The 58,079-nt window shown below is 57.2% G+C and overlaps 7 protein-coding genes across 7 annotated transcripts; 6 read left to right on the forward strand and 1 right to left on the reverse strand.

The window, feature by feature from the left end:
* Positions 1–4,276: 4,276 nt before the first annotated feature.
* Positions 4,277–6,916, forward strand: VOLCADRAFT_61650 (uncharacterized protein; the record flags this gene model as incomplete). The annotated part of the gene is made up of 3 exons (XM_002951648.1): positions 4,277–4,453; positions 6,284–6,467; positions 6,708–6,916. Coding segments are annotated over 3 exons (570 nt in total), but the record flags the coding sequence as incomplete, so codon positions are not given.
* A 7,309-nt stretch (positions 6,917–14,225) lies between these two features.
* Positions 14,226–21,357, forward strand: VOLCADRAFT_117922 (uncharacterized protein; the record flags this gene model as incomplete). Its single annotated transcript, XM_002951649.1, has 13 exons — positions 14,226–14,327; positions 15,184–15,257; positions 15,785–15,931; positions 16,604–16,652; positions 17,073–17,181; positions 17,525–17,655; positions 18,039–18,227; positions 18,844–18,963; positions 19,202–19,243; positions 19,700–19,744; positions 20,262–20,362; positions 20,633–20,696; positions 21,259–21,357. 13 exons carry the CDS (start codon positions 14,226–14,228, stop codon positions 21,355–21,357), a joined length of 1,272 nt encoding a protein of 423 aa, XP_002951695.1.
* Positions 21,358–23,927: 2,570 nt separating this feature from the next.
* On the forward strand, positions 23,928–25,356 carry VOLCADRAFT_92299 (uncharacterized protein; the record flags this gene model as incomplete). The annotated part of the gene is made up of 2 exons (XM_002951650.1): positions 23,928–24,048; positions 24,308–25,356. 2 exons carry the CDS (start codon positions 23,928–23,930, stop codon positions 25,354–25,356), a joined length of 1,170 nt encoding a protein of 389 aa, XP_002951696.1.
* Positions 25,357–28,463: 3,107 nt separating this feature from the next.
* Positions 28,464–33,706, forward strand: VOLCADRAFT_92300 (uncharacterized protein; the record flags this gene model as incomplete). Its single annotated transcript, XM_002951651.1, has 9 exons — positions 28,464–28,474; positions 29,041–29,237; positions 29,769–29,826; positions 30,082–30,133; positions 30,548–30,598; positions 31,319–31,849; positions 32,118–32,264; positions 32,705–32,910; positions 33,568–33,706. The coding sequence occupies 9 exons, from the start codon at positions 28,464–28,466 to the stop codon at positions 33,704–33,706; spliced, it is 1,392 nt and encodes a 463-aa protein (XP_002951697.1).
* A 1,665-nt stretch (positions 33,707–35,371) lies between these two features.
* Positions 35,372–40,897, reverse strand: VOLCADRAFT_121000 (uncharacterized protein). The gene is made up of 8 exons (XM_002951746.1): positions 40,805–40,897; positions 39,739–40,308; positions 39,024–39,158; positions 38,005–38,265; positions 37,164–37,283; positions 36,709–36,807; positions 36,384–36,520; positions 35,372–35,831 (listed from the first exon to the last, which is right to left on the reverse strand). The coding sequence occupies exons 2-8, from the start codon at positions 39,946–39,948 to the stop codon at positions 35,681–35,683; spliced, it is 1,113 nt and encodes a 370-aa protein (XP_002951792.1). The 5' UTR covers positions 39,949–40,308; positions 40,805–40,897; the 3' UTR covers positions 35,372–35,680.
* Positions 40,898–43,041: 2,144 nt separating this feature from the next.
* On the forward strand, positions 43,042–43,993 carry VOLCADRAFT_46722 (uncharacterized protein; the record flags this gene model as incomplete). Its single annotated transcript, XM_002951652.1, has 4 exons — positions 43,042–43,188; positions 43,534–43,599; positions 43,717–43,809; positions 43,958–43,993. Coding segments are annotated over 4 exons (342 nt in total), but the record flags the coding sequence as incomplete, so codon positions are not given.
* Positions 43,994–57,048: 13,055 nt separating this feature from the next.
* Positions 57,049–57,790, forward strand: VOLCADRAFT_34029 (uncharacterized protein; the record flags this gene model as incomplete). The annotated part of the gene is made up of 2 exons (XM_002951653.1): positions 57,049–57,261; positions 57,671–57,790. Coding segments are annotated over 2 exons (333 nt in total), but the record flags the coding sequence as incomplete, so codon positions are not given.
* Between the last annotated feature and the right edge of the window lie 289 nt (positions 57,791–58,079).

The raw sequence follows: 58,079 nt of genomic DNA on the forward strand, positions 1-58,079 counted from the left end.
GGCCTCCAATCCCAGCTGACCCATATCGGCACAGATTTGGGTCGATCTGATCTGGGTTTCAACACCGAAGCGCGTCGCGGCACGCGCTCACACGCAGCCGGCTTCGAAGGCCTCCTCACGCGGCGGCTCCTGCACGCCGACAGCAGCGGCACACTTGTGCTGGAAGGCGTCGTGTTGGAGCTAGGGTCTTGCGGGCCATGGGATGGTGGCGACGATGTCCATGAGCTGCAGGAACCGTTCCGGCTGAATCAAGGACATGTCCTGAACAAGCAAGTCCAGAAAACACGTTTTTCGGAGGGACACTTTCTACAGGTTTCTGACGATGAGGCAAGGCAACGCAAGCAGCTGCAGGAGGACAAGGAGAAGGACGCTGAGACGACCTCGGCGCTCCTCCGCTCAGAAGATGAGGGCACTGTTATGACAGTACGCATGATCCGGCACTCGCGCAGCGTCGTGACGAAGGGCGGTGCCGTACTGGAGCTGCGGAACTCGGAGATTCGGTGCACCGGTGCAAGGACTCCTGCCACCGAGGCTGTCGCTGTCAAGAATCCTGCTGGTGCTGGTGCTGGTGCTGGTGCTGCGTCCTCAGCGGCAGCTACGACAGCGGGAAGAAGCGCGGCTGAGGACGGAAAAGCGCGCATTGGTGATGGTGGTGACGCAGCTGCTGCTGCTGCTGCTGCTCTGAGGGGATCAGATGCAACGGAGGGGGCTGTACAGGCCGATCCCTCCCATCGGCGGCGGCGTTTATTGGCGACGACGACGATGGCGATAGTTGGGACAAGGCTGCCGCCACTGGGCTGGGTGCTGCCCAAGCACTCTCTTGGCAGAATGCCGATTGCGACGCAGGGTGCGTAGTGCGGGGTTATCGTGCTGCGCTATATGCCCACAGGGACCTCCGATTCAATATCTCAGAGTTCCTCCTTTCTACGTTCAGACAGGTCCGGTCGTTGGGCAGTGTTGTTGTTGATACGTGTGTGGGGGGGTGCCGTGCCGGAGGGTTGGGGGAAGGGGACCTGCATGCCGCAGCCCCTCGCCTCTCTGCCTCCCTTTTTCCTTTCCTGACTGCCTTCCCGACTGCCTTCCAACCTGGCCACGCAGGACTCGTGGTCGCTGTGGTTATGATGGCCGTCGTGGGTGGCGTTTGGCTGCGTCGCCTACTCAGCTGCGCCTGCCTGGCTCCATCCGCACAGGCCGCCCAGGGCGCTGATTTCCTCCTAGCCCAGGCACGCGGGGCGTACGGGGATATAGCCATGTGGATGGCGACCGGGGGCGATGGCGATTGGGCGCCTCGGCGTTCAGTGGTCCTGTCCAGGTGTTCCCTGAGGCACACACCTCACACGCACACATGCACATACACAAGGGCGGAGATTCCAGGGAGGCCCAAGGATGTCTCAGCGCATCCAGCAGCAATTAACGGCTTGCATGTATAAAATTTTTGGCGTTAGGTTTGAACAGGTTTCTCTCTTTTGGTCGGGGACGCGGAGGGGCATTCCGAGGCCAACCTGACACCTTGTCGATGTTCTCACGTACTCTCGTCCTCAATCGTGCTCAGTCGTCCGCGTCCTCATTGCCGAAATCGTCGCGCATTTCACTCCTTGCCTTGCCTGCCCGTGCAGAATGGCAGCCGCTCCGTCCACAAGTCCTCGTCCCCCTTGGTGGGCAGCAGTCAGAACCACGCGCTGTCAGCGTTGTCCCGTTTCAGCGCGCAGCTGCGAAAAGGGTGAGCGAGTGAGCCCGCTGCGCCCCAAAACATCATCTCTCCGTCATACTACATCGTGCCGCGTACTCCCTTTCCCCTCTTCCACGCTCCCACACTCCCACACTCGTTGCCCACCCGGGGAGGCTCACCGAAAGTCGTGCTTTGCTTCTCATCTGCATGCCATCACTGTAACGAGCCACCAAGCCCCAAGGCCCCCTCTTTGGAATCTCGCAATCTCTCTTTGAGATCTCGCAATCTCTTGAGATCTCGCAAGGCTGATTTGTTATCGTAGTCGTGTTCTTAACGTAGTGCTGTTATCGCGTTGTTGACGTAGCGTTCCTATTCACCAGAACCAGAACCTACATATTCACAGTTAATTTGATGAAACTGCCTTTGCCGTCCTGGCTGTCATTGTTCTCGTTTTTGTTGTTTCGTCTGTCGGCCACCCCAGGGACGACCTCAGCGTGCGTGACGGCAGCCGGCGTGGCTCCATTGTCTACCGTGTGGGTGGGGATGCGAGCGTGCGCGCCGGTGCCGGTGCCGGGGCCGTGGCCGTGGTGGCCAACGGCAGCGTGCACGGCCCGGCCGAGTCACCGGAGATTGTCAAGGAGCTCTCCCAGCTGAAGCCCGCAGGGCAGGGCCGACTGGCCACCACGCTGCAAGGCAAGGGAGAGGGAAAGAGGGAGGAAAGATTTGCAGTTGACGGAATGACAACAGCAACAAACGATTAATCGCGGATGACCAAGGCCCTGACCCCCGGAGGGGAGGGAGGGAAGCGGGGCCGGTCACGAACACCTTCCCTCTAGGGCCGCCCGGCCCCGCGCCCTTTCCCCCACACCACACCACACCACACCACACCACACCACACCACACCACACCACACCACACCACACCCCAACACACACACACACACACACACACGGCGCCCAGGCTAAGCTCGGAAGCCCCACACCGGTTCCCCAGGGGCCCTATGTGGGGAGGTAACAGCGCACATGAGACGCAGCGCCAAACAGCACGTGCGCCACCGTGGCAAGTGTCTTCGCACGGCCTATAGAAGTCAACCAAGGGCGCGAAGGAGAAAAGGCTGTTTGCACATCTACACCTGGAAAATTTTGTCAGTGGATAGTCAGTGGCATCTGATGAAATGTGGTTTCTGCAGGTAGACCTTCATTCAAAGCGTAGCTCCAACACTGCTACTACTGAGCCGCATGCTGCTGCTTGCGAAAACTAACATTGCTCCTCAGGCATCTGGCAGCAGCAGCAGCAGCAGCAGCAGCAGCAGCGGGTGGTGGTCAAGATCCTGAGCCACACAGAGGAGTGCAGCTACATGCTGCAACAGGTCGGGGAGGTGTGGACGAGACTGACACATGCCAACGTCGTCGCCTGCTGTGCGGCCGAGACCTTCCCAGCGACTGATTTGAGAAGCATGCCGGAGGTGGTGAGTCAGTTGCAGAGATGCACTGGGATACGGGCTAATGGGGGCCACCTAGTCGCACGGCGTTCACCGCGCTCAAGGACCCCAACAACCCCTTTCTCCTCAAGGCCTTTCTTTCCCAGCGCCACCTCAATTATATGTCTCTGATGCTTCTTCTCCGAACGCTTTTATCATTATATGCGATTCATGGCCATGCGAAGCAAAGGGATATTATCCGTGTGCATCGCCGGCTGCCGTTGATGGTTATTGGTTCCGCTTGATTGTTTTGGTTGGTGGTTGGTGGTTGATTGTGTCGCAGGCGCACCTGATTCCCAAGCCAGCCAACCAGGAAGCGACTCTGCAGACCTGGATTGTCTTGGAGCACTGTGAAAACGGTTCCCTGGCGGCCTGGCTTGCACAGCGCTATCAGCAGCAGCAAGCGGCGCGTAAAGCAGCCACTGGCGGCGCGAGCGCCAGTGGCAGTGGCGGCGGCGGTGCGGCGCCCAAGGAGGGTGCGACGGCGAAGCAGGTTGCCCGTCGTCCCGGTCGCTTCAGCCGAGGATTGCGGAAAAGCTCCACAGATTTCCAGGATTGTGCGGAGGCGGCGGCGCCGCTGTCGCTACAGCTAGATCAGCCCGCCACCCCGCCCTCGCCGTCGCCTCCGTCACTGGCGTCGGTGCCAACGTCCGTAACGACGGTGCCGCCGCCTGCATTGGAGGAGGCGACGGCAATGGCAGTGGCGGCGGCGTCGCCGCCGCCGCCAGCCCTGTTGCCAACCAGGGTTGTCGGCAGCGGGCCGAGCAGCACCGGCAGCGGTGCTGTGGGAGGAGGAGGAGAGGACACCAGCGGCGGCAGCGGCAACGGCAGTGGCGGCGGTGGCGGTGGCGGGGAGTCATCTGCGCTCCTGCCAGGTCTTTTGTCAGTGGTGAGTAACCTGTGCCGCTACCTTTCCAGGCCCAAGCTGATGGAACGCCCTTTGGAATCCACCTCCCAACTTCCTGACTTCCCAACTCTATGAGCTGGACATCTGCAGTTGTTTTTTAATTTTTTGGATTATAATTTCAAATCCACCCTCCAAATCACTCAAGCAGGCCAGCCCTCTGCCGAGGTGCTGTTTGATCGGACTGCTTGGCGCGGCCATGTCGCACGTCACGTCGCTAATGATGCGCAGCCGGCATCGCTGGGCCTCCGTAACGCCTGCATTGACGCTTGACATGCTTATTTCCCGCCAGGCCGAGGTGCTTTCCATCGCGCATGACGTGGCGTCGGGCCTGGCCTACCTGCACACCCTGGATCTATGCCATGGCGACCTTCGTGCGGAGAACGTCATGATGCAGACTGTCGTACTCCCTAGCGCCTCCAGAGCCTGCGGCGCCGATGCGCCCACAGCCGACCTGGCGACGGCGGCGGCGGCCGGCGACCTCTCAGCCGTTGACGTCACGGGCCTGTCGTTCGGCGACGGCGGCAGGGCCGCCGGCGGCGGTGGCGGCGGTCTTATGGCTGCGGAGATAACATCGGCGGCTGCTGTCGCGGTGGGTAGTTGCCATACCGTTGACGAGAGTTTGGCAGTGATGTACGGCAGCACCGGCGGCCGCAGTGACGTGACGGAGGGTCCTGGCGCTGGTGTTGGCGCCGCCGGCGTAGGTGCCGGCGTTGGCATTGTAGGACACCCGCGCACAACCGCCTCCAACCTGTCATCGTGCGGCAATGCGGCAAGCGTCAGCTGTGCCGGTGGGCAGGACAGCAGTGCGCACGCTTGGAGCAACAGCCTCCGATACTCCAACGGTTTCATGACGGGCAGCACCTATGCTTCCACCGTCACGCAGTCCGTCGCTGTCGTCGTCGGCGGCGGCAATGTCGTCGGCGGCGGCGCGCGGTGTCTGGAGCCCGGCAGCGTCGACGACCGCCTTGTCAACGGCAGCCTCCAGTCCCAGGCCTTGGGCAGCACTCTAGGCCACTGCTATTTCAGCCCGAATGCGCGGCCCATGGGTCAGCCTTTTGCAATCGGAGGTAACAAGTCGTCAGCTGGCGGCAGCACCAGCGGCACGATACGGTACGGCAGTCTAGCAACAGCGGGCGCGAGCGCGACGTCCGGCGCAGCGATGGAGGGCTCGACCGGCGTCGGCGGCGCGGGCACCGACGGCGCAGGTCTGGCAGGTTCAGCCCTAACACCATCGGCGGTGGCGGCTCTGTCTCGTGCAATCGGAGTTAGCAGCAGCGATGCGGTGCAACAGCAGCAGCAGCAGCCGTCGCGGGGGGCTGTAGCATTCGGTGGCGGCAGCAGCGCCGCCGCGCCTTTTAGTCGCCGCCAGAGTAACGGCTCGCTTTCGGCGGCCAACACATGTTCCGGAAATGATGTGGCGTTAATGAGCAAGGCGTTGTCTGGGCTGACGGCATGGCCGGAGTCTCCCCATGAGGGAAGACATATTGTAATGCCCGCTGACACAGCCGAGACGGCGGCGAGCCATGCCGCCGCTGGCGGCAACAGCGGCGCCGGCGGGGGCGGCGTAGCCGCCGCTGTCACCGCGTTCAGCAGGGCGGGCAGCGGCGTCGGCGCTGCGGTTGCCGTCAGCGGCAGCGGCTCCGCTGGCGCGCCGTCTCCTGCTTCACGGAAGGCGCCCGTCATTGGTGGACTGAGGAGTGCCTTGACGGCGACGGACGCCCCTAAGACGCCGCCGTCGGCGGGGTCCTCGGGCGTGGCGGCCCCGCCGACGCCGACGCCACCTCGGGCGCCATCCTCAAGCTTTTCCATGGAACGATCCCCTTTCGCAATTCCCTTAGCCCAGGCCCCTCTGCCGGATGAAGACACGGGACCGGGGGCCCCGCTGACCTCGGTGCAGCCGCCCACTGAGCCCAGCGACCCCGCGGTCGTCGGTGGCGGCGGCAGCAACGCCGGCGGCAGCGGTACGGCGCCGATTGCCTCGCCACGCGTCATCGCCTTACAAGTCGACGGCGCCGGTGCTGGAAGCTCAGGGCCACCGTCGCCGAACGGCGGCGGCGCAGGCAGCACTGGTCCGCCGACGCCAACTGGCGGCGGCAGCGCCGCCGCCGCCGGCGGCGGCCGCAGTCGTACCGGCGTCGGCGTGACGTGCACGATCGCTGGTCATCAGGGCCGCCGCAGCTCCGCACCGTCGGCAGTGTCCCTGCCGGTAATCCGTCGCGTGGCTAAGTTGACCGACCCATGGCTCAGCCTGGCGTGCATGCCGCCCGAGTGCGCAGGGGGCCCGTGGACCCCTGAAGTGGCAGACGCTGTCGGCGCCAGCTCAGGCGCTGACGTGGCGCACCTGCCGCCAGAGCTGCTGCTGTCGGGGCGGTTGCACCCATCATCCGATGTGTACTCGCTGGGCGTGCTGCGTGAGTGAGGTTCCCGCGGGTGGAGGGTTTGCTGTCGGGTTTCGGAGCAGTCGTGCGGGGTGGAGCGATGGGAGACCATCCTATTCAGCTGTCCAACCGTAAAAATTCTTTGCCAGCTGCCACCGCTGCCTCCAGCGTTACAGGTCGTAGCCATTATGGCGTTGATTGATTTAGGGGTCGGCCACTGCCATAACCTCTTGTGTGTTTGTTTGTTTGTTTGTCTGTTTGTCGCGCTTGCAGTCTGGCGAATGCTATCACCCACCGGGGAGCAACCGTACGGCAAGTTACGGCCTGCAGAGGTGGCATACAAGGTGGTAGCATGCGGCATGCGTCCCGCCTTTTCACCCGCGGTTCCGGAGCCTCTGCGGCGGCTGGTGGAGGACTGCTGGCAGAGCGACCCGGCGGCGCGACCTACGATTACGCTGGTGCTGCAGCGGCTAACGGAGCTGCAGGGCAGCGCTGCCGTGCTCCAGAACCAGTGGCGGGAGCGCCACACACTGTTTGGCGCGGTCTCTACCGTACCAATTACTGCCGTCGCCGTTCTGCCGCTCCAGGGGGAGCAAAACGAGGTGGCGGCGCGGTGGGCAGAGGCCGCTGGCATCCGGTTGCTCCGTACGGCGACCAGCTCAGGTGGCAGCACTGGCGGCGGCGGTGGCGGCGGCGGCTTGTCAACGCAGGCCTCTTTTGGCCGTCGCAGCAGCCGTGGACCATCCGGCTCGTTTAACGCCGTGTCGACGTACAAGATCATCCATGCAAGCGGCTCCGCTGCGCACCTGTATGCGCAGCCGCCGCCGCCGCTGCCGGCCGCGATGACTACAGCCTCAATGCAGTTCGCCGTCACGGCAACAGCGGAGTCAAGCAACCAGTCCAACGCCATCTCTGACGGTCCCAATGCGCGTGGTTCGCACTCCAACCACCAACCTGCCAGTCCGTACACTGGCCACCTACCCGTACAGCCGTACAAGCGTGGCGGCGCTGCTTTAGAGCCGTTCTAGGCAGCCGCGCCTCAGTTTGTTAAGTTCCAGGACCGGGTGGGGTGTGATGGGGGAGAAAGGTCACGGTGAGATGCAGGATGGGAAAGGAGGGAAGAAAGAAAAGAGGGATGCGACGAGCTGGGCCATCTTCGTGCTTGGGTGGCTGCCGACGCACACACAGGGGTCGGTGGAGAGCTACTTTAGCTGGAAACTGCAACAGGCGTTTTTTTCCGTTAACGCGTGATATTGGTATATATTTGCATGCTGGCATATGTGGTGTGACGTTTTAGGAAACTAAGGAAATGGGATTCGGGGGTTGGGCTGCCGAGGGTCGCCGTGCAGTTGGATTTCCGCCGGTGGTGGCACTACTAGGCGGGCATGGGTGGTGCCCCGGCATCGCAGGTGCCGTTCGGGTTTTTTTATCAGCTTTTCCTTCTCCTCTGTTTTGACTGGTAGACTGAGAGATATACTGCGACTGACTCGGGAAATTCTTTCTTCACCGTTCTCGACCGCACTTTGGCCGCCATTGGGCTTCCATCTTCCAGGCAAATGGCCTCTGTAAAGCGCCCCGTGCAACAGGGCCCTGCTTGGTGCCCTTTTGCCCGGCGGAGGATGGCTTCCATTTTCTTCTTGACCACGCTCTGGGTGCGATACCCGCCCTGCCCTGATAAGGACTTCATTTCTCCGCCTCCTCCCCCCCCTCCGCGTATTAGGCTCTTCCCACCCTCGCCCTGCACCACGGGCCTCGTTTCTTCATCAGGGGCCGACACACATTTGTGTTCCCTGCAACGGAATGGGGGGGGGGGGAAAGGCGGCCTGAAAAAGGAAGCGCATGGATGGATGGGTGATTGGGCGGTTGGATGGTTGGAAGTTTGATGGACAGATGGATGGAAGGTTCGGTTCAAAATTTGGAAGTGGTGCAGTTATGTTCTAAGGAAACGTTGGGAAGCATCTCGGACTGGATTTCGGGCGGGCAGACCACCAGGCAGTACGGCGGGTTGGAAGTGTAGGCAAGATGCGCGGCATGTGTGTGTTTTCGGGGGGATGGGTGGGTTGGGGGGTGGGGCCGGCGGGCTCCTCTTGGGGGTCCCTAGAGGGTCTGGGTGTAGTAAGCACGGCCATCGCGTATCAGGCACGGCGTTCCACCGGTGTTGTTATTTAGGCTGGGTAATCCTTATCATGTGTCTATGCGCGCGTCATGTGCACCCTAGACTAGGATATGCATGCGTGGGGGGGTATGCGTGCATATGGTGTTATGGTGGGCAGCGCCAGGGGTGGGCAGCGCCAGGGGTGGGCAGCGCCAGGGGTGGGTCAGCGCCAGGGGTGGGTCAGCGCCACATAATAGAAGGCCGTATAGTTTGCCTGGGACGCATCCCAACGCTGCAGCGTTTGCCCGAGTCCTTTTCCCAGTCCATGTGTGAGGACGTGCGACAATTGTGTCGTGAAGTGTCCAGCGTCGCCCGGCGCCCTATCCCAAGCACGGCAAGCGGTGTTCCGATTGTTTTGTTTCGTGCTCGCGATGTTGTTGACGGAGCCGGACCTAGAAACGTTTGGCCAAGCTAAAAAGAGCTCTCCCTTCAGGTCCACATCATGTTTTTTTCCTGCGCCAGGATCAGTTGGTTGGAATCAGTTGGGCGTTTATCTTCTGTTCGGAAGACTTGCAGATCCACCAGAAGTGAAGCGACGTCGCTCGCTTGCGTTCGTGGCGTGTTTTCTTATCGACATCGCGTCGAGGGAACATGCCAGGTGCGTAATGAAATGTGAAATTCTCTGAGGCAGGACCGCAACCTGCGTTTTGCTTTCTGTGTTGTTGATGTTGTTGTTGTTGTAGTTGTCATTGCTGTTGTTGTTGTTGTAGTTGTAGTAGTTGTTACAGAGTGGGAGGCTCTTGGGAGATTTGGATCGTCATCTAGGATTGAACACATTACGGCACCATCCACCATTACCTATTGTACCACGCCATACGTACTACAGGTCCAAGGCGGTTGATCTTGTCTTCTAGAATCCTTCCTCATCCTATCACCCGATCATCATCCGTAGAGGCAGAGGGTTCAGCGATCGCCACCAATACAGCGTGCGTGTCGTGGCCACAATTGATGGACCGATTGGCCATTGTTCTCACGCTCCCGACAATATCGGAGGTTTTTCCAGTCATTGAACTCGGGACTTTAATGCAAATTGAAGTAATGTCCCTAGGTCAGACCTTTCTGTGTGTATGCGAACTGCGCCGCGCCGCCTGGAGCCCACGAGAGGTACCTGCGACCCCCCGTATCTTGACAGTCACGGTGCGATGTGAGGATTGAGGAGCGTCGAGCGTCGACGATACCTGTATCCTGAAATTGGGTAAACTGTATGGCACCCTGGACAGGCAAGTCTAGCAGTGTGGTGGTAGGTTTCACGCGCTGCTGCTGACTGCCGGCAGTACTGCCTGCCGTAATCAATATCATGTTACCCGTATCGCTACCGCTGGGCGACGGCTGCGAATTTTCTACTGTCCTTTGATACAGCCGTGATCCTCATGCTATGCTGCATTGCACAGGTGTTCAATTCCGCCTACTGGCATGTTGGGTTGAGCTTGCCTTTTTTTGAGCATTATTTGGCCATAAGGCTGTCATTTTCCAGAACCAAAGCTGCATATTTAAAAGGGGAATGGCTATGCGAGCAGCACATTTCGCCAAAAGAGCTCCATTAAAAAGGCCGCGGCGAATGTGATTGATTTTCGTGGAGGGAAACACATTGAAACGCGCTCGGCGGCTGGGTGTGTCGTATTTCCCCATTTTGTTCGGCACACCAGCGCGGGCACTGCCCCTTTCCCAGCCCGCCCGACACCCACACCGGTTTTCTGCGCGTCGAAAGATTCGGTTGTGCTCTGTCCATTGCCACGCTGCCGCGTCGAACGGTGCTTCCGTATCTTCAATGTGCCTTGTCCGATGCTGTGCTCTGCTATATTCGGATAACGGATTCCATCCAGAAAAAAAGTGTTTTTGAGTTGCTCTGTATGTCTCCATTCACAGGCGCCTGTGCGGGCTTATTTTGCCCGACCTACGCGTCGGCTCCAGTCCTGCAACCGCAGCCCCGCAGCTGCGGCCGCGGCGGGGTTCTGGGTTGCTCTGTTGGCGCCCGTGAACATGGCTGTAGCCGCGAGGGGAAGGCGAGCGGGTGCGGAGACCAGATATGTTTGTGTGTCATGATGGTGCATGCGAATGCAATACCAACTACATTTTTCTATACGTAGTTGTTTCGGCTCTGGTTCAGCAGCGGTAGCCGTGGTCAATCTCAGGTACCTGCTGTTGGGCGGTATCGCATTCTTGAAGGGATGGTGAATGTCTGGCGAAGTCCTGGGTTTGAAATTTGAACGGCCGGGGTTGATGGCCGGCGATGAGCTGCAGGCTTCGGCAGCTTTCAACAATCGGTGAGCACAGCAAGCACAGTATTTTGAGCGTGTATCGTTGCGCTGCGTTGTTCTGTGTTGTGCTTGTGTGTGTTGCACTTGGGCACTTTGCGCTGTGGCACTCAATGCCCAGGAGTACAGTGTGGGAGGGTGCGGATGAACGAAAACGGATGGAGGGGTATGAGGGCGGGTTTTTTGCGTGCACGTGGTGACGTGAGTTTGTGCACTGGAAGACCAGACATGGAGGCCGGGCTGATGCGGTGCGGAGGCAGGGGTGGCAGGGGAGGCAGGACAGAATATTATTCGGGGGGCCCCAGGGTTTCAGTGTTTTCGCACACAGCGACACAGACAGACAGACACACACACACACACACACACACCGAGGACAGATTTGCGAAGTGGTTTTCAGCGGAAGTGGGCTACATGCTCCTAGGGGATGTATGAGGGACGCATCTCGGTGCGTGCCCGATTGTGGTTCAGGTTTCATGGTTGTTAACTTGGCCTTGAGGCTCTTGGAGTTGTGCACACACACAACATGACGAACTGGTGTTAGGGTTCCCAGGCGACAAAGTGCACGCATTCGTGCATACATCCAATACAAACCCAACCACCACAACAAATTTGTTCTGTAGTGTTTGTTTCCGCCACAGCGAGCTGCTCGGCAATACTGGGTTTTGCATGACGGACGAAACAAGTGGAAAAACGCCATAATTTGGCTCCTCTTGTGAACGCGGTTAAGGAGGTTTGGGTCATGAGGCGGGCTATGTGATGGCGAGCTTGGCGCTGAGGTGCGCTTACGCAAATGATTTTTTTCACGCACCCTCTCTCCTCCCCGGTGGCATTTCCGTGGTGGCGAGATGGTCTTGTGACGGGTTGCTGCAGGTAGACTGGCATGGCGGTGCGGCGGGGACCGTGTGGAGACGTGCGGAGCCGCGGCGGGGTTTGGATGGCTCCGTCTAAGCGACAGAGGATGGACCTGTTGCCCCTTGCCCACCCTTGAACCGGTTTATGTAGCTGTCACCCCTGCTTGGAAACCTGGCCTGGCGGCAAGGCAAGGTCTTGCTAATAAGATGCTTGTTGGACCTGGTTGGTCGGCTACTAGGGTTCGTCTCGTGTTGTGTGGTGTCGTGTGGTACGTGAGCTGAAGGCAGGGCTTGCTGATAAGGACAGTCGGCAGGCCACACGGGCAGGCGGCGGGCGGCAGGCTGCACAGGGGTGCGAGCAGGGGGTTTTACGCGCGCTGCAGTTGCTGGCGTTGGTGCGTGGCGTGCTGTTTCGTGGGCAGCATGGGAGGATGTGTCTGTGGACTTGTGGAGATGTTTTTTGCGCTGTGTGCGCGGGTTGAGGAGTTTCGCTTAGAAGCAGGCCTGTCTGCTGGCTGGCTCGACGACTGGCCGGATGCGCGGCTCTGGCTCTGGCCGAATCTCAACACAACTCTGCTACCTGGAATTCGTTATTTATCCTGCGCCAAGAGTTTTATCTACCGCTGTTTTGACGATGGTTCGGCGGGATAAACAGCAAATCCAAGTCAATAATATATTATTCTTGTTTATCATACCTATCTGTTCATACACATATGTGTTGCGCTATTGTTGTTCGCTGCTGCATGGCGCCTCCACATGCGGCTAATTAATTAATAGGTTAGAGATATCGTTGTCGGTAAGAGTTGCTTTGCTGTTACTGTGATGATGATTATAACGTATTACGCAAGTGCTTGTGGGCAGGTGGTCATGCCCTGGCTTACGTTGGAGTGAGGATCCAGCTCTCTAAAATCTATAGCAACTCCCTTCCCCCCTTTCCCGTTTCAGACGACCTCACCAAATATAGCTTTTGATTTCTTGCAGGCAGACAGGCAGGCAGGCAAGGAGGCGTGGATATGCGCACATGGGTTGACAGTGTGCTGTGGGGGAGGCGCGGACGGATGACATCCCAATAGCCGTACGTTTTATAGATATTTTTTCGTTCTCGCGCACAGAGGCGCCTGCGGGCTTGCCCCGCTGGAGGCAGCGACCCTGCGCCGCATTCGCTGGAATCGCGGCTAGCCAGCCCTCCAAGCGTTCACGTTTTCCCTTGCAGAGTATATTTTCTGATCTTGGTAGAAAAATAGTTACGTATCAGCAAATTTTACTTACATCTGAGCAAGGAGGAGGAGGAGGAGTCAATAGCGTTTAAGTGCCGCGCGTTCCTTACATAACTTGTGTATGAGACGATCCTCCTCCTGCGTCCATCTGCCGTTCTCGTAACAAGGCAGCGACGGGGGGTCGAAATCTGCTGTATTAAAAATGTAAGATTGAACCCCTACATACGAAGATGTGCGACTGGCTTTTTACTTTTGGCTTTTGTGGCCACGGCCCTGATTAAACCCCGTCGAGACGCTGTCGAGATTGCTCTGCAGTTGTAAGCCGTTGTGGCAGAGTGGAGGATTGCAATGATATGCACACAGCGCCCCGCTCCTGGTACTTGGTGCTGCTGGTCAACGGAACGGTACTGCTACTGCGCCTCCCGTGCAGCGGCTCCCGTACGTGGAGGATGAGTTCAGCACAGCGGGCAGCATAACAGCCAGTCCGGTGCCAGATCGCAAGTAAATAATGGATAAGCTAAGCAAGTTACAAGGGGTGTAGCCAAGTTCAAGTGGAAGTCTATGCCGTGGGAGGCGGCATAGGGTCCCACAGGTGATCACGTAAGGTACAGGGTCGAAGAAGACTGGACGCTAGGAACAGGGAAGATAAATTGCGTCTGTTACGCTCAGGGACTATGTCGACTGTTTGTGATGGATTGGGGGAAATGCCGCATGCCTCTGAAGTGGAGCGGAGGAGTGGCAGGAGTGAAGAAGTACGGTCCAGGAGTGAAGAGGTACGGTCTCGTTATGCCAGGAGTGAAGAAGTACGGAGTCCAGGAGTGAAGAAGTACGGTCCAGGAGTGAAGAAGCCAGGAGTGCCAGGCCAGGAGTGCCAGGAGTGAAGAAGTACCAGGAGTGAAGAAGTACCAGGAGTGCCAGGAGTGCCAGGAGTGAAGAAGTACCAGGAGTGCCAGGAGTGAAGAAGTACGGTCTCGTTATGCTCGTCGGGCCGCAGTACGGCCCCGCTTGTTACTCAAAGGCATGGCGATGAGCCACATCACCCATGGATGTGCACTTGCTGATGAGGTGATGTTGCATGCTCTTCAGCACAACATTACTTGTTACGTCGCCTGATACTAATACACTTGCCTCGCTTGCGCTTGCTAGGCTCCGCGATGGTCTGTTTGAGGAAATCCCTATCTCTATGTAGAAACAAATTTTATTACCTCCACATGCAATAGGCGAGCGTGACAGTTAGTAGCGATGTTGTCAGCCATGTTTCAATTTATGACTGTGCCGGCAAGTCCAATCAGCTCATAAATCAGTATATAAGTATGGATCTAAAGGCTTTCAAGTGGCTTGTTGTGCTGGAGGTCTTGTTCACCGTCGGTGCAGTGTTCGCCGAACAGCAGGACGGGGCCCAGACACCAGAACCGGTACGGGGAAATCCTTAATATTCTATACTTCTGATTAATTGCACTGCGCATGTATGCTGACGAATGCGGCTGTTTGATATGCTATTTGAGGCCTTCTCTAAAGGTATTCGCGAATTTTGGAGGTTGAAATTGCATATTAAGGACCTTTTTTTATATGGCTTGAATGGGTGGAGGACGTGTCAGCAAGGTTGTGGCCGTAGCATTGCCGAGCGCTGCGGCAACCCCCTGTCACGCTGGCCACGCTTGCGCCCATGCCTGTGCCACGGCCGTGCCCATCCTCCCGACCACCCCGTCCCTTTCCCACCTATTATCACTTGCTCTCCTTTTGACCAGCTTTCTCAACCCGACTTTCCTTCACGTCCCGCATCCTATGACCACTGGCCCTCCTCCCACGCCCCACAGACGGCCCTGATGGCCTTCGGACAATATCCCCTCCCCAGCTTGTCCTCATCCGCCGTTGTCATCCTCCATCTCCTCCTTTACTGTTCCGTCCTCCTCCACTCCCATCCACCGAATCTTCCATTCCGAAAGTTCCACCCGAACCAGCGCCCCCTGTCTGCCTCATGCCGTAACACACCTCCTAGCTATCTTCCCGCACCCGATCCCCGCAACCCCCACCCTCCCGCGTCCGCGTGTTGACCAGCCGCCTCGCTGTCCTGAACCCCCCCCCACCGCACCAATTAGCTACTTCTGACATACACTTCCGGCGTATCAGTTTATCCTCCTTGGCATCACCTTCACTTCGTTCCTTCATGGCTCATCTCCCCCCCCATCTCCCCCCCCCATCTTCCCCCCCACACACACACGCACACACCGCACCCATCCCATTACCCCCTCCCACCACTAACTCTCCTAGGACGTCCAGTTCATGACGGACAAGCCAGGATGGGAGAGGGGCTGGACGCACGAGGCGCTGGAACCGCTTTACAAGTAAGAGCCCCCGACCGCGTGCATTGCCCGGCAGTGCAATGCACTAGGCTGCTGCGCATTGTAACGCAACGCCATCGCGATGACGCGGCCAATGCAAAGACTGGAAGCTGCAAGGGAGTTACCCTCCCCGCGTGTGTGCCGTCGCGTGGTGGCGGCGGTGAGGCGGTGACTGCTGCTGCCGGTGCTGGGGACAGGCCAGCAGGAGAGGCGTCCCAACCCGCGTCCCAAAACTCCGTCCCCCTTGTCTCCCATCCTCTCATGGCCACTTCCCTCGGGCCCCCTCAGGCCCTCTTTCGCCTCCCCAAAAAGATCTGGACGAATGATGCCCCATCCGCATATCTGAGTCGCCACGCCAGTCCCAAGTGGCCGCATGGCCCTGTCGCAACCCGTTCTCTCCCAACCCCGACCTCTCAGCTTGTCATGATTACATCATGTCTACCCATATCTAACCATGCCCGTGTCAGCTGTTCCCCTTCCCCCTCCCCGCCTTTGGTGGCGCCTCCCGATCCTTTTCCCCGCCATGCCAGCGCGAGTCTGTACCCCGACGTGGCGGTGTTTCGTGCCCGTGTACGACTGCCCTCCGCGCTGGGTATCGCCAACCAGCTCAGGAAGTACCACCTGAACTCCACCCGGATTAAGAGGGGCACTGCAGTGGTGGTGGTGCGGAGCGGCAAGTGAGACGGAGAGCTGTTGTTGGGGGGGTGGGATGCGGGGATGGGGGTGGGACGGAAACGGGACCCATGCAAGGCAGGGACGGGAGCCCGAGGTTTGAGACCTGGGCCGGGCTAGGCGCGGGTGCAGGTGTTTGGGGGACATTAGCGCCACATGGAGGGAGCTTCAGCTCACGACGCGTATGTCTGCGCGCGTGCGCGCGTGTGTATGTGTGTAAAGATACGCCAGACGTGGCCGGTGCCGGCAACTGTGGCACGGTGGTGGTTACCGTTGTCAGCCCCTGATAGCTACCCGGATGTGGCCGCTGGTTGCACCAGCGGCAGTGGGGAGAAGACCCCCACGGTCTAGTTCCCTGGGGGGGGGGGCCGTCGGGTGAGGAGCAGCATGCAGGGTGACGAGGAAAGGAAACCCGAAGTACATATCGCTCATTACTTGTAGATCTCCTTAATCAGCGAGATAATGCGCGCATATGTATGTATGTATGTATGTTGGATCCTCCTCTACACACACACCCCTTCCTCTCTCTTTCTCTTTCTCTTCAAGCACATCCACTGCTTCCCTGATCTCCCCCCACACACACACACGCACCCACACGACCATACTTGTATACACGGCCGGCCGTATCCGCCGGCAGATTCCAAGTCCTGGGTGCCATTGCCGCATTTTTTACGCAGGGTGCACAGCATTACGTTTGAGGACTTTGCATCAGCCTATAGAATTAGGGTAGGTGCGCGCGCGCGTGCATGTGTGTGTGTGTGTGAGGCTGTTGGACACACCTAAATATCCCCACCTAAATATACAACTCCTGATTGTTTATTGCTCACCAGTGCGTACCCGTCATAGGGCGGTGACATGTGGCTGCCGTGCCTGACCTAGGTGACCGTGTGCACGATCAACGTATCCACTTTCGCACATACATACATACACTACCCTGTTCTGCTGGCAAACTCAATGTTCCCCACCCACACGCCACCACCACCAAGACCCCACTCTGGCCGCTCCGGAACTCGGCCCCCGCGCAGCCTGCCTGTGCCCTCCTCCACTCCCCCACCTCCTCCGCCTCCGCCTCCTCCTTGTGCTCTCTGTCGCCACGTCCCCACCTCGCCCTGCCTCCTGCTTGCCGTTGTCGTACCCACCACTCAGCTTGACTCGGTGGTTTCGGAGCTTCAGCGGTACCAGGACGAGGGGCACATACAGCTGGAGGACACGGTCTTCATCCTGAACACCCGGGACGTGCCCGTGTGCACGTTGGGTGGGTGCGGGTGGGGGCAGGGGGTGGGGGGGTCTGGAATTTGGTGCGAGTTGGTTGTGGGGTCGATGTTCATTGGGTGGATGAGGACGATACTGCCAGGTAGGTAGGTAGGTAGGTAGGCTTGCGGGGGCTCGTGGGCGGCTTGGAGGTGTGTACGAGGACAGTCACGTGGCGGCCCTTGGCGGCCCGTGGAGGAGGAGTTTGGGAGGCGGGTTTTAACGTCTCTGTCGCCGTCCCGCATTCCCTCCCTCCCTTCCCACCTCCTTCTCCTCCTCCTCGGTGTCATCCAGCTATCTCATCCCACCTCACCCCAAACCCCTCCACCGCCGCTGCCCGCTGCCAGGCTACTGCCATGTGCCAGTGTTCTCAGCCATAAAGGACATCCGCAACGGCCGGCCGTACAGCGACGATCTGCTCATCCCGCTGATGTCGTACCCCTTTGAGCAGCTAGTCGACTATCCCCTGGACAAGAAGGTGTGTACGGCATGTACGACTACGGCATGCATGTTGGACGTTTACGTTTGTATTTACAGTCACGGCCTGGGGCCCTAGGCCCCGGGCCTAGCGATCATCCCGATCCGATGATGATGCCCGAATAGCGCAAAAACAACAACAGGCATCATTAAAGCAGATGATGAAGAGATTCCAGGGGCAACAAGGTACTCCTCGCCAGAGCCCACCTTACAGATAAGCCAGGGCCAGACGGCGCTGCGCACGAACAGTTCATGTTTTTGACTGAATTTGAATAAAGACTAGAGAAACATGTGCAATTTTGCGCTCATCCTTGCCCTCTGCCTGGCCTAATATCGTATGTACGTGTGCATACGCGTCCATGCGTGTACGACTATGTACGGCAGATCCTGCAGGGCGCCATGGCGTCGTACACGGACGAGGCGGTGGGCGCTGAGAGCAGCTGTCGCTCTCTGGTTCACCGATTCGCCCGCGAGGACTTCATGGCGCAGTACATCAAGGTCCTTGACTCGGAGGAGCTGATGAGCAGCAGTAAGGAGAGGAACGCGGCCAAGGCCGCCCACGTCTCGGGCATTGTGAGTGGGTGACACAGGGTGGCTGGGTGCGGCGAGTGGGTGGGCGGGCTGCTACGCACCGGTGCTGTGCGGCCCCCCGTACATATCCTCATCTCGTCGTCCGATGGCTTTCCATCGCTATATGTCTGTCTGTCTGTCGCTCGCTCGCACACACTCTGAAACGTTGCCACAATCCCCCAACCCCTCGGGCACTTAGATCGACTGCCTGGCAGGCAGGCAGGCAGGAATGGGCCACAGGAATGTGCCGCAAAGACAGTCTCTCTCCCCCTCTCCCTCTCTCTCTCTCTCTCTCACACAGACACACACCTGCCAGGCATACACACACACAGTCACCTCAGGAACCCTCTCTTTCACTCACACGTGTTCCCCCCCGGGTCGGTCCCCCCGGGGGTGCACCTCACCCCTCGTGTCCACGCGAGGGAGTGGGGAGCACATCAGCAGCCGCAGCACACCACAGTACCGCGTAAACGTCCCCCCAACATTCCCACATGTTCAACCTCTCCTACACGAGCTCTCCCCTCCTCCCGCAATGCCCTTTTAAGCCCCCCCTTACCTCAACCCTAACAATACCTCCACCTCCACCACCACCACAACCCATTTGGGGTTCCTGCTGCAGGCTGCTCGGCCCCCCCCACCCGAGGAGCTGGCTCGCTATCTGGTGGTCCTGTCATGCGATTACCAAACCGCAAATCCTGGACTGGCGTCGCTGCTGCACACCAATTCCCTGGTGCTGAAGGTGCGGGCGGTGGGGAAAGGGGAGGAGAAAAGGGGAGGCTTGGGGTAAAAACCAAAACCGCCGAGCGGGAGTAGTGCGCGTGTTTTCATGTGACGTGCGAGGCGGAAGGCGATGTGGGGGGAGAGAGGGGCCGTCGCAGAGAAGCCACACTTTTCCTATCTATTATCCTTGTTTCTCACCTCCCCGGGTACCGACTTACCAAGTCGCTCCTCCTGAACTCCCCATCCGGCGCTGCCAGGGTCGATCCTACTGGTACGAATATTACTACCGGGCGCTGCAGGTGGGTCGTCGGGGTGATCGGGTTCGGGGTGGGAAAGGCGGACTGGTGAGAGGAAGGGAACAGGGGCCGATCCGATCTGGGGGACTAGGGGATCGGGGACCTGCTCCTGTGTGGCCGCCGTAAGCGCGGTGTCGCACGGTGGCCCAAATGGCCACCTTACCGATGTCGTTTTGTTTTTGTTGGAATACTTAATCACCAAACCGCGGTGGCGCAGCGAAGCGATGCCCTTTTTGCTGGGGGCTTACTTTCCATTTCGTCTGCATCATGGCCACCGCACAGTAATTTAATTTGCAGTAGTGCGAGACACCTGGGACAGGGCCCGGGGCTGACTTGCCGCCCTTGCCACATGATTGCATTCCCTGCTGTTCTGCCTGCACTCGTACACCGCCGATTGCGCATCATCATTATCACTGCCCTTTTGTCGTCACCTGTTTCCGAACCACACACTATTCCCAGGCCGGTGTGCACTTTCTGGAATTCGAACCGGGGTCTGCAGCCGAGGTGGGTGGCATGGAATTCCAGTGGCGAAGGGAAAAACGGGAGGACGAGCGTGAGGGGGTAGGGAAACCAGCGTCCTTAGCCTCCCTGTCTGTTTGCAGAGCGCAGAGCGAGTCGGGGCCCCTGCCTGTGACCCGTTTTTGTGGCCGGTCCTTAGGGCCGATGAAGGGGGGAGCATACCTTGTACACCTTTCCTTATTTCCAATATGCCTTCGGATACCCTAGGGCTTTCCATCGTATCCCTCTACAGAAGAATTGGGGGATCTCCTCACCCCCAGCTTCCCTTGGCCGCTGAATACCCACCCTGCCCACATTCCCCCTGCCGAAGCTCTGTCTGCTTCCCACTCCCGCCTTGCCACACCTAGCCTCCCTAGCCGTCCAGATTAACATGCGCTTCCTGGTGCTCCATCCCGTTGCCCGCCTTTCTCCCCCCCCTGCCCCGCGGGTAGTCCCCCTTCTTCCTTGTCACTTGGTGTCCTCCTTGTCCTCCACTTCCCCTCCCGCTCCCCCCGTTCTGAAGGAGGTTAAGGACGCACTCCGGCCCTCGTCTCAAGAGAAGGCGCGCAAGATGATCGAGGAGGCACAGCAGTTCGCATACAAGTACCTGTCGCAGCGATCCAGGTGGGCGGCGGTGGTGGTGGTGGTGGTGGTATGGTGATGGTGGTGGTATGGTGCTGTCGGTTTCTAGCGGGTTGGGTTTCTAAGAGGTGAGGTTGGCGGTTGGTCGCTGCACTTGCGGCCTAGGCCGCGGTCCTCATCCGCAAAAGGGGTCCTCGATGGTCGGTGCACATGCGGGCCACGAGAGCTCTGAATTGCAGCCGCACTGACTTTGATGTGCTTCTCTGAATTGCTGTCTCTTCTCCCACTGCTGCCACTGCTGCTGCCGCCCAGGGCGCTATTCTTCGCTAAAGCTATCTCTGAGTACAACAACTTATTCGGGGACGGCTACATGCAGGTCGGTGAGGGGGGGGGAGGCGGCTTTCCGCGTGGGGGGGTGCATGACACACACAGCCCCCGCGGGGGCGAAAGCTGGCATGCGGCCGGGGGAGAGGTGTGGGCTGGGTGGTAGAGGAGAGAAGAACAGACCATGCGATGTAGCGCCGGTCCGCAGATGAAACTTAACGCTGGTGGGCTGCCACCTTAGCGGTGTGGCCGGCGTTTCCTAGCTCTAGCTCGCGGTGGAGCCTAAGGGGCTCGCTGCTTTGCGACCTCTCATTCCGACGAATCAGGAGGCTCGACTCGGAAATGCAAGCAAGGAGAATTAGTCTGCCAGTTTACCCGGCGACCGACCGGCGCTATACTGACTGAGCAGCGCGCTGAAATAGGGAATGTATCGCGCGCGGCCTTCACTTACAATGAAGATTATTTTCTTATATGTTTTCTTCCTCTCTGCTCTTCCCCCTCTTTGTCCCTCCTGTGTTCCACTATTCTGTTTTTCCTTGTCTTTTTATCAGCTCCCTTAAGCGCCTCCAAGTTTGTCCCCCTTCTCCTTTACTTCCGGCTGGCTGGCCATGCAGGCGACTGTGGCCGACCTGCCCAAGGATCGCGGCATCCAGATGCGGGACATCCTAGCGATGAAGATGTACCCCAGCAGCTGGCGCCAGGGGTTGGCCTAGCTACAGTCGCCTGGTACACTGCTCAGCAAGGACAGAATCCAGCCGCGATGAACTACTCACCACTTGGTCTGTTTAACAGCGCCGGGACAAGACCAGCCAGATCTATCCAGCCGCCTACGCAGCGGGAACCCACTGCATGGGTGGCTGGATGGATTGGGGCCCTAAGAGGCGGCGTCCGCCATCCATGGCGCGCCTGTAAAATCCTTTTCCACTTGATGGTCCCTTACATGTGGTTTTGTGTGTGCGTTGGGGGTTTTGGGACGAACAGTGGACAGGGAAAGAGAAAGGAGCCGCCACGACGGTGAGGGGGCGGCGTTTCAGCGGGGCGCCCAAGATGGAGGCTAAGGAGGCTTAGCGGTTGTGCTGCGCAATCGGGGGAGCTATGGCGGTCTGCAACGGGTGTGTAGATGAGTGGGGTTGGGGAGCGCCTGGCAGGCAGGTGTGGAGCGGAGAGCGGAGCAGGCACCGGTGGGGAAGCAAGTCGACTATTAGGCCCGTGGCATGGCGGGCGTAACTGGCTGGCTGTTTGCATAAGTGCTTCCACACGCAGATGCGGTAAAGCTGCATGAGTTGGTAGGTTTCGGCACGCCACACGAGTTCGGCCGAGCCGCGAATGAGGGTTGTTCACGGACGTGTTGTCCAAGGGCTCTAGGCGGCCGCGAGTGGACCCTCGCCCCCTGTTCGTGACACCACTTCTTCTTCGGCTCCTTGATTAGCTGCTGCATACAACGAGTTCGTTGCGACCCGGCAATCTAAAGGTCCACACGCTCATCCACGCACTTGGCACATGACCAGCTGTAATGAGAGCTTTAGGGCCGTCAGATTTCTCAGGACTGTAGAAAACGTGTTAAATAGGTTTGCAGGTATGTGGGCGATGACGCATCTTAGAAACGTGTAATTGGCGGCCTCGCCTTGCTATCCTATCGCGTCGCGGTGTGGTACATCTAGAGGACCGGGATCACTTACAGCCGCGAGTCCAGTGTCTACAGCGGACGGCACCTGCTGGCGAGCAGTCAGCTGACCTCAGCGGACAGCTACCTCCCTTGGCTAACCTGCGGCCTCAAAATGGCTCCATCAGGATTGATCCCACCTTGCTGAAGAGACCCACAGCGTCGGCTTCTGTCCTGTGCGCATGCCCTGCTTCATCGCTTATACCTAAGGAAGAGGCTACGTGCGTTTGCAAATGCGCAGGACGGACTGCGAAAGGCTGTTGCTATTGGTATACCTGCAAATCGCATGAATGTTCTTCAGGAATACCTCAAACGGCAACAGTCCTTCTCGAAACCGCACGTGCAACTAATGGCAGGTCAGGGCTCTTCCTTAGCGAGCTGCTGCGAGAGGATACTAATAGCTGACCTGTCCTCAAGACGAAAAGCAAGATAAGGAGTCCTCTTAGTGCGTAAAGCAAAATTGATAGCGTAGTCCTGAAGCCACGTGCCAACCTAGCCAGTGCAGGAAGCAAACCCTTGTCATCTATACGTATCCTGGCAGAATACCTGCTGAAAATCCACCAGACAAATCTTTGCAAATAACCGCACTAGTCTTTGGAAAGTACGCTGTTTGACGCCTGCCATTTCTGAAGCTAGCCCCGTGGAGGTGAAACATAATGATTTCCGGTACTCAAAGCCTTGGAGTTGTGAAAATTCAAGACGTGCGTTGCTGTAAGCTGCATGAGCCTAGGGTCCCAGCAAAGACAGACGACGCACAGAACACGAGCTGAAAACACCAGGTAAGTCATGGGTACAGTGACAGCACGGGATAATTAATAAAACATGCATAATGTAGGCGAAACTTCTAAAACTCCTCTCGGAAGGGTGATTGCGTTGAAATATCTGACGTACGGTTACCACTTCAGATGTGAACACTGAAGATGCATGTGTTCAAGGGCCTGTCCCTTGCTGTCAGGTTAAAAAACGGTATTTAATGCAACTCCGTGATTTATACTCGCAATCTTGTGACAACAACAGCAGTGTGGCCACCCTAGCTACAGGATTACTGGAACGTTGCTTATGAGACAAGCAAAAAGGTTTTATGCACAGTTTCAATATTATCCATGTTCTCTTCACCTTAGGGTACTCACAAGCCTTCGCACATGGACAGTCGTACATTCACATGAACGGCTCTGTCAGCACATGGCAGCACGCACTGCGTCCCTGCACAGACAGTCGCCCACGGATATAGGACGCTGTGAGGCATTCTATTCATAATGCATACATGCTATACATCTGAGTGTACCTTTTGGAGTTCATTTAACCGCTTCTTCTGTTGATACGCTTTAACTGTCTGCGAGGACTTATTCCTGATGCACACCATGTCTCCCAAAGATTCTTCCCGGCTTCACGAGCGACGGAATGGGCAGGTTAGTATTACGCAAGCGTCTTGGCTGCGCACACACCGTGCGCTGCATTCCCTTTGATGTCGATGGCCCGCTTCTCTGCTCGCAGCCAGTTTCAACGCGGACAGCTTTGTCACCAGGAGTTCTTGCTGCTCTGGAACGTGTTCATGTGTCTTTGCGGAAGGCATTATCTGCGACACCATGCACAAGTACTTCATTGCAGTCGCTAGCTGAGATGCTCGCCGACGACGGTCTTCTGGTCACCCTTCGCTCCGGCCTTGGAGTTGGTCTGGACTCCCCGGATTACCTCTCTACGCTTCGGCATTCCTTCCTCATTTGCCAGGAAGGTTCGTCGGGTAAGTCCGTCGAGCGCCGAAGCGTACGGTGCCAGTTGCAAGCTTTGCCAGTCGTCCCTACAAAAATTCTGTTGTTTTAAGACAGGAGATGTTTCTTTACCCTTGTGCAAAAACGTCTGTACTGTTGGTAGCACGTGTGCGTGTCCCTCCACGTCACCTAGGATCGCCATGTCTTTTGCACGCAATCAATTTGTAAAAAGTTAATCCTACTCGGCTTCACCTCTCTGAAGCTAACCTCTCATTTTACGCTCCCTTGCAGGACTATGCGTGATTGTCGACCCTTTCTTTCGGGAGCAGTTCAAGGTCGCTGGCATGCCCCAAAACAGCGCTTACTGTGCAGCTGTTGCTAACCTGCCGGTGTGCTTTGTCGGCACAATCGGCACTGTCAATGCTCTCGTCTGTCTCCTCACCGGCACGCTGCTGCAAGAAGCCTCCGTCTTGGGCATCGACCTGCCGCCCTGGCGCAGCAAGCAGGCTCTTCTGAGCAAATGGCTGCCGCGACGCTTCTCCGACTCGGTCTTCACACCGCCGTCCTTGGGGAACCTGCACCCTGCTCTGCGCAGCAGCGTACATGGCGACGCTCTGTCCACCTCCCCCACCTCCATTCAGAGCTGGCCCTCGCTGACAGGCGCTAACAGCGAAATGGCAAGCTCCAACGGCTCATCCTCGGGTGTTTGCGGCAGCGACACAACCACCACTGCCACCTGCACCACTGCCGGTCGCACCTCCTGCAGGTCGCAGTTCAAGCCCCACAGCGTGGTCACCGGCTTCACTGCCCCGGCGCCCACATTCCCCGCCAACGCGCCCTGCCAAGCTGCGCCCCCTGCCGCCCGCTCTGCATCCACCATGTCACCATCCTGTCGCCCTATGGCGCGATCAGCCCTTACAGAGCAACTCGTCTCTGCTACAAACCTATCCCGCGATGTGCAAGCCAAGGCGGCGGCTCATTGGCAGCGCTACTTTCTGAATCTGCACGACCCCCATCAGGCAACCCAGCAGCCGCTGTCCAGTGCGACTGTGAACAGCCCTGCCGCCGAGGCCACCACAACTGCTTATGCCGCCGATATCTGCGGTGATGACAGCTTGGAGGCTTCCGTGCCGATTCGCAGGAAAGTCTGTAACGGCAGTGCAGGTTCCGGAGCCAGCAACTTGGTGGTTTCTCTGGTGCATCACCGGGCTGCGGCCTGCGTGGCGTGCCTCAAGTGCGGTGGTGGAAACGGTTGTAACTTGAAGCTGTCGTCGGCGGCGTGTAAGATGCTGCCGCAGGTGTACATTGTGAGGCCGATGGCAACCGTAGAGGCGTGCTGAGGTGGCGTCGTCTGTATGGGGACGAGACTGTTGTAGCCTGAAGTCATTTTGATCCATTTGGCTGAATTTGTTGTAAGCACTGGCTTGGGGTGCTCATATAGAATGCGGGGCCTTAGGATAAATCGTTGTTCGTTGTCTGTTTGGTGTTACGGTTCTGATCCGTTGTGCTGTGATTGCTGTGAGACAAGACGTCGGGTTGATGAGAGCTGCTGCGCCTTGCGGTCGTTTGCAATGAAAAGGGGGTGACATGTTAATGCACAGCTCGTTGGTGTGAAGGTGCCCTCTGCGGTTAGCGAGCCTCTAGACGCGACCGTAGCTGGGCCAGGTTGTGGCTACAGGGTGACTTCGTTTTGGTGTTCTGTTCTTGAAGCGGTCGCGCAGGGGAGGATGCAGAATAATGGCCCCCGAATCCAAAGGGTGGGGAAAGCCGGTTCGTGCTGCCGGCGTCGCACACTAATCGGCAGCACGAATATGTCGCAATTCGACGCCTGTTGTAATTTGTCGTTATTTGACACAAGTCTAGTAATGCAAGATGAGCAATTTTGGCGCCGGTATTTAGCTCATTTGCGGTTTGATGGATATAGCGTTCTGCTGCTTCCCGAACGGTGCGGTTGTGTAGTCGCTGCTGGATGAGTGTTTCGGATTTGAATCTGAAATTCGAACGCCTCTACTGCCAAAAGACCGTGTCGCTGCAGGGGCTGCTCGGCCATTACTGAGTCGTGCAGCGCAGTCTGTGTCGCTGTTTTTGTCGCATTTGTTGTGTGTGTGTGCATCAGGTTGCTGGCCGTCCTTGTTGTTGCGTGTCGGAATTACAGCAACATCTGAAGGCTGTTGCGACTGCTGCTTGCGTGCGGTTGGCTACGTGGAGTTTCATAACTGTAGCGGCGGCGGCTGCTACAAGCGAGCTATCAACTTCATTTTTATGCACTGCCATGTGGGTGTCTGTGGAGAGCAAGGGGCATGACAACTTTGCGTGGCAAACAGCAAAGCGCGGAGCGTAATGCAAGAACGAAAATGATTTCCTCAATAAGGTGATGCCTAACTGGTATTTTCGGTGCCAGCCTGTGGCACCTGCATTAGTGTCACTTGTCGCGTGTTGCTTTCTTTGGCCGTCTATTTGCTTTGCGCCCAGAGTTTATTTATTGCACAGGCGTGCGCATTTTCGATGCATGGTGCGCAGAGTGATAGTCTTCGATCCAAGTTAAGGGTTGTTCGTTGTGAAGTATCACTTGTTGATTGTGAAATGGCTTTTGTTTGTTTTCTCGGGGCGGGATGTTGTTGGCGCGTTGAGGGGCGACGTCGCTGCGAGGGGAAGAGAGCGAGTGACAGCCTGAGCGTGTGCGACCGACTTCTTCGATTGCGACCTCGTCACTTTTCCGTAGGTCTGAGAAACTTACCTTTAAGCACTGGTGAGCTGCATTGGCTGTAGTCCTGTGACCCTCCAGACGTCCTTCGACTTGTAATGGAGGGATGTACACGTCTCGATTGAAGCGATCGAGCATTCTTGTAACTCTCTTTGTTGTAGCCCTATGAATCGCTCCACACCCTCCACAGCCCACTTCTGGGAGGTCTTCCGAGTGCGTCTCATCACCAGGCTCTTTGTGGAGGAGTTGGCAAACCCCATAGGCAACAATTACCTCAACTTATCCAACCGACCGTCTATTGCCCGTTACGACATACCAGGATCGGAGAACACATGCTGTCTGGATGTCTTTATTTGGTCTGCAAATACAGGTCTACCAAATAACAGCCGCTCGTTATCATTAAATCTAATACGGCTATCCATTGGTGCTCCTCACCGTTTTCGGTGCTTGGGAGATAGGAGAGGAGGGAAAAGGAGGGGGGATGGATGTGACCCATCATTGAGGGTCATCAAGGACAGTAGGGCTTTTATGACTTACAATGCGCGCCGAGCATGAATCAAACCACTAGTACTTGCAAACGTTTATTCCGCTGGGATCATGCTGGCCTGACAACTGCGAATCAAATACGAGTAGGCCCCGACATAACACAAGTTCGGGTGGGTGGGGATTCGTCGCGAATTACCCAGCTTTGGACCTGCGTGTCCGGCTCAAGTACTCGTCTCAATCTTGGAAAGGTTTTTTTATCTCTTGCCGGCTGCATTGCTGTATTTTGGCGCTAAGCGGCTCGATACAAGGTGAACGAGTGTTAGCACCCTAGCACGGGGTTTTGGCGGTATCAGTACAAGATGAGGGCATCTCCTGGTGGTAAAGGAGCACGGGTGCGGCGGCTCGCTCGCACCGGGGCTGTGTTGCCTATATAGGCCATTGCATCAGGTGCTCAGGCGTTTCAGATTGGGTTGTCGGGGACTGTGGTAAAAATTAACTAATGGCCTCATTCCCGCGAGAGGTGCCGGGCGCACCTACCGCTGGCTTTGTGACTGCGGAGTAATCAAGGATGAGCTGTATGTCTTAAATTGCCCACCCTGAGAGGGCTCTCTAGTTAGCAGGCGGGGGAGAGGGACATTGGCTTCTGGGGGCGCGTAATGCGCACCACTACGGCGAAAGTCCCCCTTAAAGCTGTGGCTACATTTCTCTCGGAGGTCTGCTGAGGAGACCAACAGGCACATCGCGCTCACGCGAGCCGAGCGGGGCAGGACGTCAAAACGTTCGCACTCGATTGGCGCCACAATAATGGCTATTGACCATCCATGGGCTTCCCCGGCTTGTACGGGTGTTCCCCCGGAATTGCGGTTAACTTGTAACTAAGGTCGGGATGCGGCATGAAGGCACGCAGATAGGCGGCGACGTGGTTCGTGCGTCCACGGCTCCTCGGCCCCGCATACTTTCGAACTTATACCGACCGAGCTACATTTCATCTACTAACGAACCTAGCACTGACAGGAAACGCATATAAAGTGAGACTGTCCCACTTGCGTGCGGTTTGAGAGGTGTCGCCCATTGAAAGGGAAAAGCTGTGGCTGGCATACCTTGGGGCCTTTCAAACTGACGTTGACTTGGGTCAGGTTTCTGAGGGCTGTTGGCGCCTTGGACCCACCATTCCTTCCTGAGCATTTCCTGCTCCTCACTTGACGGTTGCGTTACAGACTTATTGATGCTCGTCATGTGGCGGCCACCCGTACACGAATGAGGGGCAGGTGCGGTGAAACCTTTCAAGGAGAATGGCAGCTTATGAGTTCTCACGCTGTTTGCTGATCGCGTCATAAGCAACATGAAGGACTACAGGCACGCTTGCCACCGAGTGAATGCCATGAAGGTCTGAACACAGGCTCGTTGTGCACATCGCGACGTGCACTCCCTTCAGGGTTTACACGCAATCTCCCCTTGTATTATACACGGATCGGACGCATAACGTTTGGCCGCAGCGCAACACAGCCACATATACATCATCCTCTCCATCCCCGCATCCAGCATACGGTCCTATCCGTCGTTTTCCGCTTGCAGCACCTTCCCCTTTTCTCCGGTAGCACTTGCAGTAACACAGCAGTAGCAGCAGCATCGTACCCAGCACCAGCAGCATGCACACGTGCACGCCAGAGGTAGCCACAGAAAAGACAAGCCCCATGTCATCGGGGTCTCCAACAGCTCTGCCCTGCTGGCTGAAGTCCCTCTTCACCCATATTCGTGCTGGTCCCGTATTACAACCGGGCCTGGAGCGCCCTCCGAGCTCTGTCGCTGCTTCCCCCCCCCTAGGCCGCCCCAGGCGCACGGGTGAGTCGCCAGCTACCAAGGCCACGAACCCGAACACCGGCAGCAGCAATGGCAATTCGAGTGACGCGGAGGCCAGGGGTGAGGGCAGCAGCAGCGTCAACAGCTTTAGCAGTACCTACGGCAGCGCAAGCAGCGTGAGCCTCAGTGGGGCGGGGTCAGCGGATTTGGAGAACTGCTTGCGAACGAGGGGTGAGTTGGCGTGGGTAGTTATGGTGGTGGTGGGTGCTGGTGGGTGAGGAGATTCCATCCCCATGCATTCGTGGCATTTCCCGCGAGTACGCTTTGTCGGTCTGCTGGTGTAATAATTGATTATGGCAGCGGTGATGAAAACGAAATGATGTTGATGGTGGTAATGATTACAACGACGGGGATAAGCTAGCGGGTGCGGATTGTGGTACGGGGCCGGACGCGGCCGGGCCCCGCGGTGGTGTGGCGCGTGTGCGGTTTGAGATGCTATGTTGGAGCTGTGTTTGGGTTTAGGATTGAACTGCAACAGCGTCACCGGTATAAGCCTACTAGATTACTAGCCCGGCGATGATCAGCTGCGACACCATCATCATGGTTGTTGTCACGAGGAACAACTCGGGTGGTTCCACCTTACCCACCCGTATGGACCCCTCGGCGGGCCTAAACAGGCTTCATTCATCTTCGACGCTGCACTTTTAACCACTAAAATATCTATTGATTAAATTGTTCTCTCGTGCACTCACACTCCCTAAGGCGAAGTTAGCGGGCGAGAAGCTGCCCCCCGGGCCGTCCTCTCCCAAGAAGAACCCGAGTAAGTTTGTGAACAGGCCTCCCGCCCTGCTGTAAAATGCTGGATGGCATCTGCGGGTTGTTGGGTGGCTTTAAGGGGAGTGCTGAATTGTCGCATGCGCGGGTGTGTTATGCAGAATTGTGTACGCGTGAGGTGGGTGGGATGACTGAGCATGAATTTGTGACTGACTCTCAGGTTGCTGCTGTGGCGGCGAGTAGGCCTGGTGCAGTATTTTCCTGCCCTGCCGCACCTGCTGCGACTCCTGCTGGGCTGGAGGAGCTTTTATGTGGTCGCCAGGCCCAGCAATGCGCCGTCGCTGGGGTTGGAGGTGCGTGGAGGGTGTGAAAGGCGTAAAGAGCAAATAGGCAAGGCAACGTATTCTGTTCAATGTGTAACTGTGTGTATTGTGTGTGTATTATGTGTTTATTGTGTATGTAGAAAAGGGAAGAGCGCCAAGGGCGTTGAACGTGAGACTGACTATCCGCCGTACCATTGCTGTCTTGTCGAATTGCGCTTTCATATGGTGCGCTCATCGACATGATTTCTGTAGCCCAGCATTATTGCAAACCCAGGCAGGAGATCAGACTCTTCCAATCCGCCCGCCAGAGGGGAACCGGTCTGCATGATGATATTGTTTGCTCTTGTGTACGGAACGGTACGGCACCAGGGCTGGCGTAGCGGCGTGCTGCGGCGGTGGCGTCTGGTCCTCCCGCTCCTGATCGTGTTCGACTCGCCGGGGCAGGCGAAGCCCACGGAAGGCTTTGACGAAAGGCCGCTGTTCGAAATCTTCAAAGTCAGTCCGGAACATCATAAAAGCTAGGGGGCCCCCCACCTCTCACATTTCTGGAGGGGTTGGGTTGCTCGTCAGGTCGTCTTGTTGGTAGAAGAATCCTTTTTCCAAGCAGTTCCCAATGTGCGCGCGTGCGACCTCGTGCTTTTCCTCTCCCTCTGGGTGTTGTCGTCTCACACAGGAAAATGGGAAACCTCTGTTACGTTGTTACCCCTGTTACCCTGGATGGGGCGCCCACCTCCTGGGTACGGGTTCGCCTTCGGCTCCTCTTTGTTAACCTCGCGACCCCTGACAGAGCATGTTGGTTCCAAACTTTCCAGCTGCTGCCCATCTTTATGATAGTGGTGGTCCTGCGCCCCCTCCCGGACCGGTCCTCTCCCGACCGCCCACAGACCGACCTCCGAGGGCTGTCCAGCTGGCATGACTACCTGGCATCACTCCGTCGACGGGCGGACCGATGGAACATCAAGACACGGACGAAGGCACGCACCACTTTTTACAAATAAGGAAAAGATGACGTGCGTGCCTGTGTTATTTGTTAGAGCCTGGCGAAACCTGTCGAGGGTGATACTTTTTCTGTATCTTTACCGGAACATGTGGTCAAGGGAAGTGTCTGCGCGCGTGTGTATGCGTGCGACATGCCATGCTCTGTCGCGGCGGTGTACCATCCTACCCCCTTCACCCCCGCCCTCACTTGCATTGTCGCGAACGTTCGCACCTCAGGTGTTCCATTCCTTCGAGGCGGAGGGCAAGCTGATGTGCCAGGTAGTGCGGTTGGGACCGCAAGCCTTCGCTCAGCGGCCTCAGCAGACGTCAAGCGGGGGCTGGGCTAGCTGCTTTCACCTGTGGTCTAGGTCAGCAGCCTCAACATCGACGGCATCGGCGCTGTCGCATGAACCTTCAATGACAAATGGGCGAATCGTCAAGGAATTGACCCAGCCGTGTCCTTGTCAGGACAATGACCTGGAGTTAGAGCTGTCGCGGAGCCCTACACCAACAGCTTCATCGCCAACGCCGGCCCGACAGCAGCAGCAGCAGCAGCAGCAGCAGCAGCAAACCCCCAAGCCGCTGAAGCACGGCAAGAAGCGATCCGCCAGCAACCCGGACGATTGCGCTCCTCCACAGCTGAGGTTTGTGACCCTTGGGTCTGTCGCTGAGGCGGAGGCGCTATTGGACCAGCTGTGGCGCCTGTACGAACAGACAGGCGCGCGCAACGGCTTCACCGAGTGCCGCCGGGAGCAGTTCGAGCGACTGGTGCGGGAGGCGCCTAATATACATGTGAGATAACGGAGTTGTTTGTTGGTACGGTAAGAGGATGAGTACGACACAATGAGGGTAAAGTGCATCCCTGATCCCTGCGACTTCCTTATCAGTGCGCCAATGGATCCGCAAATCATGACTTGTAACGTGAAATCTCATTGAACTGGGTTGACTGGTGCAAGATTGCGCTATAAATGGAGTTTGCCGTTCCGGTGAAAGTTCTCGCTACTTGTACGGCATTTGGTACGTTACAACTACGCAGGCGGTGGTGGTCCGCGAGGGCAGCTCAAACTGCGGCCCCATCCTGGCTATGGGGCTGCTGTTGCCGCAGCGGGAGAGCTTGCAGATACTGTACACGGGCATGCAGTACGACAGCCCACTTGTACGGCAATCTTGTTGCTTGTTCCAGGTGCGTGGTTACTGCCGGCCTACGATGCAGCGCTGAGGGTGAGTTTTTTGTCCGTACATATGGGACGAGCAGATGCGGCTGACCTGACGACGTTGTCCTCGTCAGCAAATGAAGCGTGTTTTAGTTCGATTGTTGCCTTTCCCTTCGACCGCTGTCCTGGTCGTAGCAGTGATACATATATGTATAATAACGCCTGCTACCGAGTCTACTGGGGCTGGTGCCTCTTTCTCAATCCGCTTTTCCCCTCCTCTCCGTACGATGAGCTCCTGCCCTGAGTTGTCCTAGAGGTGTAATGCTAGGTTACGATGTTCACCTGCTCTTTTTGTATAGATCTGTTCATGCACCGCGATGCTGCCACGAATAGCTGGGGGGCATTTTGTTTTCAGATTTGGGTGTCTCGCCCTGTGGTCACCGGGCCGGCGCCCTCGCGGGCTGTCCAGGTGCTGTCTGTCGGACTGCAAGCAGCGATTGCTCACAACGAGGCCGTCCGGCAGAGGAGGAACGTAAAGGCGGTCACTGCCACCGCCGCATCGACTGGTGCTTGGACGCCGCCTGGCTCGGCCCCTCTGCTGCCGCCTCCACCGCCTCTACTGCTGGGAGCTAACGTGGGTCTTCTCGACTGGCTGGACCTGGGCCCGGGAAGAAGGTGTGTTGCGTGCGTGCGATTTGTTTTTGAGCTTCAGCGGGGTGGGCTTGGATGATGGTGGGCTATCGACGGCTGCGCAGGGCACCAAGGATTCCAACAGCAGGGTCCACTAGGCCGTGTTGGGAGCGCAGGGCAGGGCACAGGGGCAGGCAGTTTCAATCTATAACTTGGTTTGTAAGCCGTGTTGCGGCTTGCTTTGGGGCCAGGATGGTGTTAGGGAAAGGGGGCAGGGGTAACAGGAGGGGCAGGGTCGCGATTGTGAGTATCGTCCCCACCATGTTGTGCGGCCACATGGCACAGGGATGGCCGTTGCAGGGACAGGAAAACCCGCTCAGGACCGCCGTGACCCTTTCAGGGAACAATCATGCATAAATATGTTGTAGCAAAGGCCTCCCCGCCTACCTGATTGATCTGACGGACCTTGGACGGTCTTCCCTGGACCACACAAACACACACACACACACACACATACATGCTCCAATCCTACAACCCCGAACAAATCCCGTCCCAATCTGCATTCACAATGACCCCCCGCCCGCTATATGCGCCTGGCTGCTCATTGCATCTGATGAGCTCCGGTTAGTACTTGTTCCCGTCGTACTTGCCTGTCGTACTTACCTGTCGTACTTACCCGTGCGTGCCGATATGTCTCTTCAGGTTTGTGAAGGAGCACTTGGGGGCTGTGGGTTATCCCGTCAGTTTGTACACACGCTGCCTGACGCCCTTTTCCTGGGTCCTCGCACATTTCCTGCTCAACCATTACTTCGACCCCAAGTCCATTGTGAACGATCCTTGACTTCAAGGACAGGCCGACGACCACTTGTTGGGAAACTGCATCACAGCTCGAGGCAGTAGCCGCGTGCAGCGCCACCCGCATTGCAAACCATGGTAATTTTTGTCGTACATAGCGAGAGATGAATTGTGGGTGCACTGCTGAAGGAAGCATCATGGAGAGGGCCCAAGAGCGTTTAGGGAGCTGTACGGGTAGTACAATGTGTGTGTACAAAAATATTTGTTCCAAATTTTCAACGACCTCGGATTTGCTGTTTCGGCACCCGCAGCATTATTCGTTTTGCATTGAGAGCCCTAAGTAGTGACGTGACAAGTAACATGGATGACGTATGTCGAGGATATTTGTTTTATTACGGGGGTTAGGGGGCAGCCCATGCGGTAACGCGGTGCAGTAACGGCGGGGGCGAATGAGGAAAAGATGCGGAACGAGGAGAAGTAATCGGCTGGTGTACTTTGCGGTACAAGGATTGGAGCTTACTCACCAGCTTTCAGGACGCCATTCTTGTTTTTGGATGTTGCTCTCACTCGTGGGTGCTCTAGTAGTAGTAACGCCAGATCGGCACAGGCGGCGCCGCAAGTTACGGTGGCTGCAGTGGCGTGCGGGCGGTGGAGTCCGCAACACGACCGATAATGCCTCCGGCCCGGGCTGCGGGCCTTGCAGTATTAGCGCATATGGAGCTTTCTTTCCAGGTGTTGTTTATCTGACGGAAGATATGTTGGCATGATGAACTGGTGTAAGAGGGACTGTGCAGCATCCGTATATGCCGTCTGGTGGTTAGCGCAATCCAGCAGCCGCAGGAGAGGTGACGTGAAGCGGTCAAGGATGGATTGCATCGTTGATCTGTGCGTTGGTTGTTGCTGTTGTTGTCATGGCAATGGTAGTTTATCAGTAATGCTGTAAAGTTGATTTCTTGAATTCCATATGTGCGTGTGTATGTCTGCATGCATACGTGTGCGCCACTGCCAACTTACCACTACATAAAAACACCCGCACTTCTCCCCCCGAAATTTCAAGAAGACATGGCACTAGCGGTCGGCAGCAGGCAACAGCAGTGCACTGCGGCATGCAAAGACTCGAAAGCGCAAAAGACAGAAAACGGGGAAATGTCTGAATTGTTGTAGAACAGGGAAATACATATAAAAGGTATGGCAGAGGTAAATAACAGGAGATCCCCGTGTGTGTCGTTCCGGTATGTAATTGTTTTGGGGGTGTTGGATCTCCTGTTATATCTCTGCCATACCTTTTATGTAGGGTCTTTTGTGCAACGTTCCCGCCACCGTACATCCACTAAACAGATAAGGACGTACACAGTGTTTTTAAAACTTTTCCACCGTGGTAAATGTTTCGTGACCAAGTGGTTACTGTGGGGGTTTTCCCAGCGAGTATGCTGGACAGGAGACATTAGAACCTTGCATCCGAAGGTCCAACTTCACAACGCTTATTCACGGCTTTGAACAGCCAAGACGACGCTTATATTTTGGTTGTTTATTTACAGGGATATGATGGTCACTGCGGGGGTCTGTGGCCCCCAATTTCCCGGCGACCACCTGGTTATGTATAACACTGGCAGGTGACTCGAAACATTTCCTAGTGACCGACCACCTTCTGGAAGGGAATTATTTTCTCAGTAACCACTTGGTCACTAGTAACCACTTTTAAAAAACACTGGACGTACATACGTTCGTACATCCTAGCTGCTCACTCCGGGGGTATATACCCCTCCGTCCATCTCCCCCACTAGAGAGGAAGCAAAGCTCTGATAGCCTAGTATACTGCAAACTGTTTCATGCCGGAACACCCAGAGCAGTCGATTCCGAATCCCACATTCCCCTCCCCTTCTACATAACCTGCGCGGCTTCATCTGCATGCCGACAGCCGAGACAGCCGGAAAGCGATACGCCCTAGTGACCGACCCCTGCCCGACCCGTGGGTCCTAGACCTAGTCGCCATGCATTCAGGAACCTTTATTCAGGAGCCTCACAGCCAGTCATCCTCGCCGCCGGCCCTGGTTGCCGCCGCCTTGGCCTGCCGCCTCGCCTTCTTGTTCCGGAGGGCCAGGTCCCGGACCTCCGAGGAGGCCGCCGCCGCGAGCTCGGAGCGGGCGCCCTTCTCGTACGTGACTTTGCGCCTGCGGGTACACAGCGACAGACAGACGACAGACAGACGACAGACAGACAAACCGCAGCAGTTAACGGCAAGCATCAAGACAGAAGCGATGTAACCATCAACTCTACGAAAAGCGCGACACAATGCATATGCCGTACATGAGAGTTGCAGCTCCCACCGAGTAATACGACTACCGGTAGAGGCAGCGGGCAAAGTCATTCAACGGTCGAGACGGGGCCCCTTTAAATTAATGTTGACGTCGATGATGATGATGACGATGATGATGATGATGATGATGATGATGATGATGTTGATGATGATGATGGTGATGGGACCTTGATGAGCACCCCCCCGCCTGCTGCCCAAGCGTCTGCTTCAAGTCCTGCCGCTGCCGCCTCCGCTGTTACAGCACCGGCACCACCAGCACCCTCCCATTAGCCACTCGATCCCCCCAGCCCCCAGCCAGCAGCCCCCTCGCCCCCGTTCGACACCGCCTCCCACATACACATCGTCACTCCTTTCTCTTCTCCCTCCCCCCCCGCAAACAGAGCCCCCGGTGCCCTCCGTCCCGTACCTCCTCTCCTTGAACGGCTGCGGCCTCCTGGGCTCCAGCAGGCCCCGCTGCTGCAGGCTCTTGAAGCGGTCCGCAGCCAACATGGCGCAGGGAACCACCCGCCGCAAACTGCCAGTCTTCTCATCACTGGTTAGGACCTGGACCGAAGAATACGAGAAGAGAAGCAAAACGGATCACAAACGCCGGTGCCGGAAGGGGGCACGCGTATGCTCAAGGCCGTAAAAACACCGACGCTATAATAGCAACAACACAGACATAGCAGCAATGACAACAACAACTGATACTCGCACGCACGCACACACACACACACACACGCACTACCCACCTGCACCGACGGCGGCTCGAACTTGAGTTTACCCAGCCGAGGGGGCTGCACCGCCGCACGCTCCTGGAGCATGACCGCCCTCCGGAGCCGCCGGACCTCCTGCAGGGGGGCGCGGGCGTGTGTGTGTGTGTGTGTGTGTGTGTGTGTGTGTGTGTGTGTGTGTGTGTGTGTGCGTGTGTGTGTGTGTGTTTTGGTTGGGGGTAGGATAGCCGTGGGTTCATGGACCTGTTATCAACGGGAACGTTGGTCCCGGGTCTCCGTATGCTGCTGCGGTTACCGGTTAAGGGCCCCTCTCTCCCCCGGACTTAGGGGGGAGGAGGTGGATACACACCACCGCCATGAGCTTGAGATCTGTGAGCTGCGAGTGAGATGTCCAGACGCCACCCACCCTGCCCAAACCCCGCCACAACACCCTAGGACCCCCCTGACACATACACACATACATACATACACACCTTGTCCTGCCGCTCCTCCTCCAGCTCGGCCTCCACCTCCTGCAGCGACTGCAGCTGCCGCCGCTGAGCCTTCAGCCTCCGCCGCTCCTCAGCCTCGGCCTCGGCGGCTTTACGACGAGCCTGACGGGCAGCAGCAGCGGAAACAGCAGTAGTAGTAGGGGTACTTGTGTGTGCTCAAGTTGCACGATTGACCAACGAATTGCATGGAGCAGGAGGCGGCGGAGGGGGAGAATCAGTCCTGCGTTAAAGTCCCAAGTCCCCGGCGCGTGTGCGCGTGCGTGTGCGTGTGCGTGCGTGCGTGTGTGCGTGCGTGTGTGTGTGTGTGTGTTGAGGGGGGAGGGAGAGAGGGGGGCAGCCGCAATCGCCGCAAAACACAGAGGGGAAAATCGCAGGTAAGCAAGCGCTACAACTGGGGAGGGATTACGCCGTACTTTCAACCTCACCCCTCACCCTCAACCCCCCCATCGACATCAGTCCACCCCCCCCTCCTCCTCCCCCCTTTGGAGGGGCAGTACCGTCAGGTGGGGTCCAGAAGAAGGCCCTGGAGGGAAGTGATGTGCTCCAGACAGTCCAGGCTGCATCGCTAAGTCAGGTGTAGAATACGACAACCCGGGTGTGTGTACGGTAAGCTCGTACGGTAATACCGTACAGGTGTCCTGCGGTCCCCGTCTGGCGGTGTCAGGACCTCTATTTTCGCGCCTTTTCCCACAGGTGGCAAAACCACGGGAACGAGAACGAACTCGTCCTGAAAGAAGAAAGGCCCTCTTCTCCTCCCCTTCCTTCCCCCTCCCTTTCCTACCCCTTCCCTTCCTTCCCCCTCCCTTTCCTCCCCTCCCCTCACCTCCTTGTTTCGGTCCTTGCGGCTTTTCTTCTCGGACTTCCTGCTCCGCTTCCCGAGCACACCCGCACCGCCAGCGCCGCCATTCTCCGCACCTCCCCCGCCCTCGCCTCCGTCCTCGCCTCCGCCGTCGCTCTCCCCCTCAGCCGCCAGCGCGATCGCATTCGGGTCCGCAGCCGCTGCTGCCAGCACGGCCTTCCCCGCCTTCGTCTTCGCCGCCTCCTCCTCCTCCTCCTCCTCGTCGCCGCTAGAAGCAGCCTCCACCTGCGGCAACACAGAAAATTGCACCAAACAGTTTTACGATACCTGCAGTCTAAGTAGCAAACTTACATCCATAATCTGATGTCCTGCGGAAACAGGTCTTAGGGTTCTCCTTTTTAACATCCTCTTTTGTTTAAAAAAAACTGCGCCGTCATGGTCGTGTGTAGCTCAAAGAACTGAAGCTTTGCCCAAAAAAGAGTTGATCACGCTCAAAAAGCGGGGGGGGGAGGAGAAGGCGGGAAACGCCTTGCATATATGGCCATAAGGCATAACAGCTCCGAAACCAAACCTCCCCCCCACGAGAGTCAACCAGAGTCAACTTCCAAGGACAGGGAGACCTTCGCGACAGAAGAAAAACGGAAACAAAAAGCCTTCACAACTCCATGTTGGTGCGCGTATCGATTGAACCAATAATCGAGACGACATCCCTCTCTCCCTCCACACCCACACCTGCACCCTTCTTCGACCTGATCTAAACAAAATCCCTGTAACTTACAACCCTAACCCCCGCTTGTGACCCCGCTTGTGACCCCGCTTGTACACGTTAGCTGGGTGCCGCATGATGTCGTGTGACGTCACTTCAGAAAATATACTGAGCGATCTGTCAGATAGATGTATCTTCCATCCAAAGTGCAACCCCCCCCCTTTGGGGCCCCCTTTGAAAGTCCGAAGTTAACTCTTTGTCCGTTGCATCACCCCCACCCCCACCGCCACCACCACCACACTCGCCCCCACCTGATCCCGCCCCGCCCCGGACCCACCTGCAGCGCCTCCAGCTCCGTAAGCGGTCGGCCCTCTCCCCCGTCCGCCTCCACCTCCTCCGGCGGGGCACTCGGCAGCAGCTCCCTCCGCAGCTGCTTCCGCATCTCCGAGGCCACCAGCACCGCCAGCGCGTCCTTCGATGGGGGAGGGGGACGCGGAGGGAAAGGGGGGGGGGCGGGAGGGGGGAATGTGTGTGTGTGTGTGTGGTATTGCGTGAGGCTGGTCCCAGGTACTACACGGACACGGCGGCTGGGGGGTATTGACAACCAGAGCTGCGTTGTCGACACGCGCAAAGGGGAGGGAAAGCGGAGGGGCCCCCCGAGGAGGTCCGGAGGCACTGGAGACAGCGGCTCCGGAGCTGCCAGGACGGTCTGGATGCAGATCAAGGTCCAAGATCAGGTTCAGGTACGAGTCCTACGATAACCTACAAATAATAATAATAATAATAATAATAATAATAATAATAATAATAATAATAATAATAATAATAATAATAATAATAATAATAGTTAAATAAAAAAAAGTCAGATGCACGTGATGATAAACCACGTCGGTCAGCTGCTTCTCCCCCTCACCCCGGAGAGCCTCCGGGCACACCGAAACACACCGTCTACCCCTTTGCCCCGTGTACGGCAGCCTGCCAGCGGGACGCCTAACAAGGCAACCCTCCGTGGACACGGGCACGGCCCCACTGCACCCGCTGCTACCGGCTACCTGGTGCTGTTCCCCGTCGGGGTTGAAGGAGCAACCCGGAATGTCCACCGCTACGGCCGCCACCCGTGGCGGCGGCGGCGATGACGCCGCCTTCCGCAGCGCCTTCACCGAGGGACCCATGGCGCGCACTGCCGCCGCCGCCGCCGCTGCCGCTGCCTCCGATTCCGCCGCCGCCGCCTTCCGCTCCTTCTTCCCGACCTTCTTCCTCATCTCCACCTTCTCTTCTTGTTGTTGCGGTTGCTGCTGTTGCTTCGCCGCCGCACCCGCCGTCAAGCCCGTGTCCTCATCTCCCCAGATGTCCAGTGCGTGTAGACCAACGGACCCCCTGCCGGTGCCGGTGTGAGTTTTGCCGTTAGTGACGGCGGTCTTGACCGAGGTGCGGTTGGTAGTGGCAGCACCCGCAGCGGTCGCCGCCTTGCGTGGTGGCGGCGCCAACGCCAGGGGTTTAGCCTTGTGCGCCTCCGCTATGATTTGCTGCGCGCGGAGGGGCTTGGCGGCGGCTTCTTCGCGCCGCCGCTTTGCCGGACGCCTGCCGTCGGCCACTGCAGCTGCGCCGTCGGCATCAGCGGTCTGCCAGTTTCGGAGCGGCGGCGGACATTTTTTGAACGTATGGACACGTACTGGTTTTAATGGATATGTTTAGGTGGGTGGACGAATTTATGGGTGGTGAATGAACGTGTGTGGTCAGGTAACTGGAGAGATGTCGGGGGATCCCGCCCAATGCCAGCGGACGCGACTCGATGAATGCGAAATGTAACTAAGATAAATTTATTAGACGTGTGAGAGTTTCGGTGCGGCTGGGCTAAGTTGCGGCTATACCATTAGGAGCGGTATCTGCTCTGGATTCTCATAGGGGTTTCTTAAGGCAAACGTTGCAGTAATCACTATCATCATCACTATCATCATCATCACCATCATCCAAGCCCCCTTACATTAGCCCAGCTGTCGCCTCTTGTCGCTGCAAGTAAAACCTTTGCCGCAAGCCGCACGACTAAGCTCCCCTTCCCTCTCCCCTTTCGGACTCCACGCGAACCCCCGACTCCGCACCCCGCTCCCATGCTCTCACCGTATCCAGAAAGAAGAGCTGATCATCTTTAAGCTCCTTGGCCGCGGGGCCACGGCGCTCCTGGTACGTCTGCTCCTCGAGGAACGCCTCAACCTGCACGAGACAAAGACCACCGCGTCAATAGGGGAAACGAGATCGCGCAAGGAGGCGACTTCAGCGACCCGAGTCCAAAGGGGTAACTGCAACTCTGTAGCCATCGGCCTCTCATGCAAGAACAATTTCATGACTTTTGCACATGGCGAAAGTGTTGTTCGGGTGTATATGTGTGAACCACTGTGTCATTTTTACGTATGAGCAGTGGGATGGAGTGAAAGCCTCTGCCATCGAAATCGACACCAAGTAGCGCCGCCAGCATGCGACGCAACAAGGGCTGATAACCATTTCCAAACCAATTCAAGCACGTCACCCACCTCGCTGGCATCAATATTCTTTCTCCATGCTTTTTTTCCTTTCCGGGACTTGGCTGGTGGAGCCATGATATGGCCCTGACCAAGGTAAAAACTGGAACTATATAGTTATCGCCTGAAAATCGATCGTTAAGAATGTCAAAATCTTGAACGATGTTTGCAGCCGCAATAACAATGGTACAGTAGCACGACCGATGTCAAATGTTGGGCCATATCGACGTATTTTACACCGCTGATAACAAATCTCAGAAGTTTGTACTGCATTGAAGCGACTACGGAGGGTCATAGCTACAGGTTGCAAGTTACAATATTGCAGGCCCACGGGACGGACACGGAGTCTTCCTCCTGTATCCCTTTACCATTCCGCAACCCAGCGCCACATCATTATACTATACTTTCGACATCCACAAGAAAGAATTCTTCTTGTGACGTTTCCAGCGCATCTTTATCCAAGCGTTTCCTGAGCGTCATTCGAGCCCTATCCAGGCGCGCACCGACTGCCACTCTACGCCGCCATTTCTTGCAGCATCTGAAAAGTTATTTTATTTACGGCACCAGTTCGTTAGACCGACTGGCTTATCATTCCCAGCGTTGCGGTGCCATGGAGATTAATGCCCCAGACCCGCAGCAGTCCCAATCCGCCGCAGCTGTCGGACGCCCCGATTGCAGCGCTACCAGTGCCAATGCGCTCCCCTTCTGGTCCCACACTCACCCACCGCGACTGGTCCTGGTGTCCGACTTGGTGCGTGTAGGACTGCGTGTAGGGCCCTAGGGCGCAACAGACGCACTGCGTTGCGTTTCCCTGTGAATAGGCCTGAGTTGAAGTGTTGGCTGATCTCAGTGAGTGAGGTGGTTGAAACATCCAGTTGGGAAGGAAGGTAGGTAGGTAGGTAGGTAGGTAGATAGGTAGGTAGGTAGGTAGGGAACGTACAATCGATGGAAAAGGAGGGACGAAACACCATCTAGAGGGCAGACTTAAGCACCAAACCGCTGGAATAGATACTGACGAGAGGACGTCGCACCCTTGCATGCAGTCCATCTCACCGGGAAGTGGGTGCGGCGGCGTGGGGATGGGAGTGGGGTTGGGGCGCGAGTTCGTTATCCCACTTACCCTAATCGTGCGGATCCCCCTCCCTCACCTCCCTCACCTACATGGCACATCGCCATGACACACGTCATCATCCCCGACACCGTCCACTCCGTAACCGACCGCCGGCTGCCAATGGACTGCCGCGGAATTACTCCACAACTACTTTTGCAACGGCCAACGCATCACCAACGGCCAACATCCTGTAAACGGTGGAAACCGCCTTTAACCGACAACCCACTAACGGCGCCTGTCCCGATCATGGCATACACTACGTACCGCCGGGATGCCCTACCGCCGCCCCGGGGGAAACAAACCCTTGCCTGATCAGGACCACACCATGGTCAGTCGTCGCAGAACGAATGTGGTTCCTTCTTGACCGATCGTGGCTTTCATTCCGTCCCGCTGTCCGCGACTAGAGGGCTTGAGTCCACCTCCTGCCGCCCCACCTGGCTATTGTAATCTCCGGGGAGGGGGAATAAAGAGGGGCGTCTCGCTGTAAGAGTCTCTCAATTCTCACACAGAAAGACAACGGGGTGTTTACATAACTACCATTTAGAGGAAACGGATTTGAAATGAAGTAATACATAATTTGTATACATTATGTTATATATACAAATTGTATACATATAGATTATCTTTTCATGTTGAAATTTAGTGCCAGGCAAAGGTCGAAAGAAAGAAAGGCAGAAAAAAGACCTGCGTTTGGAGCGGCTCCTAAGAACCTGTGTCCCTCGGTGCACGACCTGCCGCAGGTCCAAAACGAGGACCCGACCCACCATCGCCTGCTGACCTTCAACGCGTTATGGCACACGGCTCTGAACGCTTCCTCCGACAGCCTGCTCGTCTACTCCACCGGGCGGTCCCCAACATTGTACCGCCAGCTATGGGTACGTCTGGCTGTCTGGCATGGTACAGTGGGGGCATGTACGGCAGGGATGCGTACTTCGAGCGTTGTACGACGACATGGTTGTGTGCGCTGGATCATTTGTGCATGAAAGGCCCTGAGCTTGTTTTGGCGGTGCAATGTGTACGGCATGCGGCGGTGTGTGGTGTTCATGCCACGGGGTTGCGTTACGTGTTGATGTTGGTGGTTCTGAAAGACGTGGGAGCAACAACCTGAGGGCACTGGTGCGTCTGTGGTTGTTGTTGTACCCCTCCCCCCTCCGTTCCCCCTCTCCCCTCCCCCACCATTCTTCCCTCCCCCACCTCACCTCCTCTGCGGTTTGCCGCAGGAGGAGGCGCCGCTCCTCACGCCCGCCGTACTCATTTGCTCCGTTGGTACGGAAATCTTTTACCTGGTCGCGGAGCCCGACGGCTGCGGCGGCGTCCCCGACGGCGGACGCCGCGGCCCAGACGCCGACGCCGACGCCGCTGCAGTCCCCCAACGCCGCCGCCCCCTGCGGTACAAGTACGAGCCCGACGCCGAATGGGAGGCCCTTTTGGATCAGGGCTGGGACAGGCAGCGCGTACTGCAGGTTGCAGCCGGGTTCCCAGAGCTCCGGAAGCAGGTGCGTGCGTGAGACGAGGAGGAACTTGCCCTGCACTTGTACGATACACGGCATACATACGACGTACCGTATGACATAGCAACACAAGCCGTACAGACTACCCTGTTACCTGCATGCTACGATTGTATGCCCCGCTCTCCGCGGCCAGGTGGACAGTGAGCAGCGACGTCACAAGCTCAGCTTTTGCCTAGGAAACCCCGGGGAGGAGGATTCGGCGGCGGCAGCGGCGGCGGCGATAAAAGGCACGACAGCAGCTGCGGCTGCTGCTGCTGCGCCGGCGGTGGCGCAGTCCGGCAGGGCACCGGCAGTTGCAGCGCCGGCGACGCCGGAGGACGCCACAGCGTTGGAGGCGGCTGCGACAACGGCGGCGGCCGTCTCTCCCCCCCGGCACCGGCAACCCCTGGAGGTGCTCCGACTGCTCCAGGTGGGGCTCATATCATACGACCCATGCCGAGCGAGTGGGCTTTACCGTACGGTACGGCAGTACAGCCGAAGCAGTTTGCTGATCCTCCCCATTTAATTGCTTCCAAAGCTCGGTCGCCCTTGCACAACGAAGAAGCGGCCAAGCCACCCATCCGAGGTGCACCCATATCTGTATTCCTGAACACCACCCGCCCGCCTTCTCGCCCTCCCTCCCGCCCTCCCCCCTCTGCACGGGTCTGCTGCGGGGGGTCGGACCTCCGTCGGCAGGAGGACCTCCGCAAGGCGGGGCTACGTGTCAAAGTGAGCGCCAGGAGGGTCACGGGGGCGGTGAGGACGAGGGGGGCAAACGCACCACGTCCCGTCACCGAGTAAGCTCCAGTGGGGGCTCAGGCTGTAAATCTCCCTATGGGGGAAGACCTCCCGCACCCTCACCTGCCCCCGGGGGTTCGCCCGTCCCCCTCATCCTCTTTATCGCTGGAGAGGGCGGAACCACCCCTCTTGTCGTATTCTTTGCTCGTCTTTGCGTACGACTCCCTCCCCACACAACCCCGCACAACCCCTACTCCCGCACCGCCCACGTCACCGCCGTACCCCTAGGTGGTGTACAGTGGCGGTCGCGATGTTGACCTCCTAGCGGAAGGCGCGGGCAAGGGAGCGGCGCTGCGCTTCCTGCTGTCGAGGATGCGGCGGGCGATGGGCCGCGGGCCCCGGGAGGGGGTCCTTGTGAGTGCGGTGGTGCGGCGGGTGGTGCGGTGCCTGGGGTGGGGAGTGGGAGAGTGCGGATTGCTTTAATGGACTGAGTGCACATTCGCTGCAAGAAGGCAGTGCTGGAGTGATGATACATGGAGGGAGCGGCTCTCGGCTCTGCGGTGTTGGAAAGTGTAGTATCCTGGGTATCATGGGATTTAGCATCCGCCAATCGGTTCTTTTCTGCAAAAAGACGTGATACAACAGAGAGTACGTATTCGGCGGAGGGCTGGGTGGTAAGGGTGGTAGGGGTGGTGGTGGTGGTGGGGTTGGGGGGAAAGTGGGGGGGAGAAGGGAGTGCGGATTACCATTCTTTTGTCCGCGCCTTTAGGGCCCCCCTGCCTTTACCTGAGAGAGTTGCGATCTCTTTCCCGCGCCCGCGTTCGTCACTGGCTGTGGCACCCACACCGCCACCCACACCGCCACCGTCACCCAGGTTTGTGGCGACAGCGGTAATGATGTCGAGCTATTCCAGGTGGCCGGTGTGCAGTGGGGCTGCGTGGTCGCCAACGCCTTCCCAGAACTGAAGGACTTCGCAACAAGACAGCAACAGCAGCAACAAGAGCAAGATAAACATGACGCGCGACAGCTCCAGCAAAACGAAAAAGAAAAAGAAGAAGAAGAAGAAGCCGCGCGGCAGCAGCAGGCGGTCCCGGGAGCTCTCGGCTGCTTGATCTACCAGGTGAGATTGAGAACCTACATGGGCGGGGGGTGAAAGGTGGACGGACCCGTGGGTCAGTCCATTGCTGGGTATTTCTTGGTCGCTTTTGTTGTTGTTTCTGGTGTTGGTGTTGGTGGTGTTGGTGTTGGTGGTGATGGCGATGGTGGTGGTGGTGGCGATGGTGGCGATGGTGGTGTTGGTGTTGTTGGTGGTGGCGATGGTGGTGGTGGTGGCGGTGGTGGTTTGTTACTCCAGGGAGTGAGTGAGAGCCCGGAGGCTTTGGGCCCTCAACACCCCCCCACCCCAACTTGGTATCTGCTTGCTTCACTCGCAAGTGGTTCGTCTACCCCCCCTCGGGGGGCACTACACGGGGTGGGCTGTTGGCTTCCCCACGTTTGTCCCGAAATGTCGGGCCACTGCAAACGGAAACCGGATAGTTGAGCGACACCTTTGCCCCCCGGTGGTTTCCCCGGGTGTGTGGAGGTGACATTCATGGCCTACGTGCATTATTGTATGCAAGTACGTATTTCTGTATCCATGTTTGTATGTATATATGTATGTGTATACTCGCGCGTTGTGAAACAGCCTTACTTCGTGGTTACCAGAACCAACTGACTGATTGAACCAGCGGTGGAACCAGCATGCCGTTTCATGGTGGGTGGGTGGTTACTGCCCAACCGAAACCGTTGCAGCCGGGGGAATGGAGTTCAGTGCTCCGGGGTTACCCCTCGTGTGTATTGATGTGCTGAAGCCCTTGTGGGGCCGGCTGCTATGACTATTGCCACTGCCACTGCTACTCCAGAACTTGGTGATGTGGGTCACGCTGATAGGGTCTCCTACGTTGCCCATCTTGTACTTCAGACGCCCGCTTGGCGCCGCCACCCTTCCCTCCCTTTTAGGCTTCGGAGCCGTGCGCAGGGGGCATTCTGCAGGCGTTACGGCACTTCAACCTCATACCGCCGGCGCCACTGCCACAGCAGTCTCCGCTGCCGTACGGTGGCGACGATGGTCCGTCGAGGATGCGAGCGGTGGCCGCGGCGCACAGCGCGATGTGGTCGTACTGGGAACGTGTGGCAGCGGCTGCTACTCCTTCCGTTGCTTCTGCCTCCTCTGCCTCTGCTACTGACGTGGCCGCCGCCGCTGCGGGAGCACCAAAGGACGTCTCCCGGGGATGCCCCAGTGGTGGCAGCGGGATGGCGGTGGTGGTGGAGGTGGCGGAGGCGGCTGCCGCCGCCGCCGCCGCTGGCGTCTGGATGGACGAGGTGGAGGTTTCAGCGCCGACGGAGGCCGCCGTTGCGGCGTTGTTCGCACCTGCGAGATCTGAGGCCACATGCAAGATCGACTGGCTCGTCAGCTTTAAGGTAAGGCAGCGACAATTCCCTTTCCCCCTCCTGTGTTCTGTTTCCTTGGCAGCAGCTTCACTTGTTCGTGGTTCGCCTTTCCCTCTCCCGTGTCGACAAAACCCGCATAATAGGACCCCCCTTCCCCCCGCAACCCCGGTGCACCGCATGGAGTTCACCCGCGGGTGGAGTGGCCCAAGCTTGCTGAGAGTAGTGTGGACGTCGTTGATTACGTTGGTCCTGTCTTGTGTCGCGTTCACGTGCGCGTCTTATCCGGCTCGTGGTGTGTGCCACTTGGGACCCATCACATCCACATCCACATCCACACAGCGGGGGCCATCACATCCAGAGGGGGCGGAATGGGTCCCGGAAGAGCAACTGGAGAATTGCTCGGTGCGCGCAGCGTAGTGATGCACATGCAAGCAGCACCACACACTGCCCGCATGTCCCTTCCCGACAGCACAGTCAGCGGCGCCGGGACCGGGTGCGCAGTTGGACACCTCGAAGAGCAGCGGAGCGGTATTGCTTCCGTGCGGTCCATCTGCATCCACAGGCCCATGCCATACAGTGCTAGCATGTGAAGCAAGCCGACATCCTGCTCCTCTCTTTTCCCGTCCCCTGTCTCCGCATCCCGACAGACATACAGACTACTGCCTAGCGGCCGACGAGATGTCCAGCGAATGTCCCACCTAGTGCTGGCATACTGCTGTAGCGGCAGCGGCGGCGGCGGTGGAGTTGGTAGCGGTGCCGACGACGGCGGTGACGGCGCCGTCAGTCATCATGATGGCGGCCGTGATGTACGGGACCTGGTCGCTGTGCTGCCGTCGCCGCTGCAGCTGCCCGAGGAGGATCGAGCTCTTAGTGCCAACGAGGTGGTCTTCCTCCTCTCCGCGGAGGATGAGGTGCAGAGCAGCAGCTTGGTTGCCGTGCCACTGCCGCCGGTCATGTGAATGGCTGGTGTGCCCAGGCAGCATCAGCCATCTGGTGATGGCATCCTAACCCATCCTAGGACCAGACGCGGGCGCGGGCGCAGCTCTCTTCTTGCCTGGCTTTTGTGGTGCCCCTTGTGCTTCGAAACTGTTGTGATGTGTGTAGTACAGGTACATCATATTCGGCCGCGGCATTATATCTTTTGGACCGTGCTTAGCTGCGCCGGATAGGGGCCCCGGTAGGGAGCTTTGGCGTCATCGCAACTTCGCAGGAAGTCTGTGGTGTGATGTGATGTGTGTGTGTTGTGAGGAGGAGGAGGGGGAGGAGGAGAAGAAGAGGATCTTATTACATCCGATGCGAAAGGACCTCTGGGGTGTATGTGTGTGCGTGTGTATGTGTGTGTACATTTCGCTCTATTGCAAGTAGCAAGGAGACACTGCCATGTCCGGCTTACGACGGCTTACGAAAGAGGGACCCCGCAGGATTAAAGGTCACCAAAGGAGAGGTAAAACCAGTCATCATGCGCTGCACTCTTAGCCAGCGGCCACTCAGGAAACACGGTAACCCTGCGGAACTAGGCCAAAGGTTTTGCAGGGTACCTATGTGTCGTACATCCCTCGCGTTCCAAGTCGCAGCTGTGGATAATATTAAACTTTTGTGTTGGAGCGTTACTTGAGGAGTCGCAAGAATCCATGTGCAGGTGGATAAATGACGGTGGCTGCGGTAGACGAGCGCGCGTGTGTGCGTATGTATGTACGTATGCATGTGCATGTGCGTCTAATGAAATGCTGTGCCGCGCATGAGTCGTGGCGGCCTTCGCCTGCATCACCCTTCCACCTACCGTGCGTTCATACATGAACCTATCTTGGAGGAGTATGTCGGCATAAACGCAGGCCGCGTTGCATGAACAAAAGGGAACATCGCACGCATGGAAAACCAAATTGTAACCCATTTCAAGGTTCATGAAACATGGACATCGTTTGAGTGTGACGCTCGGTCCCGGGGTTATGAAAAGCAGCCGCATATGCGCTTCGAATAGTCTCTCTATCAATCCTGCCCTTCGAGAAACGTTAAGAAGTTCCCGATTGCCCACGTCAGTAGTTGTGCTTAACCCTCCGTAAAATTTCAAGCTGATCTTCACTGAGCTCGATGCCACGCTCCTTCAATGTCGCAAGGCTCAGCCGCCCCATTAAAACCTTTTCAAATGTAGACAGCCGCAACTCCTCCGCTTTCTGCCTTCGGCAATCTTCTCCACAACTTCTGGTATCAAATGCTTTAGGAGGAACCTGACGCAATGGAGCGAGGAATTAGGACGCAGGACACGGAAGACACATTGAAGACAATGACTACAAACCGGTCTCACCGTTGTATCCGTCCGCGAACGCTTTGCTACTGAGGACGAACAATAGGTGCTTTCCACTCCTGTCGATGTGCTGCATATGTCCATCTTTGTAACCCTTCCAGTGTAAAGGATATTGCTTGACCTGTCAAAGATGTCGCAGTTTTGTGAGCACGTGAGCCAGATGAAGAAACCAAAGCAGTCGAGCACTCCGAAGAATGAAATTTCTAGCCGATACCGTACAAAACTGTAAACCGACGGGTCGCTAGACTTGTTTCTGCGTCGACATGGGGGAACCTTGAATGTAACTGGTACATAACCCTTGCCAAAATACTGGGTTTATGGAAATCCAGGCCATGTCATTTCCTGACACCTAACACTTGCTGAACACAAGTCAAGCTTCCCAAACAGGAACTACTTGTAATGTATTTCTTCTCGAATTAATACGCCTTCGCTAGCGCAACGGCGACGAGCGCAACCGCTCCACGAATACCATCCATACGTACACAGACCCTCTTGCTAAATCACTAGTCAACTAGAATCTCTCGCGGATGAACCCACCGCAGTTTCAAATGGTCGAACCCAATACGTCCGCCAATTCAACCACGCACTGGGCCAGAGTCCCCTCCACAAGCGCACGTAATGGTGCCGGGCCGCAGCCCCCTTCACACTCCGGTGTCTTTGTCGACGCCGTCACAGGCCGCCACGCCGCCACCTCAGCAGCGGAGCTACTAGCGACTCGTCGACTCACCTGGGATAAGCACTACGGCTGGACGTGAGTGTCCTGGGACGGCCGGATAAGGTTGCGACGATTTGGCATTTGCCCCTCACCTCCCATCCGGCCAAGGGCAAAAAAAACATTTGCCTTTGGCCTCACCGCATTCTTGACAGTGAATACGGTGTGTACGATCCCCCTGCCACCGTCTCCTCCCCCACCCCCGCGTATCCTCGTCATCACCTTTGATGCATCCGGGCAGATCCGTTGGGCTCCTGTCTGCTCCCGTCCTCGATCCGATCACCGCGCGCGAGAGAGAAAAAGCGAGAGAGAGGGAAGGGGTCCTTGCCTTTCTGGCCTGCAATTGCATCCTGTGCCTATCTCGTACTGTACGGTGTGTTTTTCATCCCGAGGACCGGCACATCCCGTCTTCGTGTTCGGCGCAGTACACCGAGCCGTCGGCCGCCGCCACTGCCGTCGCTAACTTCCCACCGCGCGAAGTAACCCCAGGCATGCATGCCACCGCATGGTTTCGGTTTCGGTTACCCCCTGGCGCCCCGCTGTAGGTACGACGCGTGGATCGACGACCCCGGCCGGTTCGCCCTCGCCGGAGCCAACGGCAGGTACGACGGAATGGAGTACGACAAACTGCATTATACGCCTTTAATATGAAGCCCGTTGAAATGAAGGGGATGGCGGCGGACTTTCCGGATTGTACGGAAAGGCGGCGGGTATTAAAAGCGCGAGAGGTCATTTTCGTAGGGCTGCCGTATTGCCGTATGCACTGAGCTACAGCCATCTGCTAACCCGCCGCTGTCGCCGAGCTGTGCAGGTTTTCTCTGCCCGCACTGGCACGAGGTTTTACCGCCACTCTGGCTCTGGCGGCCGGGTCAGCTGCTGTAGCAGCGCAGCAGCTCGCAGTTGCGGTGCAACAGCAGCAGCAACAGCATCATGAGGAGAAGCAGGACTAGGTGCGCCGTACAGCCCGTATTGGCGGCGCCGGTGGAGTCGTCGCAAACCGCTAAACACTGGCAGCTGCTGCGACTGCTGCTGCTGCTGCTGCTGCAGTTACCGGTGTGCTACTCAACGGAGTTGCGCCCACAGTAGTGCAACCGGTGTGCTACTGCACATTGCATAATGACACCGTGGTGCAGCCTTCCCTTCCCCCAGCTGGCGACCCGATTCGACCAGGTCCTGTCAGGGTCAAAGGGTCAGGGTCAACGCTGCTGCCGCTGTTGCTGTTGCCGCGGTCGCACTGCCGTTGCTGCTACTGCGATGGCGCCGCGGCATGGCAGTTGTGCATGTGTGTTGCGGTGTGTGTGTGTCTGTGTGTGTGTGTGTGTGTGTGTTTTCGGAACGCCGGGCTATGCATCCCCTCACGCGGCGGGGGTGATGGCCCGGTTGTGGCTGGCCCGGGCAGTTGGCGGTTATGTTATTGTTGCCGTACTCCCTCTGTACCGTTAGGTATGCTGCAGCATGCACGCCGCCACGACGCACCTGCAGCCCTGCGGCATATAGGCTTTTAGGCCGTTACCAAGAGGTTGTAATTCTTACATATCCACGACATTACCAAATCCCATGCAATGTTGGTTGGCGTTCCAAATCAGACAGGAAGTCAGGAACGTCTTAGCACAGTCCTCCTCTTCACGGAGGGGCTGCCAATACGACACAATACCTGCCCCACCAGCCCCCAGAAGAAAAGACGAGTCGTGGAAGCAGCACACAAAGAGGAGGGGGTTGTGCATGGATGGGTTTTCAAATTGAAAATTTTTGTTCACTGGAGAGTGCAGTTCGTCCCGGTGAAAAGCCCAGACGCGGTGCTGTACGACCCATATGTTTCCTCGTACCGCAGAAGACCTCAGCATCATAAAAACATAATGATTGCTATTATGCAGGACTGAGGAGTGTGTTACGTGTGTTACGGTGTGTTGTACGGCACCGAACCAACCGACTCGACGCAAAGATTGGGCTGCCCGGAAAAATATTACCAAATACTGTCGTACAAGCCATCTAAAAGCTATGTGTCTGTACTGCTTTTTATCCGACCATTCATAACACATCTGTGACACGCATCCTCAGTTCCGGTTGCTCAAATACATATATACGTACATACATACCGCCAGCACAACCATGACATGTAGAATGAGGGGGCTGGGGAGCACACAGCGCGTCCGTGTACCCGCGTTTCCCTTCCTGGCATTATATGCCACACCTTTCTCGAGCCTTACCCCAGCGTAGCGCTTTGAAAATGTAGTCGGCGATGCTTCGTCTCTTAAAGCGCGCACGTATTCCATAACTTCTGTGCTCAGTCTTCAGCGGGTTCAGCGGCGTTATTAAAAAGAGTAAAGCTTCGGGTTGATTCCTGCTTATAGCCCATGCAGAACAGCTTCAGCTCGTCTGACGCTGCCCTTCTGCGCTTTGCGGGCTTGCGGTGCCGCCATGACGTATCCGTGGCGGCCCTTGATAATTCATAGGGCGTCCATAGGCTGCGGCCGCTAAGGAGACTCTCTGATCAGCGTACTGCAGGTCGTGAGGTAATTAGAAATTAGTCCAAAATGTCATCTGGTGGTCAAAGCTCGAGGCAAAAGACGAGCAAATATGCCGTTGCTAGGTTGACGTTGTATGCAAATCTGTATGTCAGGCTGCCTAACATTAATCTTCTAGCTTCAAGCTGGAATTATGTAAGGGATATTCGTCCGGAAACTGTTTGCCTCGTTTGTAGAAAGCATTTGACGTAGGCATCAAGGTACAAGTAAGCAGCGTAAGCAGGCGAGCATGGGTCTGTATCTTGCTTGAAGATTGTTTCTGCTGTGTACGGTGATTGCACAAAGCGTATTCTTGCATACGTGCGTGCTCCCATGTTACATAATGTGTGCATGGATGTCTTTTTCTTTTCCTGTGAAACTTTTAAATCAATTGCCCTAGTTACATGCAATAACTCCGTGCAACATCCCGCCATGAGCTTTAGAGCTCGGTTTCAAACTTCTGGTCCGGTGGAATAGCTTGAAGGATGTGCATAGAATAATTGAAACTCTATCGTCGTACCCAGCAGAAAGGCTTTGCAATTGCCCATGAAGCGTTTCTTCCTGACCTTGGAACTGCGTTACAGAACAAAGTGTGCATACATGCAGTAATACTCCTTACATCTTACAGTCGCGCTTAAATTGTCCACCAAACTGCGAAAGCTGCCGTATCATGCTGAGCGTGCCTTGCCGTGCCATCAGTAGCCGCGTTGTTGCATCCTTGCATCAGTAACAGGACAAAAAAATCTAAACACTGCTCACAGACATATTAACCTGAGGACCGAAGGCATTGATGGGGCTTTTGGGATGCACCTTTAGTCATCACAATGGGAGCCAGAAATCCCTCCTCAGGCCTCTCATCAATGCGGATCCTCTTTGATGGATAGCTAACATAGGTACGACGCTCTACTTCGGGTTGACGTGCCCTGCGTCCAGTGTGGATGGACCTCATTGCCCGATGCAGACCCCAAATGCAGACCCAAATCCAACCCACTCAACGATCGAAGCACGGTAAAGGTGTGCTATTGAACCTTGACAACTTAAACAGCTTCAGGCATTCTCGTGCGCCATTGAGTGACCAGATGTAGGGCTTCCTAATCGGGACTTGAACTGCAAAAGTATTGAGTAAGCCCAAGCAAACGTCTACGAATGCCGTGGTGCACTGGACTGTTCGTCCGTATGCACGCTGGTACGTCTATAATCTGACACAATTATGCTTCCCAAGCAAAATGATGAATGCGACATTTCGTTGGCTTGCGTACGAACATTCAAAGCTGCACTCAAAGCCGGTAACTCATGTGCAAAACTGCACACATTGTTAATGCAGTTATATGCCTATTGCTCGAAGTTATGTATTGTGTTGGAGCAACTTCGCACACCGTTGACGCTAACGGAAACGGTGGTGAAGCCGGTCACTGGTTAAGTGCATAGCAAATATGGGCACGGATGTTTAACAGAAATGAATACAGAGGATTTGTTATAGTGCCACGCCAACTCGAGTTCTTCGTTGGAAAGCTCTGTCTGGGTAACGCCGAGCGCGTTACCTGGCGGATAGACCAGAAGCAGCATAAGGGGCGGCAAAGATACAAAATGATTCTGTAGATTCTTAGGTAAACGTTCAAGCGCATAGGTTTACGCCGGCCAACACAACATGATTCCGTCTTCGGACCATGGCCGCCTCGTCATTGCCGAGATGGAGGAGGCGTCGCCAAGCCTTGCTACAGAAACAGGCCTTGCGGTAAGCTCTGGGCCTGCTCCGATAGCCACGAGTTACGGTGAGGTCCAAATGGCGTCAAGGTGCGGTTTCTGCAAAAATGTTCTTGTATTTGTACTAGGCACACAATTGCCTACTTAACTGCCGGCCTAACGTCCTTCAAGGCGATAGGTGCCTGGGGTCAATCAGTGATGGCATCTCAGCTAGCCGCTTGTACTTGTATAGACTGCTGATCACGGCTTATGTTCATCACTATCTACCTTTTTTGCACTGATCCTCGCTTTGCGATCCTGCGGACTTGACGGACCGCCTTCTGTCAGGGCAATCGCGATGGACGGCTAGCTGTGCTTGAGGACCTCCGGAACGGCACAACCCCAATCGAGTTGGACTTCAGCCTCCAGCGCCTGCAGCATTTGCCATTAAGCGGCCAGGAGGCGCTCGCGCCGAGGGTCACTGCAATTGCCCCGCCACCCATTTCTCGTTCCAGCAAAACGCGTCCGGTTAACCTGAGCCAAAACGCTAGCATTTTATCCAGCTCGGGTCGGAGCTTACGAAACCTATATGTGGCGTTGGTCCCTTCGGTCCGCCGTATTGGCCGCCGAGTCGGCTGCATAGGGCGAGCGGGCGTCAGTGCCGTCGCACGGTTTGGTTACGCAACCGCCGGGGGGGCCCGCAAGGCCGGCTACGCAGCAGGAGCCGCTGCCCAGGGAGTAGCAGGTGGTGCGGCGGCGGCGGGCCATGCAGTGTACGGCGCCGCAGCGGCGATGGCGGCGCAGCCGGTACGACTCAGACACCTGCTGCACCGTATCCCTGTACGGGCCATGCTGGTGGCACCGCTGCGTGCCGTACTGTGGCCCATACGTCGTGCCACCGGGAGCGCTACGGCGGCAGCCCATCGCCGGGCGCCGGCGCTACCTCGAGCACCACCGGCAGTCGGTCTGGTGTCAGCAGCGGCATCTGGGTCAGCAGCCGTCGCTGCGAATGCGGTGATGCAGGATAGACTGGCGCCCGTACTTCGCGCTCGTAGTCTCTTGGCACATGAGAAGCCTCAACATCCCGGTACTTGGCCTCGTCAGCCGGGACCGTACGAATGTGACATCGCCAGGCCTGTGCCGGCGCTGCTCATGCCAGATGCTGTCGGCACCGCGGCCACTACAGATGCGACTGTCACGACGGCAGCGGCGGCGGCGCAGCCGCCGCCGGAGGAGGCGGCATGGCCAGCTCGGCGGCAAAACACCGCCGCCGTTGCCGTCACGCCGCCGCCGGCGGGGCCGAGGGCGCGGGTCCCCTTCCCCGCCACCGCCGCCGCCGCCGCCGCTGGCGTCCTACGTGTACCGGCGCGTGCCGTACTCATGACGGCGCTTGGTGCGGCAGCGGCGGCGAAATATGCTGCTACTGCGGTACTGTGCGCCTTCTTCCCCAGGAGCTGCCGACTAGTGGTATGTACGTACGTACACAGGTGTACGGCAATGCGCCGGCGCTGTACTCTCTACCGTACCGCGCAGACGGACGGACGAATAGATAGGCCAGCCGGCCAACCTATATGTGCGTTAGGCCAGCGGCAACGGTGCTCGCAGATGGCGATTGAGGGGGTGGCGGCGGTGCCGAAGCCCGTACGGCGTACCGATCAATCAAAGCATGTGGCACCTGCATAGGTTGGCTTTGACACAGACCTGGCCATAATCATATCTCCAACATGTAATGCGTCCGTTACTTTATGTACACAGCGTCGTACACAGCGGGCCCCTACACTCTCCCAGCGCGTTACCATGCTGTCCTCCAACTCCCCATCCCATCATGCACGCAGTTCTCCCCGTGAAAGCACATACATACATACATACTCCTTACTTCCGTAAGACATTCCCCTCACCTCCCTGCATTCACCTTGTTACATCCGTACAGGCTATCTGCGCGCTGCTCTCCGGTCCCAAGCTGCCACTGCCGCTGCCGCTGTCGGCGCTACAGCCGCAACAACAGCAGCAGCGACAGCAACGCCCACCGCGGCTACTGCGGCTGCAGCGACCACCTAACCCGCTTCACTGCGGCCCTATGCGTGTCGTGTTTTCCCCTCTGGCCCCCCTCCGCGGCCCCTTTACCACCTTCGCCGCTCTTCGGCTGGTTGCTCCGTTGGTGGCCCCGGCTGTCTGGCGAAACATAATGTACTGGCAGCGGGCAATGCCCATCGTGGCCAGGTGCGGCCCCAGCGGGGACAGGGGAGTCACGGGGGGCGCCGGAATGCGAGCTGGGGACGGGATGGGGATGGGGTGTTGGAACAGAAGACAGAAAACTCTTCATTGCCGTGCCGGTAGGGGCGGTCAGCTGTTGTTGGTAAGGTTTGAATTTGAATGAAACGAGCAGGAGAAGTCCCCGTTATTCATTCTTCCGTTTCCTTTCCTGGATCTTTCTCCTCTCCTCCGGTCCCGGTTCGTGTCCGAATAGGTACGTGCTAACAGCGCGTCGGGCGTCTGCATTACGTGACCGCGGTCAGTTGGAGGCTGCGGCAGAGATGTGGGCGCAACAGCATGAGTGGGGCGCGGGCGCTATTTTTGATATGCTGGCCGAGCTCAAGGTAGGTCGGGTCCGCGAGTTCGAATCCACATTCAAATGTTAAGGTTTGGGGATGTAAAATTTGCCCAACTTTCCTGCTTTATTTGATCATATTGTTTTGATCTGGTTGTGTGTTGGCATGTGCTGCAATGAGCTCTCGTCGCTGTCATCATTAGTCGCGCCTGCAATTTGCGACTTGGTCAGAAGGCGTGGCGTATCCTCATCTATATTTTCCTTAAAATTTCCGACGCAATTTGGCACTCTCTAAAAACGTGTTTTCAACAATTTTATGATCGTTCAGGGATTTTATCTCAAGCTTGGCCAGATCTTGGCCAGCAAGACCGACATGCTCCCCCAGCCGTACACAGAGTCACTCAGCCGTCTGCTGGATCGGTTGCCACCGGCGCCATTCCGCGTCGTACGCCGTACCATTCAAGCCGAGCTGGACGCCCCTCTGGAGGCGCTGTTTCGCGAGCTGGATCCTTTTCCTCTGGCTTCTGCCACTATTGCCCAGGTACTGTACAGATGTACGGCTGTGGATATCCGACGTAGCGCCCCTGCCGTGAGAATCTACGGACATAACATACTTTATGTGCGCGTTTTATGTCGTAAAGCGAGGGGGGAAGACATGGTTGGTTGGTTGATTGGTTGGTTGCGCAAGCTTAGGAGCTAGGTTTGCAGGCAAGTTGGATGGGACCGCACCCAATGCGGTCTTATCCTCGTGGCCTTTTTTCGCCCTCCTCCCTGCCCCGCCCCCTCCTCCGCCCTCGCGGCTTCCCTCCCCGTTTCCGTAACTCTTCCAGAAACTCCCGCTCCATCCTCCCCAGCCCCGGCCCCTAAAAACCCCAACACACACGTTCATGCACGTTCATACACATACACAAATACACACACGCTCCTCTTCCCCTCCCCCCCCCCCCCAGGTGCATCGAGGTCAGCTCCCCGATGGGCGGCATGTGGTGGTGAAGGTGCAGCACCGCTCAGCTCGCCGCATGATGCGGTCCGACCTGGCTAATCTGGTCGCGCTCTCGGGCCTTATGGAGGCTGCTGGACTGCAATTGGGTTTCGACCACGCGTCACTGGTGCGCGAGTACAACGTGCAGGTACGGATATACACACATACACACACGTGAAGGTGGTACGAACATGCGCTTGTGTGTATGCGTATACGGATATCCACGTATTTTTAAAGTACGGCGCAGGCGTGGCTGCATCTTACTGATTTGAACGTCCTGGGTTGTTATTACCTACTTACCATACACGCAGGCATACATACAGACAACTCCATCTCCTTTATCCCCCCCCGCCCGAGCTCTCCTTCCCTTCTCCCTT

This window comes from Volvox carteri (assembly GCF_000143455.1).
Source record: "Volvox carteri f. nagariensis unplaced genomic scaffold VOLCAscaffold_25, whole genome shotgun sequence".
Taxonomy (NCBI): Eukaryota; Viridiplantae; Chlorophyta; class Chlorophyceae; order Chlamydomonadales; family Volvocaceae; genus Volvox; species Volvox carteri.

Excerpts from the sequence above, each read along its gene's own strand:
- VOLCADRAFT_121000 (XM_002951746.1), bottom strand. The coding sequence starts at position 39,948 with ATGAGGAAGAAGGTCGGGAAGAAGGAGCGGAAGGCGGCGGCGGCGGAA. Across the intron at positions 39,159-39,738 it reads CCGACGGGGAACAGCACCAG|GACGCGCTGGCGGTGCTGGT; the intron begins GTAGCCGGTAGC and ends CCCCCATCGAAG. Across the intron at positions 38,266-39,023 it reads CGGAGCTGGAGGCGCTGCAG|GTGGAGGCTGCTTCTAGCGG; the intron begins GTGGGTCCGGGG and ends GTGTTGCCGCAG.